This window comes from Lissotriton vulgaris, chromosome 3_2 (assembly GCF_964263255.1).
Source record: "Lissotriton vulgaris chromosome 3_2, aLisVul1.2, whole genome shotgun sequence".
NCBI lineage: Eukaryota > Metazoa > Chordata > Amphibia > Caudata > Salamandridae > Lissotriton > Lissotriton vulgaris.
This window is the reverse complement of record NC_141690.1, coordinates 45565001-45637089: the sequence shown is the minus strand read 5'-3', so window position 1 is coordinate 45637089 and position 72089 is coordinate 45565001.

The window sequence follows — 72089 nt, the reverse complement described above, 5'->3', positions numbered from 1 at the left end:
CATCGTCTTCTGGTAGAGGAGCCGCTGAGTCCATTGAATGGCGTAGAAGAGGGGTATGACCTCTTCTGCTCTTGGCTTACCAGGGCTCTGGACACTCTGATACCCATCGTATCGAGTAAAATCAATGCCAGAGAGTCGAGTTCCTGGTACGATGGCGCCTTACGTGCCCTGAAGGGAACCTGTAGACGGGCGGAGAGGGCATGGCGGAAGACGTATGGGGCTGATTTAAAAGCTACATACACCGCGTCCGTCAAGCTCTATCATCGAGCTATCTGTCGAGCTCGAGCGGCATTTTATGCCGCAGAATTTCGAAACAGCACTAACCCGTTGAAGGCCATCTTCAAGGCCGTGAAAGATCTCATGGCGAAGCAGACGACCCCTGTGGCCGTGAGCTCCATCTCCCATTGCGAATCCCTGGCTTCTTACTTTTTGGGAAAAGTCCAAGCCATTTATCGGACATTCCCTAGCATAGGGATCGACCTGGGAAGTTCCAATGGGACACCTCACCAGTTTACCCTGCTCTCTTTACCCCCTCTCACCTCGGATGGGTTTGACAAGCTTGCGTTGCAAGTTAAATCTGGTTCTCCATCTGATCCAGTAAGACCTGCTCTCTTCAGAGATCAGGCCTTTATGGGACGCCCTGCTGTGTGTTCCCTTGTCAACCTCTCCCTGGAGTCGGGTGTAGTTCCAACTAAGTGGAAGCAGGCGGTGGTATCCCCGATTATTAAAAAACCCTCCCTGGACCCGTCTAAGCCTGAAAGTTACCGTCCCATCTCGTTGCTACCCTGGCCGGCAAAGATAACAGAGGCTCATGTCAATCTGGCCCTGTCAGAACATCTAGCTCGGACCAACGCCCTCGACCCCACACAAAATGGCTTCCGTGCTGGGCACAGCACGGAGACCGCTCTTCTTGTGATGGTGGAACATCTCCGTGCGAGGCTGGATGCTGGTCAAACGCCGGCGCTGATATTATTAGATCTCAGCGCCGCCTTCGACACGGTATCTCACAGCATCCTCCTGCATCGGCTCGAGGAGATTGGCGTCGGTGGTCAGGCGCTGCAATGGTTCCGCTCCTTCCTCGGCAATTGTTCTTTCTGTGTTGCCATCCCTCCCTTCAAGTCCAACTTCCAGCCTCTGGCCATGAGGGTACCGCAGGGGTCCTCGCTGAGCCCTACGTTGTTTAATCTTTACGTGAGACCGCTGGCTGATGTCGCTAGGCAGTGGGGCCTAACTTTGGTCTCATATGCCGACGACACACAGCTGGCGGTTACTCTCAGCGGGGACGCGGACAAGATGCCCCCAGGTTTCAGGATGGACTGAAGGCGGTGGCTAGCTGGTTGACGGGAAACTGTCTCCAGCTCAATGCCACTAAAACGGAGGTAATGATTGTCGGAAGGGGAGTGGAGTTGTGGGGTGACCAATGGTGGCCACCAGAGCTGGGACCTACTCCGATTCCGGTGTCAGTTGAAAAATCTGGGGGTCTGGCTGGACGCTGGCCTTTCCTTCGTAGGACATACCAAAAGAACAGCAGCCTGTTGCTTTGGCCTGTTGAGAGGCTTAAGACCTGTGCTCAAATTTTTCGATGCCCCAACCAGACAGCTGGTAATCCAGGCTACTATCATCTCTCGCATGGATTACGCTAGCTCTCTTCTGGTTGGGGCTAACCAGGCTGAGCTTACTCGCCTGCAACGGGTTCAAAATGCGGCGGCCAGAGCGATTGTTGGCCTGCCCAGATTTTGCCCGGTGACCAGTGTTCTTCGCTCCCTGCACTGGCTTCCAGTGAGGAAGCGTATTCTCTTTAAGGTCCTCTGTCTGGCCTTTAAGATCTTGAGAGGTATAGGCCCCGAAATTTTGTCCAGCTGTCTCTCCTTCTATGTCCCCGCACGCGCCCTCCGCTCTCAAGGCCAGGCCTTTGCTGTAGTCCCTAGATTTAGGCTCAGCCGTATGGGAGGACGCTCCTTCAGCGTAAAAGCTGCACTAACCTGGAATTCTCTTCCGGTTGACATCCGTTTGCTGGAGGACCTTACGACCTTCCGGAAAGCAATAAAAACTTTTCTGTTTTAGCTGTCCCTTTTATTCCTCTTTTTCCCTGTTGTGTTATGTTTTCTCCTTGTCTATGCGCCAGGACGCTCCTTGGCTGGAGTAGCTGTGCGCACAATAAAAAACAATAACATAACATAACATAACATCCAAATACCCCCTTAATTCCACCTCCGACAGTCGCAGGAAACAGATAGATAGTGGTGGTAGTGGATCATGCCACCAGGTATCCTGAAGTCATTCCCTTTAGGTCTAATACAACACCTGAGGTAGACAAGGCTCTCATTGGTGTTTTCACCAGGGTAGGATTTCCAAAGAAGGCAGTATCAGACCGAGGTTTCAACTTCATGTCTGCATACTTGACACATATGTGGGATGAGTGTGGAGTGGTCTATAAGCTCACAACAACTTAGCACCCAGAAACCAAGGGGCTTGTTGAAAGATTCAACAAGACATTGAAAGACATGATAATCGGACTCCCTGAAAAACTCAAAAGGAGATGGGATGTTTTGTTTCCCTTCCTGCTTTTTGCCTACAGGACCACTCACTCTTGTGAGGGAAAGAGGAGAGAAACCCCATCATGTACCAAAAAAAGATGTGGTAGACTATGTACTAGGCCTTCATTCCAGGATGGCAAAGTACACGCAGAAAGCATCCAGTAATCTTAAGGCCAGCTAGGAGCTCCAGAAGCTATGGTATGACTAAAAAAGCTACACTAGCAGAGTTCCAAACAGATCAACAGGTATGAGGTTTAGAGCCTGTGGCCCCGATTCACAGAACTAACTTAAGACAAAATCCTAAACTTACTTAAGACCATACCTAGATAGGGGAATGATTTGGTGGAGTGCAACTTCTCTTGACCAATCGAGATGGAGTTGAGTTGTTTGGCCCCTGGCCCACAGGTCATGATAAATGATTTTTTTAAATTCACCTTCAAGTCCAGGTTCCCCATAAAATGTGCAAAGCTCTTGACCAGGGCACGAAGAGCATTCGGTGTTAGGCCCATGATCACCGCGTCGTCGGCATACAGGAGTGCGTGTAGCAGGTTCCCTTGGATTTTCGGGACATCAGTTGTCGTCTTTTTCAGGGAGTCACTCAATCCATTTATGTAGATGATAAACAGCAGGGGTGCTAAAACGCACCCCTGTCGGACGCCTCTTTCTACCTTAATTTCCCCTGAGGTTTCGCCCTCCATTCCAATTCGTACCTGGGCTTTAGTGTCCGCGTGTAGGTAGGCTAGAAAGTGTACCAAGGGTTCATCAAGGCCATAGGAGAGAAGTGTCGCCCACAGTTTCGACCTATTCACTAGGTCGAATGCGGACGACAAGTCCATAAAGGCTAAGTAGATAGGAGAAGCCTTGGCTATGGTGTATTTGCCTATTATAAGATTGAGATTCAGGCATTGTTCTGTTGTCCCGACCTTACTCCTAAAGCCCATCTGACATCTGTCCAGCACCCCTGTTTCTTCGGCCCAGTCATTCACTCTATTGTACAACACCCGACCTAAAATTTTCAGGGTGTTGTCTAAGAGTGAGATGGGCCTATAATTTGCAGGGTCAGATCTTTCACCTTTTTTGTAGATAGGCACTATTGTGCTTGTGGACCAGGTGACAGGGATGGCGCCCATCGGTAAACAGTTGAAAACATTAACCAGAATAGGCCCCCAAAATTCTGGTTTGTGTTTAATTAAGTCAATTGGGAAGCCATCCGGCCCTGGCTCCTTGTTCCCAAGGCTTTGATTGATGGCCAGAACGACCTCCCCCAGGGTTATATCAAGTGGGCTCAGTTTGTCATAATTGTGATCTTCTGTGGGAGCAGCAGGGTTAGCATATATTTTGGAGAAATGTTGCTCCCAATGCTGGCTTGAGATGGCGCAACTAATTGGTGACAACTGTTTCCCCATGTCCCGCATCTTCCTTACAGCGGGCCAGAAGGTTGCACTATTTTCCACAGCAGCGGAGACAGTTAGTTCATTCCAATGTTCCTCTACCATGGTGGCCTTCCTTATCCCTATAGCTGTTTTGTAGGCTTGCCTGGCGGACCGTACATCTACTTGGCTCCTCGGTTTGGAGTTTAGCGCCTTACGAAGAGCCTTATTTGCCGCTGAACAACAACTGTCGAACCACCTAGGCTCGTCATTATTTTTCCTGTGGGGGACTGTCAGAAGAGTCTTAATAACATGGCACAGATTTGCAAAGTCTTTGATTATCCTATGGTGGTTCCCATCGGTAAGTGAGCAAGAGTCAACTATTGGTTGATGGTTGCTTATAATTAAATCCATAATGTGTCCGCAGTCCACCCCTTTCCACTTTAGCCTTAGGTTATCTGTTGATGTCATGATATCTCTTGCTCCCAAGGTGCGGGTGGGTGCTTGAATCGGGCCCAGTCTTAAGCTGAGTTCTAGTGCGTTATGGTCTCCGAAGGCTGTTTCTACGACTCCTGCTTGGATAACTTTATCTAATAATTCCACAGACGTGAAGATGTAATCTACTGTACTGGAAAGATCTCTCCCTCTGAAAGTTGGGATATAAGCAGTATCACTATTTTTGAATGTGTCCATTATATTCAATAGGGTGTGTGTATTTATAAAAATTTTCAGTTCGTTCCCGCGTTTGGTGGCTCTATCTGATTGATTTGTACCTGCTTTGGTTTTCAATAGTTTGGCATTAAAGTCTCCAGCTAGGATAATCCCATTGTTTGCACAGTTGTTGGCTGATTCAGTTATTCTTATAATGTTCTCGAATAGCTCTATATAGTTCCTATTAGGGGTCGAGTGAAAATCGTTATTATAAAAGTTGATCAAGTATAACGATGATCTACATGTGAACTCGATTATTTGAATATTTGGGCTTTTGGTTGGTATTGGTTTGCTAGCCCCCCCTAGAGTTATTCTGAACCCAATCAGCAAGCCTCCCACGGGGCGTCCGAAGACTGGCTTTTGTGCACAAATGCTATAACATTCAAAACCCTCTATAACTGTTTCAGAGGTGGCCCATGTCTCTTGTAACATTATAATGTCTCTGTTAGATATAAATTTTAGCCATTCCTGGTCCTACACCCGTTGTTGGAGTCCGGCTACATTCCAGCTGACAATCTTTAGTACGCTATTAGGGTTTTTGTAAGTGTATGGATCTGGAGGGTTGGGTGTTTCGCACCCTATAGTGTTGCCAACTACTTGATCTTCCCTTGCTAGTGGCAACCTCAAGGAGTTTTGGGCCAGTTGTATACTTGGTCTCTCTTTATCGTGCACCTCTATGTTTTTAGCGAACTCATCGGGGCAACCCTGTTTTGTTCCCTCCAGTTCAATGTTCAGTAACCCAGGTGATGGGGGAAGTCAATCAACCATCTCGAGGCTGCTGAATCTATTGAAAACTGGTATACCCCAATAGGCATCTCTATTAATTGTGTTTCTTTGGGGATATCTATAGTTATCTTGCCCCCACTCACCCCAGTTATTTCCCGCGTCTTTTTGCCCCACCTGGCGCCAGTTTCCCTCAAAGGCATGGTCGTACTGGTTGAACCTGTCAAAATTCCTGGAAGGGTAGAAAAAGGAGAGGTGCCTTGTTTCTATACCTTCACTGTACCCCTCACTTCTCCATGAACAAATATGTTCTACCGTGCGTGGGTCATCAAAGTTAACAATCACACAGTCACCATGTGTTTTCTGTGTTTCCCGGCCCACCCACGGTACTCTTCTAACTGTTAGGATTTTACTCCTACAGTATGGGGGTAGGGGTCTGTTATTATTTAACCAAAAGCTGACTTTGTTTAGTAGGGACCAGGTTGGTTCCTCAGTACTGTCTAGTATCTCGGGGACTCCCGTCATTACCACTACATATGGACTTGATCCGGGGGGCAGGTTAGCATGAAATCTTCCATGGTTTCCTTTGTTCCTGTCCTTATGATTGCTAGTGGTGTCCCCCTTTGATTGTATCGGGTTAGGTTGTTTCCCCTGTGGATTTGTGTTTAAGGTGGGTGGGTTCGGTTTTTTCATGGCTCCCTTTGGAGGTGGGGTTGGCTTATGTATGTTACTAAGGTCTGTGGCTGGTTTTTTCGCGGCTTGTCCCGAAGGTGGTTGAATATGTGGTTTTGCTGCCACTGAAGCTGGTGTATCTTTAGGGGATGGACTTTTAACTAGGCGCTTAGTTCGTGAAGTTGTTTTTCTATGTTCCCTAGTCTTTTTTCAATGGTAGCAAGGTGGACAGATATAATTTCCCCGACCTTTGTTATAAGTTGGTTTGTTGGGGAGCAATCTTTACATGACGGCTCCATGATGGGCGAGTCTCCTTTATGACCTGACCCTGCATTAGATTTCTTGCTAGCCTTTTTTGAGTTATTGGGTAGGCTTTTCCCCTGCTTTCTCTGGGGTAGAGGGCTTCCATTGGGTATAGATATATTTGAGCCTTGGGGCTGTTTCTGTTTCTGTATGGCTCCCCCCCTTAAACCTCGCAATACTCTTGAGGAAGGGGTCGAGTCCACGAGTATGTGTGTGGTAACCGAATCACGGGGAGGGGAAAAGTTTTTAGCCATCGGATCAGGGTCTATAGTCAGGATCGGGTCAATAGCACGATCACGTGTGGTGTCTATTGTTGAAATAGGAGATGATTGAGATTCCACAATAGGTACTATGTGCGAGCTCTCAGGGTGACTCATTGCTGGAATAGAGTTTGTGACGAGATCCAGTTGTGTATTAAAGTTATCAGTAACATCTAAATTGGGCGATTTCTCCAGACTCCGTAGTGAGTCTGAGAGAAGTTGTGTTACTGATAAATCCACGGTGTTAGGCATGGTGTGGATCTCTGCACTAGCACTCACTACGGAGACGCCATCAGCAAGGTTGTTCCTGTTGGGTGTATTTGCTGTGGCGAGGAGACCCAGGGAAGAACGTTTGGCTTGGGCCAGTTCCAGGGAGACTCTACGCTCCAATAAAGATATTCCGTGGTCAATCGCTTCATTGGCCCTGAAGATGAAATTATCAATTGGACCGGTGACTTTCCCTGCTCCTGCAGCAGTCTTGCTGCGACTGCCCCTTGTGGTCATGGCAAAATATGTGGCAGTTAGTCACCTAATAGGGGCAGTGTACGTGGAGATCTTACTTGCGGAATGTTCTGAATAGGTGGAAGTCAGTAGGGTGGCCCGTCCCGTCCTCTGTCGTCCTCGGACGGCCTCAGACGGCCCGCCCTTTGCCCGGGCTTAGCCCCGGGCGTCCCGCTCGCGTCCCGCGACGCTGAAGGCTTTCTGTTTTTTTCTGCCCCTCCCGGCGCGTCTGACGCGTCGGGGAACGCGCCGCCGCTGAGTCTGTCGGGATTTGCAGTCCCGAGGCGGCGGCGCGGCTGGTGGCGGTAGTTGGTGTCCTTCTCCGGTCCGCTGCCGGTAATACAGTCCGCTCTAGGATTCAGGCGCTGTATGGTCAAGTGTTTGCTTCGTTGCCCTGGAAAATGCTGCAAAATGCTCCCCCCGCTCCACCGAGGGCTTTCTGTTTTATTCTGCCCCTCCCGGCGCGTCTGACGCGTCGGGGAACGCGCCGCCGCTGAGCCTGTCGGGATTTGCAGTCCCGAGGCGGCGGCGCGGCTGGTGGCGGTAGTTGGTGTCCTTCTCGGGTCCGCTGCCGGTAATACAGTCCGCTCTAGGATTCAGGCGCTGTATGGTCAAGTGATTGCTTCGTTGCCCTGGAAAATGCTGCAAAATGCTCCCCCCGCTCCACCGAGGGCTTTCTGTTTTATTCTGCCCCTCCCGGCGCGTCTGACGCGTCGGGGAACGCGCCGCCGCTGAGCCTGTCGGGATTTGCAGTCCCGAGGCGGCGGCGCGGCTGGTGGCGGTAGTTGGTGTCCTTCTCGGGTCCGCTGCCGGTAATACAGTCCGCTCTAGGATTCAGGCGCTGTATGGTCAAGTGATTGCTTTGTTGCCCTGGAAAATGCTGCAAAATGCTCCCCCCGCTCCACCGAGGGCTTTCTGTTTTATTCTGCCCCTCCCGGCGCGTCTGACGCGTCGGGGAACGCGCCGCCACTGAGCCTGTTGGGATTTGCAGTCCCGAGGTGGCGGCGTGGCTGGTGGCGGTAGTTGGTGTCCTTCTCGGGTCCGCTGCCGGTAATACAGTCCGCTCTAGGATTCAGGCACTGTATGGTCAAGTGATTGCTTCGTTGCCCTGGAAAATGCTGCAAAATGCTCCCCTGCTTGCCTGTCAAAATCAAAAGCTATCACCAGTCTGACCAAAGTTAAGGAAAGCATCAAGGCTGTAGTCAGCAGCATGCTGGAGTTGGGGTCATTGAGCTCCTGAGATTTCCTAGGCCAGCCCACTGGCCCTAGTCCCCAAACCACATCCACAAGGTGGAAAGAGAGACATTAGGTTTTGTGTGGACTACAGAGGCCTCAATGCTGTCACCAAGACAGATGCCCACCCCATCCCCAGAGCGGATGGATTGATAGAGAGGTTAAGGGCTTCCAGGTTTCTTTGTACATTTGACTTGACTGCAGTGTACTGGCAGATTGGCATGGCCCATGGAGCAAAGGAAAAGACAGCATTCTTCATGCCTGGTCGGCACTTACAGTTCACTTGAATGTTTTTATGTCTAAAGAATGCCCCTGATACCTTCCAAAGGTTGGAGAATCAAGTCCTTGCTGGATTGAAAGGCTTAGTGCAGCATATCAGGTTGACATTGCTGTATTTAGCTCTTCCTGGGAGGACCACCTGGTCCACCTGGTCCACCTGGGGAAGGTTTTCCACACCCTGCAAACTGCAGGCCTAACTATCAATGCATCCAAATACCAGATAGGGTAGGGAACTCTTGTACACTTAGGCCACCTTGTAGGTGGAGGCCAAGTTCGACCACTAAAGCCCAAAATCCAGACCATTCTGGATTGGGAATCTCTAAGCCCCCACACCCAGGTCAGGGTATTCCTTGGCTTGACTGCACACTACAGGAGTTTTGTGAAGGGGTATGGTTCCATTGTGACATCCCTCACAGAAATGAACTCCAACAAGATGTCCAAAAGACAGTTGACACCCTAAAAGAGACAATATGCTCAGCCCCTATTCTCAAGGCTCCAGATTACTCCAAGTAGTTCATTGTGCAGACTGATACCTCTGAGCTGGGGATAGGAGTGGTCCTATCCTAGAACAATGATGATGGTCAGGACCAACCTTTTGTTTTCATAAGCAGAAGGCCACTCTCCAGGGAACAACATTGGAGTGCCATGGAGAGGGAGGCCTTTGCTGTGGTTTGGTCGCTGAAGAAGTTGAGATCATTGTACACGAAGAAAGGGGGAGAAGACCTTACCTCTTTCTCCACAACCACGTTATATATACACAAAATGAGGTAAAGTGAGACCAGTCGCAAAGATTTGTGATTATATAAAGTTAAATAAGGAGCACGGTCCCTTTGTAAAAACTGCCCTCACCCACAACAAGTTGTTGCATGCTTCATCATAGGGCTGCTCCTGAATGACTCTGCATAGACAAACACTAGAGGCGGAGAAATAGGAGGAGGTAGACAACACAAACAATAAGAAAAAGGGAAAAGAAAAGGACCCTATAAAGGTGCAGACATGTAATGTTAAAACTGACTCAGAGATATCATAATAACAGTTTTATTCCCTGATTCCCTAGTCAGATGTAAAAAAGGATATAGGAAAACACTTGGATGGTGGTGGCGTGAGTGAGTTATGCACTTACCGCCCCTCCGTTCTGCATAGAGGTCAACATTCCGTCTCTTTACCAGCATTCATCAGGGCAAACAGGATCCCTCAACTACTTTTCCCTGGGATAATAAATCCCCTTAGGTATTTGCACTGTACAAAGTATTACTCCACCTGCAAGTCAGGAGCAGTCCAATGCACTTACTCAGTGTAAGGCGACCCCCTGTAATCACACTTTTATCAAGGGTAGCTTGGGAAGCTGAGATCATACCTGTTTGTTACTCACTTCATAGTTCAAACTGACCATTGACCTCTTAGATTGCTAATGAAAATGAAAAGAGAAAACCCAAAACATTTGAGGTGGTCCATCTCCCTACAGTGAATGGTTTACAGCGGAATATATAGAACTGGGACCGTCCATGCCAATGCAGAAGGCCTTTCCATATTTTTCTGGTTTGACAATGAAGACTGTCTTGGGAAAGGTTAGTCTCATCCTCTTTCATTTGGTGGGTTATGTAGAAAAGTGTCCCTGTTTGCATGGTAACTCTCCACCTTTTGCTTGACATTTGATGCAACTTGACTTGATGTGCCCTGGGTTCCCAATCAGGTTCCCAGGGCCTGTGTTCTTTCCTTCTACCTTTGTACCCACAATTAAAACATTTCTGGCCACAGGTAATCCCCTTGTAAAAGGTGCTCAAGGGTACTAAGGACACTATGACAAGAGAAGGCCTCTAAGGGCTGCAGCACCTATTGTGCCACCCATAGGGATCCTGCACCTTAAACCCCACACACGGCCATTGCAGAATGTGTGTTTTGGTACAAAGAAAAGTGAAGAGTCGACATGGCGCACAGCCCTGTGTGCCATGCCTACAGCCCACTGCCTGGGGCCTAGGTAAGTCACCCCTTTAGCAGGGTGCACTAGCCCCCAGGTCCATATACAATTGCATGAGCACTGCACCCCTACAGTGTCTACGTATGTTCTTAGACATTGTAAGTGCAGCAAAGCCATAAAGAGTCTATGGCATGGGAGTTGGTCATTATGAACTCCACAGCTCCATAATGTCTTTGCTGAAACCTGGGAAGTTTGGTAGCAATCTCCTCAGTACATTAAACCCACCCTGATGCCAGTGTGGGATTTCATGTAAAATGCACTCAAAGGGAATCTTAGGGATGCCCCCTGAAAAACGACCAGCCCTGGTGTGGTTCCTGATTGGATTCCCACCATTTGCCACCACCAGACAGTTTTCTGGACTCCTGGGTAGTGAGCCTTTACTCTCTGGGTCCAGAAACAAAGCATATCCTGGGCAGAGTTGTCATGCCTCCTCCCTCATGCTGGGTCTACAAAGGGGAAGCTTCAAAAGCCTGCCATCTTTGTAAGCTGTCCCTGGCTCTTGCTGCCCCCAGCAACTGGCTCTGACCGGTTCTGACCCCCACTTTGGGCTGGAAAATCAGTGCGAAAACCAAGTTAAGAGGAGAGGTGTGCCCACCTTTTCCAACCCCATCCCCAAGGTGCAGGAGGTGAGGTGAAGCACACATCTTAGTCCCCTCTATCTTGAAGATGAGGGGACCCAGCCAATTAGACAGAAGCTCATGCACCCCTCCCACTGGAGGGTGGCATATTAGAGGGGTGTATTCACTCCAATTAATCATCCTATTAGTCACGACCTGCACACCCCTGTAAAAACCCCTAGATTTAGTATTTAGGGGCAAACCTGAACCTTGCTTCCTCAGATTGGTGGAAGAAAGAAGAAGGACTGCAGAACCGTCCTGACCCAGAAAGAACATGAGACCAACTGCTTTGGTCCCAGCCCTGCCGGCCAGTCCCAACTCCGGCCTGCCTACAGTGGAAACCCCAGCATGTCCCGCAGCCCAGAGGACCCGTCCTGCACTCACTTTAAAGCCTCTGTCTCCAGGGGGTACCTGATTTTCTCAATAAAGTCCTCAACCACAGAACCTGGATCCAGGTGGCTCTGCGGTTCTGCACCACTCTACCGAACACCCATGCCCTGAGTTTGAGTGGCCCAACACCACAAGGCGGTCTCCCCAAAGATTCTGACCTGGGATCTGGTGATCCCCGACCTACCTTGAGCTTCAAGCCAATACCAGCAGCCTCAACCTGAAGAGTGCCCCCAACCAGAGCTGGTAAGGAGATTCAACGCCCAAAGACACTCCTTCACGGAACGCCCCACAACCTTGGGTGCCCAGGCATCCCCTCAGAACCCAACTTACATCTCCAGCTGGTGGTCACCTTCAAGAAGCCTTCCTGACTAAGCCTGCAGCATATTTTCAAAACCAGAGAGCTCCATTGGGAATCACAGGGCTCCCGACGTTTTCTTGGAATTCTGCGTCTGGCCACCTCTGTGCCACTGGTGGTGCAGCTACTGTTCTAATTGCTGGCCCCTGAAGTGCTGGTCTCAAACCTAAGTGGCCTTCTCATTAGCAACCCCAGACAGAAGGCCCTTTGAGCCCCATTGACTAACATTTGGCCAGTGCACTCTGTGCTCTGGATTCTGACTCAGAGTTTGTACAATCAGTTTTGATTGAGTGAATAAAATAAATGTTTAACACACCCTCCTGATAAGCCTAACTGCTCAACCACACTACTACAAAGAGAGCTGTTAGTGATTATCTAATTTAGCCTCTGAGTCACCATTGGGGAACCACTGGACTCTGTGCACACTATACCTTACTTTGGTATAGTGCATACTGAGCCAGCTTCCTACAGCCACTGCCCTGTGTTTCTGCTTACTTTACAAACTTTTTGGGTTGTTCCAGTTTCTATATCAGCAGCTTGTCTATCAACACATTTCTCTGCTCTTGCAGCCATGAGCACTTTTTCCAAGCTGAGCATTTCTCTCTGGAATGATTTAAAGAGGCAACCATTGATAACTCTAAGACGCATGGCTTCTTCATCATTGAATTCATTCAAATTGCAGCTACTTATAAGGATCTCACATCTCTCAACAAACGAATCAATTGTCCCACCAGATTGCTGTCTTGCTTGGTTGAAAGCGTACCTTTCATAAGCAAACAGCCCAATAATCAGCCCAATAAACAAGGAAACCAAAGAAAGGCACAGCATCATGAACAGCGCAATAACCCAAAGAAGGTAGGGTAGAAGGTAGGCTGGGAAGACCCCTTCATCACACAAAGACTTGACCCTCAAGAAGACGCGGCACCCAAGGAATCCATTGGAAGGGAAGCAGGGGCAAGGGGGGGAACCTCACTGTCAGGGAGCGACCAAAAAAAGCTGTATAAACAACTCAAAAAATTTTAAATTCATATGAGATCAATCATGCCAGCAATACTGAACAGTGGTAGCACAGAAGATAAAAGCAATCAAAGACATCACAGTTTCAAACAGCAAAACAAAAATACAGGTGACAAGGGAAGAAAACGCCCAGGAAGCCAAGGCTCGCTTGTGACACAGCAAGCATCAGTAGGGCCCCCAAACAACAGGGCCAAAACTGGACCCGAGTCAGGCAGAGCTATCAGGGCCCACCCCAGCAAAGGAGGATACCTGGCTCCGGATCCTCTGAAATCCTAGCTCTCAAATGGTAAGGAGGTACAAACTACACTCCCTCAGAGCAAGCAGTGGATAAAAGATAGCTTGGCTGGAGTATCAAAAGGGGCAGTAGGCAGACCACAGGAAAGAGCCGCTAACACCTCCCCACTCAAAGCCCTTACAGCCTCACCCAGGGGGAGGGCAGATGCCCACCGAACACAACTAAGTCCAACAAAAATACTGCAATCAATGATGTGGTGCTCACCCCTAGGTACACAGTCAAAGGCACTTAGGACATCCTGAATAGGTTCAACATTCTAAGGCTATTCGCACTTATCACCACGCTGACACAGATTATATCAGAAAGCATGGAGTAGATACAATGTAGATGGTTACCCAGGAATACCTATGGAGAATCCACCTTAGAGGGATTCAAGTCACCAGCGAATCCAATATGTGGTCCTTGGTGAAGCTCAACAACTAGCAATTTGGGGCATCAACGTTTAAGCATCCAGTCCATCAAAACACCCCCATATTCTTGTACCACACTTTGACAATAGGGGGGGCAAATCAATCCTGAAAGGGACAACCATTAACAGAACAGGAGGGGCAAACATTTTCAAACAACCAAGTATCCCGATAAAAATTTGTATCACCCACAAAGACAGTCAGCGCAGAGTGCAGACGAGTCAGCTCGAGCAGGCCCTAACTGAGGATCCCTGGCAACTGCATCCCTATCCAAAGCCAAGATCATGTTAGTATAGAAAGAACAACAATATCAACTAGTGTTCAACAACATAAACTAATGCTCATCTCATGGAACAATCCAGGGCTAAGCAAAATTCTTAGGGACAAGGCAACGCAGGACTACCTTGCAAAGGGGGACATATGGTGATCCCAGGAAACCTGGACAATGTAAAAAAAAACAATTGTTGTCTTCTATGAACACCATAGAGCAGCAACAAAACAGAACATCTTTGAACGCCCGTCAGGGTGCCTGTCAGTTTTCTTAAACCACGCTTGTAAATTTAAAACCACAGCAATAAGAGTAAAAACTCCCGACCTCCAAGTCCTGATAACTGAGTGACTCGGTGCGAGCCATCAGTCCCTCTGCATGCTGTTAATAAATTGCTACATTAAACCAAATACGTGTCAAAAGCAATCTCACATGGAAACCTTCACCAGCACTCTGAAAGAAGTATCAATTAAATTTGAACTTTAGAATGTATTAAGTCTGGACTAAACTATGGTAGCATTTAGAATTGGGAATACGTTGGATGCTTTAATCTCCCTTCTCAAAAGCTTCAAGCTACAATCTGAGCATGGAATAATAAAAAACAGCTTCCCCCTCCGGTGCACCAAGCCTACCTTCAGGAATATACCCACAATAGATTATATTCTAATAAATGCAAGACAGGCTAATATGCTGAGTGATTTTGCAGTAGACGACAGAGAGGAAAGCGATAACAGACCACCGAATGCCAGCTTTCACTTGGCACTGCAACCGGTGGAGGTCCAGGAAACAATTGGAGGAACCACAAGAGAAGTGCAGTTTGAAGCCCTCAAAAGATTAAAGTTGACTGTCAATCTAAGAGACAGATTGTCAGACTATATAGCATCAAGGAAAGAAGACCTACAGACAGGCTCCACAACAATCATTATAGGCTTCAGGGAAACCTTTATGGTGGACCTATTGAAGACCCAGGGCAAAGCCAGTCAAATAACAAGCATTTACAATGCAATAGGTCTCGCAGCATTAAAGTTTGAGTTACTGGCATTGTAAATGACAATGCTTTGCATGATTATTTTTTTTCTTTATTTGCAATTGGTAAATAAGCATTGTTTGTGAGAGAAGATAGAGTATGTGATGAAGGGAGGAAACAAGGAGAGGAGAGATCGAGCCCGCCACGGACAGAGGAAGAGTATGAGGGGACAGAGCATAGGATGAAAGGAGGGTCAGGGAGATGAGAGACCAAGCCCATGGCGGAGAAAAGCATATTGCAGTTCTCTTCAAGGTTCTCTTTGCCGGTGTGACCCCAGTGCGCTATCCCCCCACCGAAACAGACTTAATAAAACAAGGCTAAGTAAGCTTGCTTAGCACAGTCTCAGTTCTGACGCACATTGGCGGTTAACAGACTAGATTTTAGATCGTTCATGATGAGGAGTCATGTCGCCTTCCACGTTATTTATTTGGAAATATATGTTGCATTAGAACAATTAGTTTTCGAAATGCCAGATCCACTGGGGGCCGGTTTGAAAATGAGAAACTCTGAATTTTTTAAAAATAATGTTATCCCTGGATTTAATTAATCATAACATGTAAAATTAAACCTAAAGGTTTGCACACGTTGCACCCGCGCAATGTGAAAGAAATAGTCAGAAGACAAATATGGCAAGTTCGAATCCACATCAGTCAGTAATACAGTACTCACGTACTGCGCGACATTCTACACACCCTTAACTGTAAATTACTGGATTTTCGTGACTTGGAATGAAAGGACTGAGTTCACAATCTTCTATTTGAAATTGGCTGCAATGTTAAATAAGCAGGGGGGAGGAGGAGGCAGCCGCAGCCCGAAGAGAGGGAGCCAGCGGCAGTACCAGGTGAGCCTGAGAGAGTAACGGAGAGTGTCTTTTAAAGTTAAAGGTTCTGAGCCAGGGAAACGCTCATTGACATTAAAAACAACTATATAAAAATGCCAATTGTCTCGGCAGGGAGTGTGGAGTAACATCTTGAGCTGCTAACTTTCGAACTGAGTTCGAGTCTCGGCGTTGTCTCTCCCATGGTGAAACATGAAAGCGGGCGTGACCATTCTAAAAGCACACACGCTACCTCCTCGGAAGTAACAAATAAAATGAAACATGGTGCGTGTCAATGAAGCTGTGCTGATAAAACAAAATAAAGTTTATTTACACACTAGTTGGAAAATGGAAGTGCGAGGCGAGCACCGTGCAGATACACAAGCTGAGGGGTAGGGTATCCCTTCCTACCGCTCCGCTTATTGTAAATGGATTAGTCTGCACTTGTATGGGCGGAAAGGCATGACTGTTTTTTTTTTACATTTCTGGACGGAGCATGCGCGAAGTTGTTAACGTAACCAATTGTATCGTTGGTGCTGGAAGTACAGCTTTGTCCGTACGATCTCATGTTGGTGATACTGTCCTGTAGCCATTCCGGTGAAAATACACGTTGTCTACCGGTAAGACGGCGCAGCTGTGGGTGGAACTGCAGCAGGGTGTGGTGTGAAATGCAGCAAGATGGGGTGGGCGCGTGTGTGTGGGCGGGGGGGGGGGAATTGTCTGTGTGTGTGTGCTCGTGTGGCGGGGGCGCCGGCGGGGCGGGGGGGAGGGGCTGGGGAGGTGTGGTGTGTGTGTGTGTATGTATGTATGTATGTGTGCACTCGTGTATGTGTGTCTCTGTGTGCGTGCGTGATCCATGGTGACTGAAGAGCCTGCCGGAATCGGAGCGCGCGACCTGATCCGATTCTGGCAGGCTGCGTGCGTGCGCGTGCCAGTCTGTTGTCCCAAACCTCGTTAGTCCTTGAAAGCCAGAATGATTACAATAGGACTCCACTGCGACAATCGCTTTCGCGATTGCTTCGCAGTGCGAGCCCTAAAAAAGAGAGACTGCATTGAACCATCGCCACCTGATTCACGAGCTCCGAAGTGTCTGATACAATGCAAACGTGCCCTCAGGAAGGCACTCAAGAAAAAACGAAAGGTGGTTCAACGTCTAAGGTGACACCCATAACGGCTCTGAGAACAGCATACAGGATGAAAGCAAGGGATTGTTAGAGGAAACTAACGGAAGAGAAATGGCTCAAACTTTGAAGATACATTAACCAGCTGAGCTCCCAAGCCCCGCCCAAAGAGAACAGCCTTGTAGGCAACGTGTGTGTACTGTATGTGAAAGGACTGTACATGAGTGTTCCGCAAGCGGCTGGACCCATTCAGGTAGCAGCCCAAGCCATGGTACCTCAGTGTAAGAGCATGCAGGAAGTAGTCCCAATGACCAGTCAAAGTACCTGCTTCACGGAGGGGGGAACGCAAGAATCATCAGGGCAATAATAAACAACGGAGCTCCAGGGCCTAATGGCATTCTCACTCAGGTATTCAAGTCTGCTTTGAGATTTTTTGCACCAATTCTCACACCGCTCTATTATTATTCTTACGGCACAGCAACAATACCACAGTCTTGAAAGGCACATTCTTCTTTCCCATATACAATTCAGGGGATCACTCTAACCCTGCCAACTACAGGCTAATTGTCCTGTTCAACATAGAAGCCAAGGCCTATGCATGATTTCTACTGAAGGACTTGGAGAAATGGGAAGACAACAAGGAAATCCTCCCGTTCCATCAGAGAAGCTTCAGGGAAAAAAACTCTACAACGGACAACATCATGGCACTGGCCTATTTATCCAACTGGCGGTCAAGGAGAAGAACCTCCCTCAGTTTTGTTGCTTCATAGATTGCTCCTCGACCTTTAACAGAGTCAAACGAGGAAGATTTTGGGGTAAGCTGACATCTTGGGGGATCCCCACAACATTACTAAAAGTGATCATGGCCCTCTACATGGGGATATGGGTCCAGGTTAAATTAAGACTCAAAACTGTAATATCAGAAGTTGAAATCAACAATGGACTGAAACAGGGCTGTGTCGTGGCACCACTATTATTCAACTTGTAAACCGCAGACCTAGGTAAAGAAGCCAATTTAGTGCCAACAAGACTGGGCGCGGTGAGCCTTACAGCCCTCCAGTATGCTGATGACACAGTGGTAATGGACCACACTAGGGTGGGTCTTCAGAGAGTGTTAAAGAACTTAGTAGCGTACAATAAGAAAAATAGCTTGTTAATTAATTAGAAAAAGACAAAGATAATAGTATTTGGTAAAAATCCTCATTGAATAAGGACAACAACAGCCTACAATTACATTGGATACTGGTAAACAGAGAGGTGCCCAGCGGTGAAACCCATAAAAGAGCTAAACTCAAAAATCAACAACATTATTCTCTCATTCAGGTGCCTAAGTCAGCACTTGTCAAGCCCAACAGCAGACCCAATGCTGACAGTCCTTAGGGCAAAATTAATTCCATCAATCAATTAGGGCCACCTGGCATTCCCTGGATCCCTAGACAAAATCATAGCAGCCCAGTCTAAAGCACACAGTATTGCAGGTGCCCAGACAAGCGAGGAACACCAGGATATGGTTGGAACTAGGTATAAGCAGACCAGAATTGGTGTCACAGGGGGAAATAATAAAGTTTTACATCAGGGTCTTTAAGGCCCCCGACAACACTCTCAAATTCTACTTGAAAACGATCTTCAAGGAAGCGGATTCCACTTGGCACATCAAGCTGGGTCAAGCAAAAGGGACCCTTGAAATGGAACCGGATAGTATGCCACTATATGAGATCCCACAGTCTCCCTGGTCAAATGCAGTGAAATTACAGGTGTTGTCCATCTCGTTTGAGAAGGATCAAGCCTCACTCCCTTATAACATCATCACGCCGGCACTGCACAGGTCTTACATCCAAGAGAAAGCACAATACTACCTGCAAGAAGCACTCTCAGTCCAAGCACAAAGGAAAATCCTGTTTTTGCATCTCACAGTCCTTAGAATTTTGGACTTTAACCCAACATGGGCAGGACAGGGCAGTGTCCTGCCGGCTATCTAATTATCACAAAGAATCTTGGCTCCGCTTATTATGTTGTTGCCCCAAATTGGACAAAGACGAACGCTAGCGGCTGCTACACCCACTATTTAGCGTTAAGGGCACAAGGTCCTGTAAGGAGGCCTCAAATTGGTGTTTCACAGAAACAAATATCTGCCTCCTTGCAAGAGCGGGAATATTTATATATCTAATCGGAACTGCACTTGATGCCCAACTACAGCCCCCCATAAATTAGGGTGGGTGGCAATCAAAAACAAAAGATCTTGCCAGTGCCCCTACAGGTCAAGCATGAAACCAAAACGATGGAGAATGACAATAATGACCCTACAACAAAGGTAGCAGTGAGACCCAGCAGTGGGAATAATCAGAACAGTAAAACTAAGCCCAAACAGCAACCCGTAATGGGCAGCAGCATTAACACAAGCCGTAAACATGGCAAGACACCTGATTTAATGCCCTAATGTTGCAACACAAACTTACAGCTATGCTTGAAGACAAAGCAGGGACTCACCATCAAAAGGGTATCAGCATGTCGTGTGGGTTTTAGGCAATCAAAGGTCAGGAGGACGCAAGGGTCAAACTAAATCCCTTTGATATTTTAACAGGTTTTGTGTAATGCTCGAGCCACAAAAATATATATATATATATATATATATCTCGCTGGATGGTAAAATCTCCACACTTTTAACAGATTTTAAGGCAACATCACTGTAACAAAAACACAATATTTTGCAAGTGGGCAAGGAAGAAAATCACCAATAAATGGGGCACTAGGAAGCTGGGTGTTTTTTAAGTGATGGGTGGCCTTGCAGGAGCAGGGAGTTGGGTTGAGGGGTGTAGATTATGTGCTTTTTATACCGTAGAGATTTTAAATGATCGAACGGTTGATAAACTTACCTTTCATAATCGACATTCGGCATTGAATGGAAAACTTGACATCCAACATCATCTTGATCTGACAGCAAGATATTTCCGCAGCTTTTGATGTTTTCTTTATCACTTCTTTTACTCTGTCACCTGCAAGGTTCTCTAAGTATTTGATGATCTTAATGCCCTCTGCTTCTTCTATAGCATCTGTAAAGTGATCAAACATTTCGATCCAGCTAGCCCATCTGGTGCCAATATTCTGCTTTTTGGCGGTGGTGGTTTGAAGAACACAGCAGCATGGTACTTTGTGCTGTTTCCTACTGAAGTTGAGAGACTATGCCATTCAGGTCTCATTTGTTTTTCAGAATCTTCCTTTGAAGTGGAGGTTGAGTTAGTCTGATCCAGCTCCTCTGGAGAGAATTCCTCCATGCTGGATTTTGAAAGAATGCTGCTTTCTGGGATAGGAATATGACACATTTTGGATGAAGTGGGCCCCTGATTGATGCCCAGAAACTATGGATAAATATGGGAGCGCTGCATATCTCTTAATATCTGCTGCCTGAAGAGACAAGTAAAAGAAGGCTTGCCCTGCTAACTACCTGGCCTGCACCAAGAAGACTCAATTCATCAGGACTGCACGTGCTGCACACTGTGAGACTCAGTACCAGAAGGACTTTGCCTGACTTTAAAAGTCTAAGAAGTGGGCTCCCTAAAGCTACAGGCTGACAGAGCCCGCTTGCATCATCTCCACCAAGAGTACCCATCCTGGCGTACGGCTAGTGGACATTTAAGGATTTGGCCAGGTGCATTGTGGGAATTCTAGTACAGGCCTCCCAAGGACCATCAAGGAGATTCCAGACCCTTGGATTTGTGTTTCGGACACTCTGAAAAGTCAAGAAGAACTTCAAGAAGAAGTTCCAGAAGTTTGGAGCAACTTTTGGAAAAAGCTCCAGAAGGTGACCAACCCGACATCGAGAGTCAAGCCGGCTACCTTCAACTGTGACCCAGCCTGGATTTCAGGTTCATGCCACTGAAATATTCAGAGCTCTAAACCACCAGACTAAGTGTGAAGTTAAAATTTTGACTGGGGCCTCCGGCTTTGTGTATCCGACCAGAGCTCCATTGTGGTCGGCCTTAAACTTTGACTTTGTCCTGGTCAAGAATGACTAGATGTCCCAAATAATGCTAAATGTTTTAAGCACTTGAAAGTGTTTATTCTTTACAATTTAATATTCCAGGTTCCAGAAACTGGATTTTTGTAGTTTTGATGTCTATTTGTTCACAAAAATATACTTTATTATTATAAATTGGATTTGGATTTTATTGAGACCTTGACTGACGCTTTTATTATGTGTGTGTCTGTTAGATTTGGGGGTCTCTAGTTGGAACAGGTAGGTACTTGTGACAAATAGGGACTCTCTCCTCTAGTCAGGATAAGGGGTTTACACTCCTAAAATAACCCCTGCTCACCCCCTTGGTAGCTTGGCACAAGCAGAAGGGCTTTACTTCAGAGGTGTTGTAAGTTAAGCAGGTGTGACCACATACAGTAACCCAGTGACAACACTACATATGGACACCACACAAGTTTTATATAAAAAATAAGTAGACTTTATATAGAGTTACCACAAGACCAAAAATGAGAAAAAAAACTCACTAAGATGGTAGATTTAAGCTTAGTTCAGTACAGTTCTTAGATGCGACACTCTGTATCAATGTACCCTAAGTTCAGTTGCGGTTCCATGACAAGCAATGTAGCAGCGATGGGAAATGTGGCAAAGTTCAGATACAAAGAAATAAAGATGTGAAGATCTTCCAGATGCGGCACAATTCTCGAGGATGCGAGAAGTTCTCGGGTCGATGCGTGGACTGCAGCGGTGCTGCGGTGACACCCTTACGATGAGACGCCAACAGCTCCAGCGGCGACGCTCTTCTCTCACTTTGCATGAAGCTCCTGCTCGATGCGACAACTACAGAGCGGCGACATCCAAGTTGCGACGGCAGCAGCAGTGACGGCGGCGCGCTTCTCGGGGATGTGAGTGCTCTTGGTCGAAGCAGTGCAATGCGACAGTTCCAGCGATGACACCCTCCTTCGGAGTTGCGACGGCAGGCACAGCGACAGCGACACTCTCCGACCTCGTTGTGAGATTCTTCTCCTGATGCGGTGCAGTGCGACAACTACAGGGGCAACACCCTCCTTTGGAGTTGCGACGGCAGCAGCAGCGATGGCTACGCGCTTTCTCCTCATTGCGGCACGCTTCTCTCCGACGCCGTGCAGTGCGACAGTTCCAGTGGCGACACCCTCCATCGGAGTTGCAACGGCAGGCACAGCGATGGCGACTTCTTGTTGAGTCGCGCTTTCAGCTCCTTGCGACACGCAGTTCCTCAGAAGGCCCAAAATAGCAGCAAACACTTCCAAAGAACTCTGAGGAGCTGGGGGGTGAAGTCTGTTGTCCCTGAGCCTTCAGCAGGATGCAAGCTCTTTTCCAAGCACTTGGAGATCCTTCGCAAGTTGAAAGCAAAGTGCACAAAGTTCCTTTCCCCTTCCTTTGACAGTAAGGCCAATCCCCCCATGCGGCACTTCAGCTTGGGAATAGTCTTTCCGCAGTTTCTTTAGGTACCTCTCCTCAGTAAAGGTTTCTTCTTGTAGTCAAAAGTGATCTAATTTCATGGGATCAGGGTACCAATATTTATATCCCAAAATGCTTTGTTCTCTGGGGGGAGAGGGGCCTTTGCCCAGTCCAAACCAGTTCTGAAGCACTCTGTTTACCAGACTTCTCCTTTCCTTTCACAGTGCAGGGCAGGCACATCAGACGCCCCACAGGAGGTGGAGCCAGCATTGTGGAAGGCAAGTACAGTCCTGGAGCACTTTGTTTACAGGACTCCTTCTCTTCTTTCAGTGTGCAGGGCAGAGACATCAGCCGCTCGCCAGGGGGTGGAGCCAGCATTGTGGAAGGCAGGCACAGCCCTATTCAAGGTTCAGGTGCAACTCCTCCCTCCCATCTAGATGCAGATCTCTCAATTCACCACCGGGTGACTCAGCCTGTCTCCTGGGATTCCCCAGCCCTGTCACTCACAAAACCAGACATAGGAATACACAACCTAGCAGAGGCAGGTTTGAATGGTTAGACAAGCAAATACCTACTTTCTAAAAGTGGTATTTGCAAACACAGAACATTAAAATAAACTTCACTAAAAGATGTATTTTATTATTCTGAGTTCAGGCATACTAAACTTGAATTTCTACCATGTTCTCTGAGACTGTTGGGATTATAAAATTCTGGCCTATGGAGAACAGGTGGAAGGGAGACCCATGCCAATTGTGCCAGGTCTAACAGTGGCCTTATTACTAGTGATAAGTCACTACTTATCACTACTAATAATCCACTTTCCAACATCCCCCAAAAGGGCTTCCCAGTGGTGCTCCACTACTAATTGTAACATCCCACCACAAACACAGAGACTATGCAGCAAACAGAGAGATCTTTAGTTGTTTCCTAGAACAGATGTGGTTGGAACTTTTCTGAAGAGATGTAAGCAGATTGTTCCATATCACTGGTGCTATTGCCTGAAAAGAGCGACCTCCTTTCCTGGCCAGATTTGTGTCAGCTGATTGTAGAGCCTATAATGGCAGCCAATGCAACTTGCAGAGTAGTTGGGAGGCTGCAGAAAATGTTGGCAGATGGAATAGTAGTCTTGCCACCGCAATTTGAAAAAATCTGCACCCTGCTTTTCACATGCCTCATACCTTCGAAGTATGAGTTATTGCAATAGTTGAGGCGCTAAATGATTAATGAGTGGATGACCATCCCACGAACCATGGCACAAAAAACGCCAATGATAGTTTTAATGCTTCTAAGAGTGCAAATACAGAGAACAATGCTTTGACTTGTAGATCATAAGATAACGAGTCATCATGTAAAAAGCCCACGTTTTTAACAGTGGACTTGGGCTTCGAGGAGACCTTACCATACTCTGCACCATTGATCTCCCTAATTTGACGAGTAGAATCTCTGTTTTGTTTGGCATTCAGCTTTAGCCAGTTGGCAAGCATTAAGTCAGCTCTCTAGTAAAAGAGAGAGGGACCCCAAGGCCAAAGGGACAGGGTTCCGAAAACGACTATAAGTCAAAAAGGAGATTCCCCTTGGACGAATGAACATAGAACAGCTAGTTCTTAAGGACCAAACAAATAAAAATACATCAATACGTGGCACATGGACAAGCAGGAAGCAATGTGAACAGAATTAAAAACAAGTGAAAACACTCTAGTAAAATTAATCTAAACAATTTATTCAAATACACTATATTTGTTAAAAAATGGGAAACAAACAGGACGGAAATAATATACAATCAATCAATGAAACATTCCAGTAAAAAAGGAGGTACAGGTTGAGGACTAAATTCACACAATGATACAGAATTTTCCTCTATTTCTTGACCATGTATTACTCCTTATGCATCGACGCGTTTCGGTGGTGAGAGAGAAGTTATACCACCTTCATCAGGACAGTTGAGATAGTAGTGTCCCAATAATTCTCGACAAAACCATTAGGATCTTAATAAGGGGTACTCAGCCTCCTTTCCACACAAAGAAGATATTCGTCCAGCGAAATATCCTCTCACTTTCAATGTTTAAAATGTGTCATAGTCATATAGTGTTGTCAATCTTAACACGCGGTATACATAGCTCATATATTAAAATTATGTTAGTGTTAAAAGAACCCAGCAGGAGGGAGTCTCTGTGTTTTTTAGTTTTTGACTTCCTTTACGGGCAATGTAGGTTTGAAGACATATGGATAAAAGCCTTCGATAGATGGAACCCGCCGTAGTTCAAACGTGCGTTCCCTATTAGCGCCGCCGGATAAAGCGTCCCGCGTGTTTGTAGCTTGGGGTCCTCAGCAACAAAACTAAAAAACACAGAGACTCCCTCCTGCCGGGTTCTTTTAACACTAACATAATTTTAATATATGAGCTATGTATACCGCGTGTTAAGATTGACAACACTATATGACTATGACTATGTCCATGTGCCACGTATTGATGTATTTTTATTTGTTTGGTCCGTAAGAACTAGCTGTTCTATGTTCATTCGTCCAAGGGGAATCTCCTTTTTGACTTATAAGCATTCAGTCAGCAACAGCGATCAAATAGCTCTTTAAGTTAGTAGCAGAAGCTATGGAACACGCAGTCAGTGAAAAAAAAGCTGGGTATCATCTGCATATGATACCAGTGAAATCCCCAAAGATTTGACCACATCATAATCACACATCCATGAACAGGCAATGCTTTGTCCACGAGATTCTCCCTCATTAGGGACCTCACTTTTGCACCCTGTTTCTGCTTATGCATCAGGGGACAAGTTTCCTGTTGCATGTGATCTCTAAAGCCAGGCTCGGCTTGAACATTCAATGAATTCTGATCATCTGGCCTTTTGTCAGAACTTGACTATACACTCTCTTGTATTAGGGTATGTGCCAACATATATCTCACTATCCCCCAGAGCTAGTATACCCTAGTGGGTGATTGTTCTGCTCTACAAGATCTCAGAATAGAGTTGAATATAACATGTTTCTGTCTTTGATTTCCTGGTTGCCACCCACTTGCATGCTGCAACACAGCCAGTTGCACTCTCCGGCCTTCCACCATGAATGGCCATGATATAAAAAGCTATTTCTTTCTGGCAAATTGAAAGCCATATATATGGCGGGCATAACAAATGCCTCACTGCAATTTGCATCATCCTTTGTGAGTTCACTGGCCCACACATGTCATTGTCCTAAGTGATGCAGCACCATTTACAAGAAAATGATTGGATGCTCATTATTTCACTAGGTATTAACACGTGTATCAGTGTGTGAGAAAGAAATTAGGCAGCATACACGCAGTTTAACACTATATGTGATGATTACATTTTATGTCACTTTGCAATATTTCCGATGTTCTGCTACTTTGTAGTTTATGTGGTGAAATGAGCTGGAAGGACTGAAGGGACTGCACATACTGTTATGTGGGACTGTTATTACAGTGTCCCATATCACTGTGTATGTGTGTGTATGTATGTATGTGTATGAATGCTTTAGTGCGTATGTGTGTGTGTTTGTACCTGACCTCTTGTTTCATGTTATTAATGACACAACGCTTTTAAGTTATTTTGTCTTTCTACCTTTATAAGATCAGTGATGTGATGTGTGTGGCATGGTTTATTAAGGGCTATTCAAACAGTTCTATTCATTTTCTGAAGTGCAATGCAAAATATTAAAGGAAAAGCAAAGAAAAATAAAAAACACAAACCCTCAAATTTAGAATAGATCAGAAAGGAGATGCATTCACAGTTTATCATATAAAATCGATTTTTGAGAATCCTGTGATACATCTTCTTGAATTCCCTGGTCCAGATAAAAAAAGGTTATTCTAGACAAATATGTATACAAAAAACACGGACGCCTTCCAATACATTACTCTTTCTTTATCTGTGCCACTTATCAGAATGAAATTCATCATGCTGTTTAGTTTTGTTGGGTTGCAGTGCAGTACCGCCGGATGAGGAAAGCATCGGTTTTAGATTTGTTTTCAAATGTATTTCGTACATTGCTTAGCAAAGCTAAACTGATTCCTTCTCCGGTTTAGGGGGTCCTGACGTTAAAAGTCTTACCTTGCAGTCGGGAATCTTTACCATGTTGTCAGAAATGGTCACCCATTTTGATAAAGTGAAGTTTCCTAACTTTACTGGAGATCATTTGAGGTACGTTGAGCTTTTCCCGGTAGCAGGAACCCCTGTCAAAGATTATGAAACTTCCTCCTGTGAGCAATTGGCTTTTAAGCAGGAGTTTAACTCACTCGCCTTCAGTGACATTCTACCTGGGAGCTGTAGTAGGAAAACCAAAGTAGTCAAGTCAAGTCGAAAATTCTTTATTCGGCCACTAAAAGCCATAAAAGCACACAAATAACATGCTTAAAAATGCAATAGTCAAAGTCAAAGTAGCTACAGCCTCTTAGCCACTCACACCCGACTTTCTGCTGGGATATGTATGGCTCTGCGACTTGCGGCAGCCTCTTACAATATGTCTATGACAATATTTAGTAATTTCCCACCCAATATCATGCCTTGGTGCATTCAAATGTGTGCTGTTTTCACTTGACCACAAGAGTAAGGTGGTCTGGCTTGTCTTTAAGTGTGGTTGGCCTGATTTGCAAAACTTTTGTGTCGTGCTGCACCCTGATCTCAGTGGATCTTCCTAACAGCGGCTGCAGCTGTCTCTTTCTGTGTCAGGGACTTTCCTTGCATGGTGGGGAACTTTGGACCATTTGTGTCAGTATAGCTTAGTTCTATTGCAGAGGTGTCTGTGGTATCACATGTCAGGGGATATTGGCAGCCATGTTTGCTGCTGACATTCCTCTTTCTAGAGAAGACAGGTCCCAGTTCAGGGCAGATAATGAAGCAATAAAACACATTGTGTACTACCAAACGTCTTGTACCTCATCTTCTTCTGTCTTAAAGTACAGATTTCCTGAGTAGACACTATTTAAGGGCAACAGGATCAGCAATATTACTGTGTTGCAACAGTCAATAAATATTTTTGTTAGGTTTGTCACCTCTTTATCACTTTTTATATAAGTTTGTTTCTTCTGAGATGCTGTATTCATCCCTTCTCAGAAGACTTCCCCTTTGAAATGTACTCTTGGTCATTCTCAGCTTTAAGTAAGGCAGCTCAGTGCCTTGTCATCGTTAAGCATCTGCAGCCTGCCTAGTGAATATTTTGTCTTTTACATTTTCCCCCGAAAGTGTTTTTTTCAACAAGACACTTACTTCTACCACGTTTGTATTGACTCCCTTCCGCTCAGCGGCCACCAAGATCATCTGCGGCGTTCCTCAAGGCTCCTCGCTCAGCCCCACCCTCTTCAACGTCTACATGAGCCCCCTCGCAGCCATCGCACGCCAACACAACCTAAACATCATCTCCTACGCTGACGACACCCAGCCGATCCTCTCCTTCACCAACGACCCCGCCACCGCCAGAGCCAGCCTCCAGGAAGGAATGAGAGATGCCACGGAATGGATGAAGCTCAGCCCTCTGAAGCTGAACTCGGACAAGACGGAAGTCCTCATCCTCGGACCATCCTCCTCCACCTGGGATGACTCCTGGTGGCCCCCTGCACTGGGCACCGCCCCCATTCCCACGGACCACCCACGAAACCTGGGTTTCATCCTGGACTCCCCCCTCATGATGACCAAGCAAGTCAACGCCGTCTCGTCATCATGTTTCAACACCATGTGCATGCTCCAAAAGATCTTCCGGTGGATCCCCACCGAAACCAGAAAGACGGTAACCGAGGCCCTCGTCACCAGCCGACTGGACTACGGGAACGCCCTCTACTCTGGAACCACAGCCAAACTACAGAAAAGACTCCAACGCATACAGAACACTTCTGCACGACTCATCCTGGACATCCCCTGTCACAGCCACATATCTGCCCACCTGAGAGACCTGCACTGGCTCCCCGTCAGCAAGAGGATCACGTTCAGGCTCCTCACCCACGCACACAAGGCTCTCCACGACATGGGCCCCAAATACCTCAACAACCACCTCATGTTCTACACACCCATCCGCCAGCTCCGATCCCCCAGCCTCACCTTTGTCACCGTCCCACGGATTCGCAGAACCACCACCGGAGGAAGATCTTTCTCCTGCCTGGCGGCCAAGACATGGAACTCCCTCCCCACCCACCTAAGGCTGACCCAGGACCATCTCTCCTTCAGGAAGCAACTCAAGACCTGGCTCTTCGAGCAGTAGCAGCACCCCACCTCCCCCCAGTGCCTTGAGACCCTAGCGGGTAAGTAGGGCGCTTTATAAATGTGTTTGACTGGCTACATAAGGGAATCTCCATTACTTCCGGCAAGCAAGACCAATGAATTTGGAACGTCCACAATAGCCTTCTTTTGAAATAATCTAAAAGTAGCATTTAGTATTTGGCATTCCTTGCAGGTATTTTTGTCATTCACTAAGTTTGATTTCTGATACAGAAAACACAGCAGAACAGAATTGAAACAGATTTGACATAAGGCCATAACTTTATTCAGACAGTGTTCTTTTTGTTACACGATGTTAATCAATTCAGCCATTTTCTAGAAACTAGCATTCAAAGGTGCCTATGTGGATATGAAGGGGTTAACCCTGGTAAAAGGCTAGAGCTATCGGGATCATGGTTTTTCAATTATGCTCTTAGTGGCCCATTCAAAGTGGACGGACGGTTCATTATTGGTTGGCCACAACACTGAGAATATGTTTTGTCAGCCATTACAGGTGTAAGAGATTTGGTATATGAGTCCTGAAAAAAGACCTAGTGGGAGTAGGCACACCCTGATGTCAAGGAATATCTGGGGGATTCTGAGGGTTCCCATTAAAGTCAGTATGAATAAAAAAAAAAGCTGGCTGTGGTATTGCCTTACTGGCAAATGAGTCAGAACTGCCACATTTTTCAGGTTAGTTAATCGCTTCCCTTTGTTGCAGGGATTCTGCTCAGGAACAGAACTATGCTTGGGACCTTAGAACGTCAGCATGTAGGGACTGAGTCACCATACCACATCAGCATCTATATGCCCGACTCTGACTGGCTCATAGTTTCTCACTTGCTCTCCTAATCTTTCCAGAGAGACAAATGATTTGGCACCCCACAACACAACACTCCCGGCCCATTCAGGATTGTGGTAGCAGGTCGACCCCTTTCATTCACTTGTTCATACTTGTCCACAATAAATAGAAAAGAGACATAAGGAAAGTTTATAATATTTATTTAAACTAGCATACTCTAATGTGCAATTGGTCCGCCAAATGCGCAAACAAATACATGCCAGTAATGTCATTAGCATTGCTATGAGATCATATACAATAAAAAGTCATATTATCCGAGAGATTTGCCTAAACCCACCCTCACTATGAAGGCTAAAGATTTATAGATTATAAATCTCTAGTGTTAGCAACGTACCCCTTACCTTGGCTCTCATAGATAGTTGTTCTACATCCCAGCTGATGCAGCTCTCATGTCTCAGGACCTTTGCGCTGTATGCTATTCCCCGCTCTCTATATGTTTAGAATGGCATGTCCCAAGTTAATTGACAAAACATGTGTTTTCACTAAAATCAGCTGAGTGTTTCCATTATGTCTAGGTGCCAGTGTCAACCACAGAGAATAACAAAGAGAAGTGTTGTTTGACCTTGCCTACGCTGTGCAGATTAAATCCCATGAAGTGCATCCTACAAAAACATGTGCTAACTATATGTGAAAATTCAATGTGCCACAAAAACAAGCATGTGCTTTGGTAATGCGTGCAAAGCAGAAGTGGCCTACAATATGCATAGTTAGGCTAACATAGGGAAAATGACAATGTCCTTGTAGCAAACACACAACACCTTATGATTAGGTCTCAGGAGCTCACTAATAAACGGGTTACCTCTTTGTGTCCTTGTGACCTGTGCACCTCCATAACAAGTTAACTAGGCTTAGTGGTGTAGTTGATGAAGCCTTATTACCTGCACCTAGTTCTGACTCATTTGCTACTAGATATTTATTGTTCTATTATGGTCTACATGAAAATCTCCTGTAATGGTCTCACGTACGGCTGACATTGGAGACCATATTATCGATGCCATATCGACTTCTTCCATATAATTCTTGGATCATTGTCATTTTGTCGTTTGACATATGCAATGGACTGTTTACATGAGGATAAAGAGTGGATTTTAAATACAATGGTCTATGGTTTTGTGAATTCAATCTTATTCACATATCTACATGATCAATTTATGTAGGGTTTATTTGTTGATGTGCCCTATGTTTCTCAATATTCATTACATATATATAAAAAGTCTTCCTTCATAGTGTACGTTGGTTCTTTCTTTGCCATGATTAATTCGCATGATGATATGATTTCATCAGTTTCATTATTTTTTTCATTAATTCAAATTGTCACTTCTTTGGATGACATAACAGTTCAAGTTATTCATTGTATTTGTGTGCAAATAATGTTCTTGTTAGCAAAGTACCTTTATTTTCACGTGTAGTGAGGTCATGGGATTAACTGCAGACATTGCTAAATTGGCATTAGTTAGTATATACTTGGCAGCCATCTTGCCGCTTTTGCAGGCGTTACTACATGGCTTTATTCTTGTGGATGGACTGCTAGGGCATTCTCGCATGAGAACTGTCTGCTTTTCACGTGTTCAAGGTCGAAAAACAATGTATGCTGTTGATTCACTTTGGTCAGACACATGCCAATAGACACAACATCGAACACAGCTGCACTACTGAAAGTTGAGTGCTTTTAATGTGGCATTGCATGCATGAAAAGGCGCCTGGAGAGATTCATTCCAATGAAGAAGAGCTGTGCTTGTCCTGAGATGTAATTCCTTGCATCTAAACTTGGAGGTATGGAGCCCCCCTGACAAAGCCTAGAGGTCTTCTATACTAATAATAAAATAGCTTATAGCACGGGAGGGTGGTAAGGTGCAGTAGTCCTGTTTCCACTGTCATTATAATATGATTTGCCCTTTTGTGCTTTATGGAATTGTAACCATGCTGATTATATTGTTCTTATGCATTTGCTGCTAGTATTGGCTTGTGTACTGCATTATAGAGCACGTTATTTAAAATGAACATTGTAAACTATATTGTGTCGCTGTTTACTCACGTTGTGGACAAGTATGGGTGTTTCATCGAAAGAGTGTTCTTCTTCCCGCAATCCCTGAGAGGGACGGAGTGACATGTTCTAGGATGTCTAGGATGTCTAGGAAGTCTAATCATTGGTAGCTTCGCTGTACTACGAAGAATGAATGAGACACTATAGCTAGTTGGATTGGGGTTCTGGGCAAGAGGTGGGTTTTCTGGTACACCACTGTACACCACTACACACAGAGGTCTTGATTTCCTGCACATAGTTCAGTTTATGTGCAGAATCTCTGCAACATGGCGCACCTAACATTTGGTTTGGTTCTTATTTAAGAGGCACTCAAGTAGTACTGGTGCTTGTCCACAATACCCTTGCTTCTGGTTTCCGGTAAACAGTTGTGACGTTACATACCTATATTCATGTTTTTATAGGTCTTTTCAAGCTTGATATAATTAAACAGTTTTTCTTTTGAATTGCTACCCTATATTGCACTGCCACCATTAAGTTGTTCTTCTTAGTCCTTATCGCTGACGTCAATGTTGTGGCACAAATCTGCGCACCGCTCGGTCGCCATTTGCAAGCATTTGGAGTGCCGGACGTGGGTATCGATCTTGTTTTTGTGGAAGAGCCGATCCAGCATTGCACTTTGAGGTGTTTTATTCTTGGGTAACCTTTCCAGCAGTGAATGGAGATGATAACTTGTTCCATGTATACACTCACACTGCAACACCTAATGTATATCGGCCTTATAAAACTCTTGACGTTCCAATTTTGGCATGGCAACACCGTATTGGGTTTTATGGCGCCCTACCCCACACAGTGACTCCGGTCTGTTTAGGCCCTTTATCAATTCCCGGGGCCACTTGCCAGTTTTGGCTTGGTACACACCACATCCACGTTATTTGGCAGTAACAGTGGCAGAAATTCATGTCTTGCATGGCTCCTTAATTGTGGTGCACAGAGCTCTAGAGCAATACGTCTCACACAATCTTCAGGTGGGAGCACCTGGGGTTGCTGCGCAACAAGCTGGACCTTGCGGACTGACTATTAGTCCTGTCATGGTTAATTCGGTTATGGACAAGCATCCACAGAATAAGGATGATTTACCTTACTGGCTTGCTGAGAAATTTGACCAGCTGAAAGCCGTAGTTCCAAACACCACTCCTGTGGAAAAACATAGGATGGATTTTAACTATAAGTTTGCAGAAAGACTTAATACCCAAAGTAACTGATTGTGAAAATTGGGGGGAAGTGTTTGGGGTGGTGTATGCGAAATGTTTTGGCACACCTTCTATGACTGTGCTCCCCTCCGTGATTAAGCGCGCTCAGGATGAGCACGGACCGGAGGCGGCTGTAGAATTGGGGATGAGGTTGGTTGGAGTGTATGACATAGTTGCTGAGCTGATCCTTGCAAATGTCAAGGGCGTTGCACGTAACTTTCAAGTGTCTTATGCCTTGCGCCTTGTCACGGAAGATGAGAAACCCCGCAAATTACCAAAAATCATTGCAAATGCCTATAAGACAATTGGCCGCAATAGTTTGGGTGTTAAACATTTTGCTAAAATACCAGCACAACAGCAAACACAGATGGCACAGTCTGCTAAAGACGACCGTCCAATATTTTGTAAGAAGAATGGGAAAAATAAAAAGCAGGGGAAGCAACAACAGAAACAAGGGTTGTGTGCTACGTCACCAGCACCCGAGTCTTCTGAGCGCACTTATGATTTGTGCGACCCCGCTAGAATTAGGTCTCCTGACAGATTTCAAGTTCCTGATCAGTATGCTCCTCGTTCTTCACAGGACACATCAGGCTCACAGGCTCACAGGCTGGTGGCAGAGAACGCCAAGAGCGCGGAAGAGGTCGAGGTGCCCCGCAAGGACGTGAGCAAACTCGTCAGACTGACGGAGAAGGGAAACAGGAAGATTTTCCTCGTCATCGCTCACAGTTTCAGAAAAATAAAGTTGCTGCTTTAACAGCGAGATATGCCACAGACAGTGAGGACACAGCTCTGGAACCTAACATGGCCAGTAACGCTGCTAGACAGCACAGCGGAGGTTTCCATAGTGCGGCAAGCACTTTGTCCATTTCTGGAGGCGACAGCAACTGAAACGTTCATCACAGTTGAAACGGCTTAATACCCGAGTGGCTCCCTCTGACAGAATATATGGCATAGTCCTTATGATTGAATGTGACATACAGTGTGTAATTGAAGGGATTTTTTGGGAAAATCCGACTTCTTCTTCTGACATTTTGTTGGCAGAGGCAAATTGGCCCCCGCCTTTTGTTCTTGCGGCTTCGAGGGGGGAGGAAGTAATGTTCCCGAGTTTTTCACATAACTTCTCCAAGGAGCATGTGAAGGCTTTTGCAGAAGAGTGGGCTTTGGTGCTTTGGTGCTTGCACCAGTACTGTACTGTACTCAGGATAAAGATTTTCCCACGCATGAGAGAGCATTACGGTCTATGCCACAGCCACAACACCAGTATCCCATCCACCAGGAGGCAAAAGCTCCTGCTTCTGAGATTCTAGATCAATTAGTTTATCAAGGAATTATTGAGACATGTGTTTCACCGATAAATAACCCTCTGTTTACCGTAACCAAACCTGATGGTCGTGCTGCTTAGTTTTGGATTATCAACATTTGAATTCTCATTGTCACACCTGTGCAGTTCAGAATACCCATAGTTCTGTTCTTGTGGTCAGTGTTGTTTGTAAAAAAAATAAAACTACCCTTGATATTTCCAACGGCTTTTTCAGTCACAACCTGTCACCTGAAAGCAGTGGTGGACAACAAAAAAAATCTGGCATTTGGCCATGGGCTATAAAAACAGCCCAGGTGTATTCGCCGCCTGTGTTGTCTCTTTGTTGTTAGAAGGCATAGACCTTGATGCATTCTCGTGCGTCGATGATATTTATCTCACAGACAATGAATTTTGGCCGCATCTTTGTCGAGTGGACCGCATCATAGCTTTGTTTGCGGACTACGGCTACAAGTTTAACTTTGCGAAATCACACATTGCGGAGTACACAGTATTGTTCTTGGGCTACGATTTCTTGGAGAAATACGCATGTTTGCGTCCTCCTAAAACCCTGAAAAAACTGCAGTCTTTGCTGGGATTTTTAAACTAAGGTTGAACCTATATTCCCGAGTATGCCCTGCGTATCAAACCATTGTATGCTTTGCTACAACCTACTTTTTCAAAAAGCCTGCTGGCTTCCGGAACATTCATTTATCCTGCAATCTTTGCAGTCTGATCTTCTTGAATCTAAATACTTGTTGACATGTGATAACCGCAATAACCTGGTGATCCGTATAGTGCCAGGCACAGTGGGTTTCACATACTTAATGTTTAATGAAGGCGACACAGTGCCTATTGCTTACATTTGTACACTTCAGCTTAATTGTGGTTTTCCACTGTTGAAAAAAAAATCTGTCCAGATGGCGATCCTGAAGGAACGCGCCCTGGCACAGGGGAAGGGCATTTTGGTTGTGACACCATATCCTGCTCTAGAAGCAGTGACGAACACAAGTGTACCAATCTCAAAAGCTTTGCATCCACGTTGGATACAATGGGCTACTTCATTGACGTCTTCGGATGTCACCTTCATCTTCGACTACTCCCTGCAAACACAGGAGTTTTTACAGTATGAATTTGTTCATTCTGCTCCTCTATCTATGCGTCTGTTGGAGGAGTACCATTGTATCATTTACACTGACTTTTCAGCATAACTGGTGACGGGGTCAAATCATTCTTATTCAGCAGCATGCGCAATTGTGGCAGGTGCCATAGTTAATGGAGAATTCAAGTCAAGTGTTGTACACACTCAGGTACTAGGAGACTATACCGTTCAATTAACTGAGCTGCTCGCTCTGGTGCTCGCACTTGAGTTTGCGGATCCGAATGTGACTATTCTCATTGTCAGTGATTCTTACTACTGTGTTCAGTCTTTCAATGACAACTTTAACTTTTGGTCTCAAAATGACTATTGTGATTCTAAAGGCAGCGCAATTAAGCATAAAATGATTTGGGATCGAGTTGCAGATCTTAAAGAATGTCTGCCTCTCACACATGTGATTCATACTCTGGCCCACTAGCGCATGGGAGTATTTATTTATTTATTTATTTTAGGGGCTTATAAAGCGCGCTTATACCCCAGGGCATCCTGGCGCTACATACTGACTCCTGAGAGAAAATATGGGGATCTAATCCCTAAATAACCTGGTCTTAAGCCCCTTTCTAAAGGAGAGGAGCTCCGAGGTATTCCTGAGATGCGCCGGCAGGCTATTCCAGTCTTTTGCTCAACAGAAGGAGAAGCTTTTTCCATCCCACCTGGCCTTTTTTATTTGTGGCACCACAACTAGTCTGCCTTCGGCCGAGCGAAGCGCTCTTCCCGGCACATACCACTTGAAACACCTACTCAAAAACTCTGGGCCACTGCCCTTCAGGGCTTTGAAGACAGTGCAAAGGGCTTTAAGTTGTGCATGTCTTGTTACAGGCAGCCAGTGGAGTTGCATGAGACCCTCTTGTACTGAGGCGAACCTGGGGATCCCAGTCAGCAGTCTTGCCGCTACATTTTGAACCAGCTGCAGTCTGTACCTGTGTTTTCTTTTTCAAATTCAGGTACAGACTGTTACAGTACTCCAAGCGCGAAAAAATGAGGGCTGAGACTGCTGTGCTGAATCCATCGGCTGGAAGATTTTTTTTTATTTTCCTTAATATCCTAAGAATATAGAAGCAGGAAGAAACCACTCCACTAACCTGATCCCCGAAGTCAAGATTTTGGTCCATGATTACACCCAGATTTTTTACCTTCCTGGTAGGGACTGGTAGCTTTCCCAAGGCCTCAGGCCACTTATCGTGGGTGTTAGGATTGTTCCCATATATGATAACCTCGGTCTTCCCCGCATTCAATTTAAGGCAATTGGAGGCCATCCAGCCAGCAACATTTTTAAGACAATTATGGCATCTCACTGCCATATTCCCTTGGGACCCTTGTTGTATAGATAACACAATTTGTGTATCATCTGTATAAGATGTAAGTTGCAGACCAAAAGATCTTATCAAGGCCGCCAGCGGGCTGACATAGATATTAAAGAGCATTGGACACGGGGAGGAGCACTGCAGTACCCTGCAAGGGAGGGCGAAAGGTTTAGATTTATCCAATCCCCGGTCAACTGTTTGTATTCTGTTGGCCAAAAAGGATTCTAGGAGTCTACAGGCTGAGCCAATCACCTCTGCCACCGACAACTGGTCCATCAAAACCCCATGGTGGACCGTATCGAAGGCTGCTGACAAGTCCATCAGAATCAAAACAGGCACCCCTCCCTGGTCCACAGCCGCTCTAAGCTCCTCAGTGGCCTTGATAAGAGAGAGCTCCGTGCTGTGCCCTGCACAATACCCAAACTGTGTGGGTTCCAGTACCATAGTCATCTGAAAGACAGTACTTAGTTGCTGGTTTATAGCCTTCTCTATAAGGGACTAAAACCCTCTAATCTGTCCGATGACACCTTCAGCCTTGATTCAAGAAAGTTTGCTGCTTCCCCCTCCTCCCCTTGGGCATTGGAAAAGGATGAAAATATCCCTTCCACCTTATTCCTAAAGAAGGAGGCTAGTGACTCACACAAGGCTGGGCTGCTATGAGAGCTGGGCTTGGTAGGGATAGTCAGCTTTGAGATGGTCCTGAACAGTTGGCCAGAGGATGGGTTGGCTCTCTGTATCTGTTCAACAAAATAATCTCTTTTTGGCTTAGATATCAATTTCTCATACATAATGAGGCTTCCTTTATACTTTTCTTTATTGTTGGGGCAGTACCCCTTTCTCCAAATCCTCTCAAGCCTTTTACAGTCTGTTTTGTGTTTTTGCAGTGAATCGGAGAACCAAATGTGCCGAGGGCTGAGCTCGCCTTGGAGTGAAAAGTTTTATCAGCGCAAATTTATCACACACGCTCTCAATCCACCTTGAGTACATCTCCTCTGCCTTATCTACATTGGCTGGAAAGCTAGGAATGTTCAATGACAGGAAGTTCCTCATCTCAGCTCCATTTATATATTTCCATGCCCGGACAGAAATCTTTTCCCTAGGCTTGGGCATAGCTGAATTTTGAAGTCCTCGGGAGAGCATGAAAATTATAGCTGCATGATCTGCCCACGAGAATGGTAAAATTTCCCGCAAATCCAGACCGGAATTGTTGGAAAAAATGCCATCCAACGTATGTCCCATTATATGAAATGGGCCCACCACCCTTTGGTCAAGCCCTCCGCCTCCCATAAGATCCATGAGTCTTTTAGCATCAGTGTCTAAGGCATCTTCCAGATAAAAATTAAAATCTCCCATTATCGTGAAGGTGTTTGCACATAACCCTTCTTCCAAAATGTCGCTGAGCGAGTCTAAAAGCAAACCTCTGGACCCTGGGGGCGATAAATTAACATCCCTTTAAAGGTATTATGGGGGGCCAGGCGAACACTGATAGACAATGCTTCACACGCGGTTGGCAATAGATTGGCTGATGAAGCAGCTAAATCTGCAGTAGCCATGTTTTCAGTTGCAGCGGTTACAATATCCATGAATAGGATTGATAATGACATCTTGGCAGCAATTGCTGCTACAGTGAAGGATGGCAATTACCCGCAGGGTTTCCCTTAGAGATACTCTTATCACTTAAGTCCAGATAAGGTTCCTTATGTGAGGATTAATGACATTGGGGACAGGTTAATTCCCAACGCAGACAGCAGACTTTCACTGAAAACAGCCGCACATGAAGGCTTAGCTTCGGCCCATGCTGGAGTGTCTGAGACTGTTTCAAGCTTACAGCAGCATTACTGGTGCAGTGGTTTATATAAACAAAACCATAATTATGTGCTTTTGTGTGACATTTGCCAACAGATTAAGCTGTCTATAGTAGCACGTCCACCACAAACAATGCTGTGTATTTCTAACAGACCTTTTGGATGTGTTTATTTAGATCACTGCAGTCCATTTTCTTCAGATACTGCCCATAAACTCATCTTAGTTGCAGTTGATTCATGCACACGTTTTCCTTGGGTGTGGCCACAAAGCAGTGCTGACACTGGAACTGTCATCAGGGATTTGCATGTCTTTGTGGAAATGTTTGCATGTGGCACTTTCCATTCAGACCAGGGTCCAGCATTCGCCTCTAAGGAGTACAAGATGGCCATGACATATTTAGGGGTGCAGGTCAAATTGTAGTCTCCATACAGACCTGATAATAATTCAGCTGTGGAGCAAAAGAACCATGACTTAAAGCAATCCTTGACAGTTAGGGTCCTAGGTACTGGAAGGAACCGGTTGGCCCATTTGTATACCATTCAGCGTGCACTAAATTATCTCCCAAGATGGTCTTTGGGTGGGCGTACCCCATACAAAATGCAATTTGGCATAAAAATGTTTGTGCCAGACCTTGATGGTCTAGACATGGCGGCAAGTGCTGCAGTCTTTGACGTAGATAATTATTCTGATGAATTACAGAACCTACAAGAGACCCGAGATAGTGTTGCAAAAGAACATTTACCCTTTGCCACAGATACAGCACTGCAGATTCCTGTAGTCGGCTGGCTACCCAAAGTCATAGACCTGGTCCGAGAGAATGTGGAGAACAAAAAAGAGTTTGGCCCCTCTTATCATGCACCTGTCACAGTTCTTGGCTTGAAGGGAACTCGTACAGTCATTTTACCCCCACTTCCTAGTCGAAAAGACAACAGAAACGTCTCTGTGGACAATGTCAAGTTACAACATCTGGCCGATCCTGAATAGTATAACACCAGCGTCTTCTTGTCCAGGAATCCAGTGTTAGGCACTTCTGACGCCACGCAGCCTGATACTGCCTTAGAGATAGACTCTGTCATTAACCCTTTGCTAAACCTCCCCATTTCAAGTCTTAACTAAGAAACAGAGTATGCTTATCCCACTACCAAGTCATTGCCTTGTTTGCAACCAGATACCCTTCTCCAGTCACATTTCTCTTTTGACTCGAAGTCTACATTATTATTGACCCCTACCAAATTCTCTATTTTTGTGGCCTGGTTCAAAAAGACATATTTGGTTACGCCTTGGACATTCATCTGGATGGTCCTCGTTGCCATTTTTCTATTTATATCAATTAGATTTGTGACATTCTTTTTCCTTCTCATAAATGTTCACTAAATGCCTGAATGCTCTGCTGTGAAACTGGTCGATGGAACTTTGGCCCGGCATTCGTCTTCTCACATCATGAAAAGGGACCTGACTTTTGTCAACATTTCCGCCGGGCTAATTGCATATGGCATAGTTTGGGATGCAGTGGAGTTTCAAAGTCATGGCTCTACAGAGATAATTAACGTACCAAATGTACTTTGTGTTTCCATGGGTGATGTAGTGAAGCACAATATATGGTCTGATGATTGGGAGGTAAATGCCATACAATCTTTGTTTTCAGATTTGAAGTATTATGCTGCATTTGATGCTAAAGATTTTTATTTGAATACTGCAAACTATGCTGATTTGTTTTGCTACCTGCATTATGGCCAACATTACCTGCATAAAGCCATTGGAAGATAGCTTAAACGTTTTTTAAAACATTTACATATTTTACAGATTTTGATAAATCCAAATCAGAATCATTTTATTTTAAATTAAATGTTTTGTCCAATCCTAAAGTGATGCTTACCCACACTAAGTAAGTGTGTTCCCAATCCTTTATTAATGAATTCTCAGTGGATGGCTATGATCTGTGGAATGCCACAGTAGATCTTAAATCTGTTTGGGGTTCTAGATCTTGGCAGGTGCGGGTCACCGAAGCTTTACATCGCGCATGCCTCATTCCAACTCAAATTTGATTTTTAAACGATTCTGTATATCAGACTTCGTGTTTTGGATTGGCTACTTCAAAGCAAATGAATGCCCCTGCCATTCCTGCTCTGGCTAGATATCTGAACTGGACCAATCACACTGATTATTCCATTGATAACTTGCAGTCCTTGTTTCAAAATGTTACTCCTCATATTTCTGCTTTAGACCCCCTGTGTTGGTTGGTTTGGCAGAACAGCTCAGGATAGGCCTGATCCACTTTTTTTCTAACTCCCATTCGGTTACCACCTACTCTGTTGGAAAATTATGACAAAACTGGTTAAAGCACTCAACACTGTCGTCAGTAAAACAACCGTTGTCATTATTATCAGGTGACATTGGTTTGACAAATGTTTTAAAGGGGCCTCCTGGTGCTAGATCAAAGCGATTTATTTATGCAACCTATAATGAAATATGGAAGCTGTCTCAGATTGAGGCTGCTTTCCGTTTACAGGCGATAGACCTGGCTAATTTAGAAAAGGTCCTTGTGTCATGGTTAATAGTATTAACACACTTTCGTCCCACATTTACACATTGGACATTATTGTTTTCATCTTTGTTGATATTGTTCAAGATAGTGTGTCTTTTTTGTATCATGGACTAAATCAATTGTGTTCAGTAATGCAGTTGGTATGGACACTACAAACTCTTAAAATGGGGAAAGTTTCTTGGGATTATTTGAACGCAACATCTTTCTTTTTGCCTTTTAACTTAACAGACAAACAGCAATTTATGTCCATGAAAGATGCTACATTCACTCTTTACGTATTGAAAAATTAGACCCTTTGCCTTTTTCTGTGGCTGAAACTGAAGCTGCTGTCTCGCTCATCCATGAGGTAATAACCTTACCATTTCCTTTGTTTGAATGTAGCTCCTGCATGAAGCATTACCGCCTAGGCCGCTATGAAAGCTTAGGCAGTGCTTTCCTTTATGAGGTGTGGTCATTACCATTCGCTTACAGATGTTTGTGGGATGATAAAGAAGTTTACCTAACTGGGGAATCATGAAATTTAACCATAGGTCATTCTCTGGTTTGCAAAAATATACAATTGCACGGAGCCTGTAAACCAGCCGCTCTGAATCTCACATGCATTCTGAAAGGTATTCCAGTGCCATTGCTTTTGAATACTGAGCAATGCTGCGGTATGCTTACCGGGAAAAGTTTTAAGTACCAACCACAAGCTTTTTTCAATCCGTACATTTAAGGAAAAACAAAACCAGTATTACTCCTAGGTTTGTTGGGTATATCTTGTTCGTACCCTTTTCAATTTCTATTTTTTCATTTTCTTCAAACTTTTTCACGTATGAAAAAGAACACAACACATTTTTACCATTTACACATAAATACAAAGCATTATTCACATGTATATACACAATATACAATTTTTCACTTCATATACACAAATCCTTTTCCTATCTATACTTGATAAAGTAACGCTCAATACCAAATTCAATAAACCGCATATAAATGCTGACAACAAAAACTTATTTTCAAGAATAAACCACACATGAATTCATTGGTCTATAAACCAGTTAATGTCTATTTTATATGCAGACGCGTTTCGAACCAGCTGACTTCACTTCGTAGGTTCTCTTCCGGGCTCTGTCTTTAGTAATTATCTAAAAAATGTGTACAAAGCAAAAGTTCGTTTTAATTCACTATTTTTAATCACTTGTCTTCTCTATCTATTCCGACTGTCGCTATTCCGTTTGTCCAGCAGCCGTCGGTCTACAGGTTTAACTTCAATCCACCCAATTCTCGTGATCTTGGTCCTGCACCCGGAGTGAAAATAAATTCATCACTATTCGTGCAGAATATCACAGCTCAATAGTGTCAAGCCTCGTGTCTCCCAGAACATACCTTTCTATATCTTAAAAACTTGGGGCTCTTTTCGGAATATCTTTGTGCAGAGGCGCTCATTCTTTGCCTTAGAGGCCAATCTCGACCTAGAATTAAGACAAGCGCCCTGTTATATTTCAAAAAGAAGGGTTCTTTTCACGTTTTCTTCGCGTTTATAATTTCTGAAGCATACCTGTTGAAATTGTAATGCACGGTCAGCGCCCTCCGTTTTTCTTAATTTCTATATGTGGGGGCGTTCATCTAGTTGCTTTTGAATCATTCCTGACCTGAAATTCATAAATGTGCCCCTGTTATATCTGCGCGTATTCCTCTCTTTCTTTCTTTACTCATTTTCGAACTCCAGAAGGCATACCTGTTATATTTGGGCAACCCACCGTGTGTTTTTCTCCCTCGAGCAACAGTGGAATTTGCGGGCTGTCGTGATGTCTTTACCTGTTTATGGAGACTTGGGATTAGTTTCCAAGATCTAACAAGCTTTTCCAAATCTTAAAGTTTCCTACGCCCCCTTACCTGTGCTTGTGGCGATCCGGTGACTGCAGATTCAATCTGTGGACACCACTGCCATCTTGGAACAGGTTAATATAGATTATCTATGTGTTATGTGTCGGCCATCTTTCGTCAAAGGTTTCGTGTCTAATAATCACGAACACGGAAGACAATTTGAAATGGGTGTATATATTTCATATCTATATCTTTGCTCAAGTGAATAGGTAAAGTCGTTGTTGTTAGAGGCCCGGGCTCCACCAGTGTTTTTAAAAAAAAAATTTTTATTAATCTATTGCATGTAGGATCTTTCTTCCCACATCTGCGGCGGCAATGTTGTAATGGGCTTTTTGGTAGTTCACAGATGTTTTAATTCAATATCCGAGTCACAAGTGCACACATTCCTGACACACTGATGCTCAAATTTTTCAAAGTCTTGACACTTCGGACAATGAGTTCAAACAAGAGAGCGCACTATTACATTTTAATATTAGGTACGCCTCTTTTTGCAGTAAAATTCTTTCAGAGCCCACAGAAGGTTTTTTATTTTGAACACTGAACAAAATGGACCATCTGAAATCATTTTCACTGTGGCGATTTTCTACAAAGTGTTCTACCATTGGGGCAGTTAGGACTTTATTTTTTATTCTTGATCTATGCTGAGTCATGCGTGTGTTCACTTGTTGGCTGTTTTTTCCGATATAGATTTTGGAACAAGGGCACACAATTACATATATGACATTGCGAGTTTTACAATTTGTAAAACATGGGTGCTTCCATTTGACATTGCCATGTATGAATTCCTCTCCTTCCATTGTATTGGCACACGCCACGCAGTTTCCACATCTATGATGTCCTGCAATGGTTTTCAAGCCCCACTTTGACAAAAGATCATTCTTGGGCTTTGGTAAAACTATGTTTGCCCGTACAATCATTTGTGCAATGCTTCTATTCTTCCTGTATGCGAAAAGTGGCCGGGGTAAGGGACAATCTAGGTTCTCCAGCAGGTGACAGTTTTTTAAAACTGCTTGTCTGATCTTACTGGTATCAGGACCAAATGTGGTCACACATACCAGTCGATCTAATTCTGGTTTGTTGCTAGTTTCTAAGAGACATTCTCTTGGTGTGAAACGCGCCCTCTTGTTCGAGTGTTTCAATAATTTGCGAGGATACCCTCTATGTTTCATTTCCTCGCAGAATGTTTCGGCGTGTTGTAAAAAAATTTTTTACGTTATGGGCTCTGGCCTTGTGTCTTCTTTCCAAACTATTTTTGGTGTGATACTGCCATTTGTTCATTCTATGTTTTTTCCAGCGTCTTTGGTGGTTGCCACTATTACTTGCCTTTGCTGCTGGAGTACTGCTGCTGATTTGCCTGCTGCTCATTGGCTGCTTTTCCTGTGGCCCTACACAGCCAAGACCGGATGCAGTTGCTTCGAAGCCGTATGCTTGAATGCTATGGTACTCTGCTCCTGGCCACACTCAGCGTGGCTTACAGATTGTCCTTTCGTTTTGCATTCATTTTTGTATACTACACTGGCATGAAACCTGTCTTCCCCTGTCTGGAATGTTCATTTGAATGGGCATTGGACCTTTGCCTCTCCAATATGATGTATCCTAAACCGTATTTTGATCTTCTGATGAGTCCCTTAGTGTCTAATGAGCAAGAGTGTTCCATTGTTGGGATTATGGCCTGTGAAGCTGTGCAAGGAATTTTTAGCACATTGGGCTATCTGTGCAGCGGCACAGGATTTCCTACAACAAAGTTACATCGAGTATCACACAAGCAGTCCTTTGATGGTGCTTGAGGCAACCCTTATTGAGGAACATGTTTGTTCTTTCAATTTGCTTGAGTGGATAGCGTCTCTTTTTTCTGACGATAACAATGACTTCCTCTTATTGGCTGTTGCAACTTACTGCTCATACACTTTGATGGATTAACCTGGCTGGCACCAATCATCTGCAGGATTTTTTTTTTCTTTTTCTCTCTTTCCTCTTGTTTTGATAATATTTTTGTCTGTGTCAACCTTGTTGAGAGACAGAATATTTTTTTTCTTTCCCTTCCTTTTAAGAATTGTTCTGCTGGATTTGAAATAAAGTTTCTCTCCCGGATTCTCAAATTACTTAAAAATCGATGCTCTGACTTCTTGCTAAGACTTCTTGAACTCTGTGTTCTCCATAAACCTCTGTCCCATGGCCTGATCAGGGGAGGGTGTAGTGAGGTCATGGGATTACCTGCAGACATTGCTTAGTTAACATTAGTTAGTATATGCTTGACAGCCATCTTGACGCTTTTGCACGCGTTACTACATGGCTTCATTCTCATGGATAGACTGCTGGTGCATTCTCGCATGAGAATTGCTGTTCATACATTTAGCTGTACATTGTGCTCCTCATCTGCACAGCGTGTTTAAGGTTGAAAAACAATTTATGCTGTTGATTCTCTTTGGTCAGTCCCACGCCCATAGACACAACATCGAACACAGCTGCTCTACTGAAAGCCGAGTGCTTTAATTATGGCATTGCATGCATGAAAAGGCACTTGGAGAGATGCATTCCAACGAAGAGCTGTGCTTGTCCTGAGATGTGATTCCTTGCATCTGAACTTGGAGGTATGAGGTCCCCCTGAGAAAGCCTTGAGGTCTTCTATACTTATATTAAACTAGCTTATAGCATGGGGAGGGTGGTAAGGTGCAGTAGTCCTGTTTCCACTGTCATTATATTATGATTTCCCCTTTTGTGCTTTATGGAATTGTAACCATGCTGATTATATTGTTCTTATGCAGTTTGCTGATAGTATTGGCTTGTGTACTGCATTATAAAGCATGCTAGGTAAAATAAACATTTTAAACTATATTGTGTCTCTGTTTACTTATGTTGTGGACAAGTATTAGTGTTTGAACGAAAGAGTGCTCTTCCTGCGATTTCTGAGAAGGACAGAGTGACATGTTCTAGGATGTCTAATCATTGGTGGATTCACTGTAGTATGAAGAACAAATAAGACACTATAGCTAGTCGGATTGGGGTTCTGGGCACCGAGGTGGGTTTTCGGGTACACCACTACACACGAGGTACTGGTTTCCTGTGCATAGTTCTGTGTATGGGCAGAATCCCTTCAGCACACATGTATGGCAGTAGAATTTTCAGCATAAAGGTAAGGCAAATGGTCCGCTATGTCATGCCAGAATTCATGTGTTTCCAGTTCCATGTTAAACCTGTAAGGTAGTGGATTGTTTCAGAAAAATAAAAATAAACGCACCTACAAGCAGGAGAATTGTTTTATTTTACTTTGGGGACATTTTTTTGTACCACCCATGTCGCTCATGCCTTAAATAATAGGCCTGTACAAGAAAATTCTGCCTTGAAAGGACTCTCTTAAAATGTGCAAACCTTCCAATGCAAATCACCTGACGCCAGTAAGGGTCTGAATGGAAATGAATAGGTATTGAATATCTTGTGTTGTACCATGTATTCCTATTGTTGCTTTGTGATCACACTTGCAATGAGTTTGCTTGTGCAGGAGAGATCAGCAGTTGTCTGGAATGAGCTGGGACCACAGAATACATACGATATTCCTTGATGAATTGAAAGCAGATGTCTTCAGCTATTCAGTCTTGATCTCCCTGGATAAGGATACACGACTGTAAAGTTACACCTTGCAAAACTATTACTGGAATAGGTGAGAAAATCCAAACCTACACCGAGAAGGGCATGATTAAGTGCTTTGTCCTGTATTGCAAAACAAACCAAAGCACTGCCTCTGTCAGCACCCACAGGGGAAGCCAAACAATAAGCATAGAAAGCCATGTTCTTTAGTTGCCAAACAATAATGATGAGAGTGAAAAGGACATTTGTACATTAGGGACGTCTAAGACAAACACACTGCTTCTCCCTTTATCTCACGTTAACATTTTAATGCTTTGCGTTGTTTGAGGATTGACAAAGGATTCTGCATCTTTGCTGTCATGATAAAAAACAAATAAACAAGCACTGATAAAAACAAATAAACACGCACTGAATGCCCCCAGTCCGAGATGCCATTAAATTTGCATTTGGATGAATGAAATACATTCCACTGCATTGCTTTAAGGCAAACAGATATCTCAAAATAGATGTTCTTCTTTCTTCTTTTATACACTAATACTATTACACTGTTAATTTAACATTAACATAATAAGACATAAACCATTACCAATATTACATAGATTAGGAATAAAATCATTATAATAACTATAAAAAAAATAACTTCAATAGCATCATTAGTAGCAAAAATCGTACAATTGCCAGTACTACTACTACCACTACTTCTACTACTACTGTTTCTGCTACTACACTACTGCTGCTGATACTTTTACCGATTCTACTATGAATAATAATACAATAAACAAAAAGAAAAGTGTCAAAATACGTGGTTTATTAAGTCCTGCCAAATCAACACCATTACAGAATTGATATAAACTAGTATAAATATTGTAACTAGTATTCGGTTATGTGAAAATCTTATACATCTAAAAGTAAAGCTAATGGAAGAGGACTTGACGATTAGCCCAGTAACAGCTTTCACTCAAACACCCAAATGAATTGAAATGCTAGTTCCGTTAGATCGAATTCCTTTAAATGCAATCAGATTTAATGGTGTGTTCCTTGGGTTATGATGTATTGAAATGTCAGCAACGTGCTAAAAACATGGAATTCTAGGCACCTGTGGCAGTCTATGATCTGGAACATATGAGGATACCCTGTTCCCAACATTGGGATCTTTCTGGAACTTTTTACACCTTTGGTATCTTGAAAGAATATATTTCTGCAATACACTCAAATAAATCTTGTTAGAAATTGGGCTTCTGGTTGGCAAAGGTATGCACCCTGTTGAAGCAGGAACCGCAATCCTAGTCGGGGTAAGTTACCATTACACGCTAAATTAATCTGTGCTTACCCGCTGGTAGCTTGGCACAGAGCACTCAGTCTTAACTTAAGAGGCAATGTGTAAAGTATTTGTGCAACACATCAAACAGCAACACAGTGCAAACACCGCAAAAAGACTCAACACTAGTTTCGAAAAATAAAGAATAATTTCATATATAAAACAAGACCAAAACGACAAAATAAAATTGATAGAAGTCAAGATATGAATTGCAAAAAATAGCGCATAGAAGCAGTAAGCATCTTAATAGTCAATATGTTGGCCCGTACCAGTACAGAGTCAAGAGTTCAGGACGACTGCAATGGATTGCTGGACGGATACAGGGACCCACCTAGGCCCATCAAACAAAATTAACTCGATCCATGGTCTGAGTCAATGTTGGAGGGTGCACCTGAGTGATGAACGACATTTCTCCATGCGTGGCAGAAATGCAATGCCTCCATGAATGATGCGCTGGTTCAGAGGAGCAGTTGTTTCAAAAATCTATGAATCAATGGGGGACAGAAGACCATAATATTTAATGAGGTCCTACTCCCTAGGTCCTCCCTGGAAACAGTACATTTGTTATCAACAAAGGAGTAGTTCCCTGCCAAGTGGACGCAGACTGTTGCGCCAAGTGGCTGGGGTACGTGTCGCTAGGAGATCTGTAAATCAGATGTTAATGTCCTCAAACACGTGTTAGGGTGTCATGCTTCATCATTGGGTGCTCCTCGTCTGGCTGGCACTGCAATGTCTGACTGGCTTGGGGGCTTCTTTATCAGAGATCTTTTGATCTGAAGGTGCTGTAATGATGAATGCAAGTAGGAAATTTTCCTAATGAGTCTAATGGGTCGTCTGGGGCCACCTGACTTTAGGCGTTATTTTTATACTACTGGGTCCACTCCATTCCACTTCAACCCCATGTGGCAGTGGAGTGTGATAGGGTTGCGCCAATTTTGCTTGAAGTAGCACTCTACTGGAAATTCACACGCCCGCGCCATACCATGGACACCACAGAAACGGTCAGATGGGCCTGGGATAACATTCGCCGAAGAGCGCACCTACATAGTATATATGCCCCTAAGTTGCTTCTTGCTAGAAATCCACTGACGCCCCCATTGGCTCACAAGGGAGAAATTCATTGTGCCAAGGGTTTAGGAATCCAGCACTTTGATGACCTATATCGGGAGCAGGGTTTTCTGGAACCCCCTAAGCCAACAGACAAGCCACCTCCATCCTTTGCAGATATGCTACTCTATCACGTCATTAGAGCAACTTATCGCAAGATACCCAACACCTTCCCAGACCCACCCATACCCTCCAGCCCCTAAGCAATTTACTCTATTATCCTTCCCCAAAAAAACTTGTTACTAGACTGTATACCTGCATGCAAATGCACCATCCCATAATAATTTCAAAATCAAGAGAGAACAATGTAACACAATATTAACTCGGGCCATCACAAAAGATGAATGGCGGTTCTGTTGTGCACAATTAGAACAGTTATCTCCCAAATATAAATTAAGATTGATACACTTCAAGTTTCTGAATCAATATTATAGAACCCCCATGAAATTATTCCGTATGGGACTTAGACCTACATCGGAATGCTGGCGATGTCACTCGGCCCAGGCTCATTTTTTGCACATGGCTTGGGAATGCCCGTGTTTGGTGACACACTGGAATGAAATCTTTTAAAAAATTGACGACATGTTAATGATACATATTCCTCCCACTGCTATTTTGTGTGTACTTGGATATGTAAAGGAGGTCCCAGTGGGTGTAAGGAGGTTGGTGGCCATGCTACTTAAGAGGATTGCTTGGACATGGGGTAGGCCTCGCCCCCCTTTGGTTAAGGACTGTATTGCAGACATAACATTTTGTCAAGAACAGCTTACTGCTTTTTGGGACCTAATGCCAACAGTGTCTCGACCAAAAGACATTTGGGGCCTGTTTGTGAATTGGCAGACTCCGTCATAGCACCGCACCTCCGAGACGTCATCAACTGCTCCTTCAACTCCGCCACCTTCCCGGAAGACTGGAAACACGCTGAACTCACCGCCCTTCTGAAAAAACCCACAGCGGACCCCACCGAACTCAAAAATTACCGCCCCATCTCGCTTCTCCCTTTCCCGACCAAAGTCATCGAGAAAGCTGTCAACAACCAGCTCGCCGCCTTCCTCGAAACCAACAAATCCCTCGACCCCTCACAATCTGGCTTCCGAGCAAAACACAGCACCGAGACCGCCCTCATCGCAGCAACAGACGACATTCGAACTCTACTGGACAATGGAGACACAGTCGCCCTCATCCTCCTAGACCTCTCCGCAGCCTTCGACACAGTCTGCCACAGCACCCTTCTACAGCGCCTCAGAAACATCGGAATCCAAGGAAAAGCACTTGAATGGATCACCTTGTTCCTCACCGGAAGAACCCAGAGAGTCCGCCTTCCACCATTCAAATCCAAGGCCTCTGAAGTCATCTGCGGCGTACCACAAGGATCCTCACTCAGTCCCACCCTCTTCAACGTATACATGAGCCCCCTCGCGGCCATCGCACGCCATCACAACCTCAACATCATCTCGTACACGGATGACACTCAACTGATCCTTTCCCTCACCAATGACCCCAGCACCGCCAAAACCAACCTACACGAAGGAATGAAAGAAGTTGCCGAATGGATGAAACAAAGCCGTCTGAAACTGAACTCAGACAAAACAGAAGTCCTCATCTTAGGTACATCCCCCTCTGCATGGGACGACTCCTGGTGGCCGGAAGCCCTCGGAAAAGCACCCATCCCGACAGACCACGCACGGAACCTAGGCGTCATCCTGGACTCTTCACTCTCAATGAACAGACAAGTCAGCGCCGTATCCTCTTCCTGCTTCAACATTCTTCGCATGCTCAGAAAAACATTTCGCTGAATCCCCTCCGAAACAAGGAAAATAGTCACCCACGCTCTGGTCACGAGCCGACTGGACTACGGAAACACCCTCTACGCAGGGACTACCGCAAAACTCCAGAAGAAACTCCAACGAATCCAAAACGCCTCAGCCAGACTCATATTAGACATCCCACGCAACGATCACATCTCTGGTCACCTTAAAGACCTCCACTGGCTACCCATCAATAAGAGAATCACTTTCCGACTGCTTACCCACGCACACAAATCACTCTACGACATCGGCCCAGAATGCCTCAACTCACGACTGTCCTTCTACACCCCCTCCCGCCAACTACGTTCCTCCAGCCAAGCCCTCGCCACTGTACCTCGCATCAACAAGACCACCATGGGAGGCAGATCCTTTTCATACCTGGCTGCTAAAACTTGGAACTCTCTCCCCGCTTACCTTCGCCTTACTCAGAACCACCTAGCATTCAGAAAGCAACTTAAAACGTGGATTTTCGACAAGTAATTCTCCTCCCCCTCCTAAGCGCCTTGAAACCCTACGGGTATGTAGTGCGCTATATAAATCCTTTGACTTGACTTGACTTGACTAAATAATGCTGAACTAGCCAATGTAAATACTGTACAGAATAACTAAATTGCTTGGGTATATCCTTTGCATATGAAAAGTATCTACCTATTTTTTCAAGTTTGCTCAGATCTTGAACTGTATTTCAAAATAGTTTCAACTGCTATATACGTGCCATGTTCACATTGTATGATTCTAGGTACCCTACAATGCCTCTCTCACGCTATTCATCGAGAATGTGTATTAGGAATGTTGCATATCCTATGACTTTGCCGCTTTCTTTATAAGTATCTGCCAATAACATAAAAATTAAAAATGAATATAATGGTTGAATGGTAACTTTAAAATAGACTAAGGAACCCAAGAACAATCTATTTAATCAGAGATGGTCCCCAGGACAGGTAAACACTGTGGTGCTATCTTGTGATCCTTAGGTACCAGGATAGCTAGTCGAGAATGGCTGCTAGTGTCATGAGGTAAACATGTTTTGTGCCATATATTCCCAGCCTTCGGGCAGCACTTCAATATTCGGTGTGGCCCCTGTCAAGGCTACATCTCCCGCTAGTCAAGGAGAACCTAATAGTGTGTGCCAGTATCCCCAACTAGGGTGCCTGTCAGCAATTCCACCTAAAAAAAGAAAAAACAAGAAGTGGAAGGAAAACAAGCGACATAAGTACATAGTGTGCCAATTAGGTGCAAAAGTTATTACAAGTGCAGTAGTGTATTCACAAGTCCTACTGGATGGGGTGAAGTGTATTTGCTGTGTGTTGCCGTAAGGTTGTCACTCTGTGTCACAAGGGGTATAGTAGGCATTTTAATTAAAATCAAGAATTGTGAATAAAAGTTAAAAACTGCTTATGCACAATATTTGTTGTTAAAATGCTGGCATTTTAGGGTGCCATGTTTCTGACAGTATGATAAGTTACCTCAATAGAGGTTGGGTAGTGCTTCATAGGTGAATTGGAGGGTCCCGACCACAATAAGGGACACCTTCGAAAGACATAAGAGGAGAAGCACCTGCTTACATCACATGCAAGCGTTCTTTTATCAAGAATCGTAATTGTTGGTGATGGAGCATCCGCACTGGTGTTTCTATTGAGTGATGCTCGACATATGAGGATATCCCTGCTGTGCGTAGTGGAGCTGTCTATAGTAAGGGCCTTCCTGACATACTTAATCGATTGGGTAGGACAGGACATTCTGGTGATCACACTTATGGGGGACATTGGATCATATTTCAAAACCCTTGTTTATGTACTGGTTCTGTAAATGTATTGGTGCTAACTTCTCTTGCTATAAGGGCCACACAAACCCAGAGCCTAATTTACATGTGTTACCAAGTGACTGAGTTGAGTGTGGAGGAATTCTTCCCACTCCCAGCATAACTTACTTGTAGTTTGACTGGACACTGCAGTCAGATCTACCCTCCTGCATACAACCTGGAATGCATGGGCGGTGTGGCGGTGGCGGTGACTAAATAGCAGTAGTCACGTGGGTCACGTCAAACCCCAGAGGCACTCATCAATGCGAGGCTGGATGGTAAACGTGGCAGCCATCTTGGAGTGGGCAACATGATATTTAGTGTATGGTAAGGTGTACAGGGAACGAAAATCAAGCAGTTATGATGTTGGTGCTACCTCAGATGTCTTATCAATTTAATCCGAATTGAAAGCGCAGTAGGTCTTCTATTGGGCACCGTCGAACGGAAGGCACCTTCTATGTGAATGTGGTTATTGGGGTGGCCATCTTGGAGTGTCATGGGTGTATATCATCTGGATATATGATCTGCTTACCCAAAGTGGTGTGAGGCTCCAGCCCCTTATTTGTACAAGTTTGTGGGTAGGAGCGGGTACCTTTTAGGTGGTCTAATTGGCCCTCCCTAATAATTCTCGTTGGAGGATATACTGCACGCCATGCCGGAATTGGTGGACGCATGGTGCGCTCTTCATGTTGAAGTCTACAAAAGGGGAAGCATAGGTGCAGATCAGGTTCTTTTTACAACTTCTGGGGGTCACAAGTTTAGTTTGTTCCTTGGAATATCATCAGTCAGGACTAGAGACTGTGAAGAGAGGTGAGAAATTCAGGGCTGCTCCATTTCAAACAGTAAGCAGAACAGTTTTCAAACAGTTTCTGCTTGCTCCAGGAGGTGTTGATTTTCAACACTGTCCGGTGCATTCCCTCTGCCATGTGTGGATGAGTAATAAAGTGTGTACTCATTTTGGTGGTGTTTTTCTGGCATCTGATAATTTTCAAGTGTTCAATGATCCTAGTCTTTACTTGACGGGTAGTCATCCCGATGTACCTAAGTGGACATGGGCATTCAATTAAATAAATGCAGTTATTGGTATTACAGTTAGTGTGAGTTTGTTGTGTCCAGATCTGGTTGTTTCTGAGGATCACTTATTTTGTATGTTTGGTCAGCCAGCAAACCCCACAATGTCCCATTAATGAGGTTGAGTTCCAAAGTGTACTTTGTATTGGTTTAGGTTTCACAAGTGGGCGTGCATGAACCAACATGTCTTGTAAGTTGGTCATTCGATTCATAGTGAAGTGTGAAATTGGGATGTCCACGTTGCCAGATTGGACGATATTCCAGTGTTTCCTAATCACTCTTTGTATACTGTTGGAGTCTGGTGTGTAAGTAGTTATACTTGTGATGATGTCTTCCTCTTGTTTATGTTTGGGTTCCAGCAGTCCTTCTCTGTTGCTATTGAGTGCTGTCTTGCAGTACCGCTTAATAACCAATGTTGGGTATTTGCTTCCAGGTTCTTGCTCAGTGAGGATTTTTCCTCCTTGAAACTAGATGTGGTATTGCAATTTCTGCGCAGCCTCAAAAATTGACCAAAGGTGAGGTTGTCACGTAGCGCCTTTGGGTGGTGACTTTCCTAGTGCAGTAGTGTGTTGCAATCCGTGGGTTTTTTGAAGGTGTTAGTTGATATATCGCCATTATCCAACGTGATGGTTAGGTCCAGGATATATGTGGAGAAGCTACTGCATGTAATCTTATGGAAGGAGTTGCAGGCAGTTTCATCTCCCTTCCAAAAGATGAGAATATTGTCTATGTAACATCGCCAAATGAGGATGTTATCGGAGTATGAGTTGTTGTTCAGGATGTTCATGCGTTCAACCTCAGATTTTTGGGAGATTTGAGCCAGGCCGCAGTTCTTTGCATGCATTCATGAAAAGTATCCAGTGACAATGAATGGTCTCCTTCCAATGACAGGATCAGTTGGGTATCATCTGCATAATTGACTAGATTGATCTGGTCAAGTGGAGTGCAAGGAAGTTCCAGTCCTGCTTTACGTGGACAACGCTGTCTCCTATCTAGAACGCCGGTAGGCCTCAGAGGTTAATTGATGGGTTCGCTGATTTTATTAGTAAGAGGAAGCTGATGATCAATAAGCTAAAAACCTTAACAATGGTATGCGGTCCAAAACTCAGGAGTATGAAACCCTTTGTTATCGATGGCAACAAAGTGCAAAACGTAGATAATTTTTCGATATCTAGCGTTATCTTTCTCCTTCCTGTGATGGGTAATGGAATCGTGAATTGTCTAATGTTCGGGCCAAAATGACCAAAAGTGCTTATGGTGTTTTTAAGTTTGCATCTAAATTGGGGGATCGCCGCATCAAAGACATGGTCTATATTTATAAAGCAAATGAACCTCTGTTACACTTTATGGGGCTGGTGTATAACCACCCAAGTTATGACTTGCAAACTGAAAAACATTTTTTAAAAAAAAGCTTTTATGTCTGCCGGCTTTGGCTTCCTCTGAACTTATTCACTGAAGTGGGCCTTAACTATTTGACAGATTTAACTGCATTGAGACCCCTTCGATTATGGAGATCTGTATGGTCAAAGGAGGAGACCATTTTTACTAAATCTATTATTAACGACTGCCTGCGATTGGATAATTGTCTTAAGATCCGCTGGCTCAAATATTTAGCCAATACATATAGAGACTTATTCAATGATAAAATCCTGGAAAATCCAAATGAAGTATCAGGATTGTCCAAACAGGAGTTAAAGAGCACCCTCCTGTGTCATAAGAAGGATTGCAGGCTGAAAACAGTAGGAAAGCAAGTCACGTGCCAGCTCTACCATCTGCTTGTAGATACTGATGGCTTCCAAACTTATGTACCACTTGTAACAAGACCTTCCCATTGCTATGTCTTAACAAGAATGAGGTTAGGCCATGCCCACCATTTAGTAGCGTTCCCCACAATGAAACAGCACCCTGTCTCACCATGCCCTTGTGACGGGCAAACTAAGCAGAGCACCTCACACTTTTTACTTTTATGTGATATGTATTTGACTTTACGAATTGCTTATCTCAAACCACTGTTTAAAAAATATGATGCTAAAACCACTTATGCTGCTATGAGCCTACTGTTTATGCTAAGAGAACCTGAGATTTGTTTTTATGCCGCAACACTTATTTTAGGGTTAATTAATGCTAGGAAAAGTATGCTGTTCTAATAAAATTGACCCGTCCTCCTAAGATTGGGGCTGGCTACACTAACAGAGTACTTTGCACTTTCTAAGCCCATGTGTTCTGATCTTGCAACTAAAAACTGTCTATGCCAAACAGCCGTTTTTGTAATGCTGCTATGAGTTTATTGTGTACATTAAGAGAATTGATGTGGTGCCTTCTATGTTAAGTTTATTTTGCTGGGAATTGTATGATGCTGTAATGAAATTAGGAAATTTTAATTGATTGCTGACCGTTTTTTATCGATTTCAGATGATATATTTTAATCATGTATTCTGCTTTTATGGTTGCTTTGTTAACCGAATAAAGCTTATTGAATCAAATAATTGGTATCAGTGGACTAATATAGATGTTAAACAGTATGGGACTAATTGAAGATCCCTGTGGGACAACATTTTTTATGTCCCTGTATTCAGACCAGTAAAGGGGAAGGGCTGCAGCCTGCTGTCTATTGGACAGATAGGACTGCAGCCACTTTGCCACCATACCCCCATCTCCAATTAAGGAGATCTTATCCAGGAGAATACCATGGTTGACCATATCGAATGAGGCAGACAGATCCAGACTGACCAGTATTACAGTATGACCTTTGTCTGCTGGCATTCTAAGTTCATCCATGGCTCTCAGTAGGGCAGTTTCAGTTCTGTGCCCTGGCCAGAAACCAAACAGCTCATCTTGCAAAATATGAATGGTTTCTAGGAAGCAAAAAAAGAGGTTAAATTAGAGGTGTTAAAAAAAAACACCTCTACGAACATTTTGTTCGTTATCTGGAGGGGAGAAGAAGAATTGGCGAAGCAATTTATCAGTATTCTTAATAACAATGATAAAAACATCACACTTACATATGAACAAAGAAACAGTTGAATATCTAGATGTAAGAATAGATATTGTAAACAACAAAATCTCCACCTCCTTGTTCAGGAAGACCACAGCAGGAAACAGTATCCTTCATGCCCTCAGCAGTCACCCGGAGCCCCTTAAATGGAGCATCCCTTTTGGTGAACTGCTGAGGGCAAGAAGGAACTGTAATTCAGATATGGCATATCAGCAGGAATGTGAAACAATGGTGGTACGCTTTAAAGTGGGAGGTTACCTTAATTGGGTACTTTGGAAAGCTAAAGAAAAGGCAGATAATATCAGTAGACAAGATACTTTGACTGACAAGACTGACATTGAAGATGAGAAAGAAAGTAAAACATGCTTGATTATGACATTCAACTCTGAGTCCAAAAATGTCCAGAAGATACTGTGTAAGAACTGGGATGTGATCCTGTAATTGGTGACGAAATATCGAATAGACCCTGCGTGGCCTACAGAAAGGGGAGAAGCATAAGAGATATGCTTGTCCATAGTGACATCACTAAGTACACCAACATGGCCTCAGGGGATTTTTCCCTTGTGCCCATTGTAAAGCCTGTAAGAATAGCCTGTTTACCGATGAGGTCTGTTACAACGGGACCAAGAAAGAGTTAACGCAATTTCTTACCTGTAGTACCACTTTTGCTATCTATGTATTAGAATGTCCATGCAAATTGTGGTACATAGGAAGTACAACTCTGCTAGCCAAAAAACGTGTTTTAGAACACCATCGTGCCATCTTACATAAAGATGAAAAGTACCCAGTTGCTAGACATTTTATGGACAAACATTTCTCAAATCCCTCTGGTATGAGATTCTTTATCCTGGAACAGATAGAACACAAACAAAGGGGAGGGAATAGAGAACTTGAATTGAGACAGAAGGAATCAAAGTATATTATTGAGTTTCAAATAAAAGACCCGGGTGGCCTCATTCAAGACAAGGAATTAGCAATCCACCTGCCAACATAGATACCACGTAGCAAATTTGAGACAGTGAGAATCATCTGCAGGTATCATGTTCTCTGGACACTGGGACTACTGAGTTCTATTCCTCTAGTAATCATATTCTGACCATCATTCTTTGGAAATGAGTACTAATGGCCATGCCTAACATTTTTGGGCATGATATGTGAACGAGCAATAATGTATTGAATACCATTGACTAATGACAACCCTGAACACAAGGACCAGCATGCACTGGTCTCCTGAACTGGGTATTGTAAGCCGAGAGAGGACCGTGCATGAAATGAGACACTAAATGTGTTTTGTAGACGGTAGACGGTATAGAGACAGAACTGTCAGGAGTACCACTGTGCCTGATAATGTTTGTTCAATATGCAAAACACAGCATGCGACATAGCATCGAGTAAGTGATGTCTAGATAGGACAATTTGAATATATTTGATTAATACATATTAATTGCAAATATATAATTTCTTCTGTATAATTTACACTTTAGGAATGAATTTGGGAAGTGACACTTATAACTTTGCCCATTTCAAAATGTCGGTCATTGTCGCCTTATATTTAGTAAGAGTATAATCTTAGTCCTATCTCTATGTTGAGTAACTCTGTGGGCTGTGTAATGCTTTATAGTATCTTTGTTTGCGCAATTTATTCGACGTGAGCAAGGCTCTTTTGCCGAAACATGTTGTTGTAGAATTAAACACCCTGAAAACGATTGCTGGCACCTCACAACATTATTGAGAGCGTACGATACTTGGAACTTTGGGAATATATATATATATATGTATATATATATATATATTCCACAAAAACGATCCTCGACCTCACAACGCTAGTGCCGTTGGTGGCAGCAGCCGCCACACTCTATTCGAACCTGCTTCCCATCCACCTCCAATAGCTGGACATAGAAAACGGCACACCAGGAAAATCCAGCACAAATCCTTTCTTGTGCACTTATAGAACAAGGACGTCGCATTTCGGCGTTTGCCTTTATCAAGTTACCACCATTTTGTGTTCAACTTTATTTAAGTCCATCTTGGATGACAAAATCATAAGGATAGAAAACATACTATCATATTTCATTTCAGCACAAAATTATATAATCACAATACTTAATTACTGTATTTGAATTGTGTCAATGTGATCTCACTTTTACATTTAATGATATTGCGATTTTATTTACCGCGAGGGACTGGCGTTTGATTCACTAGCAATATATCGTGTAACTCACAGACACGCAAAGCCAGCTGGGTAATGTGGTTCACCCGCCGGATACGTGCGGGGTTCGAGGCTCCTATTTAGTGGAATTCCACTGGCATAGCGTATCTGTACCTGCAATACATGCAGATCGAGTCGCGTATTATGTGACTCGTAAACGGTCGCAAAGCCGGCCGGGTAATGTAGTTCACCTGCCGGATGCGAGCAGGGTTCGAGACTGCTATTTAGTGGAATTCCACTAACATAACGTATCCACACCTGTGAATTGTGTCTTTTGTTACCTGGAAGCTCCCTGGTTTCAATGATACCGTCTTGCGAGATGGGTGCTCCCCTCTCTCGTAGAATTTTAATAAGGGGAGTTAGATATGCTAGTGCCTACGAGGTGGTTGGCCTTACGTTCAAGTGCTTACGATCAAGGATGAGGAAGTGATGACATATTTAGTGTGAGTATGTAATTGTGTAAATTATAAGTAACAAATAAATAAAACGAAATCTTCTGTGATTCCTGTTTGGCTTACCATTCCTCGTATTCTAGCCCTGGAGCGACTGGCGTTCCTGTGATGGCACCACCATTGTGGATGTCCTTCACCCCCTTTAGTATGGATAGGCGAATATAATATATGTATAAGCCAACATCTTAAAAAAGTGATAGTGATATAAAAAATCCTTACAGTACTCATCATTCTACGAGGTAGCTTTCATGATGTCCCTGACAGCTTCAAATGCCTATATGTGAGGATAACTCCTCCCCACAATTTAGCCCCTTCGGGGTCTTACTGTCCAGATCTATAATATATCTGGACTCTTTGACCCTTAGCTGTATTTCGTGGTCTCCACCACGTATGTGTTTGGGAACCTTGTCAGTGGAATTCCACTAAATAGCCGTCTCGAACCCCGCTCGCATCCGGCAGGTGAACCACATTACCCGGCCGGCTTAGCGACCGTCTGTGAGTTACACAATACATTGCTAGTGAATCAAACGCCAGTCTCTCGCGGTAAATAAAATCGCAATATCATTAAATGTAAAAGTGAGATCACATTGACACAGTTCAAATACAGTAATTAAGTATTGTGATTATATAATGGCAAGTTTTAATTTCCAACTCACAACTATTTAATAAACAGTTGTGTAGTATTTACATTTCAGAAAAATTAAGCTAGATATAGGTTTAAACTCACTTTTTTTGCGACTATTCTTCGATGATCACAACAACGTGCCAACAGGAACCTCATTTTGAAAGAGAGGGAAATGGTTAAGAGATGCTAACCATTCACAACGTCACATGCTCGAGGAGCAGAAGAGACAGAGCAGAGTGGTGACAGCTGAGGCAGGTTGAGGCTAACAGAGAAATCTCGGCAAACTAAGACAAGATAGGGGACAGCGAGGCAAGTGACTTGTGGGGGGCATGGGAGGCTACCTCCACATTATCTCCAATCTGTGTGGAGGCAGACGATATTAGGCCAGTGCTGCTTGTGCGAGAAGTGAGGGCCGCTTTCGCCCCGTGCCCCACACCCAGCTCTCGGCCCTTGCCTCTTGCCCCCCATTTCTCCATCTCTCTGGGAGAAAGCCATCTACCCACCCCTAGGACCACAGTCAGATATAAAAGAAATTGCAGGAGAGCACTGCACAGAAAAGCATTGGCACTTTGAATTATTTTATGTGTTTGCAACTTGTTTGGGAAGCTGAGCAGCACTGGAGAGTAGCAGGTTCAGCCCGGTGGCATGGTGAGCACTGGGGTAGCAGGGAAGCTGCCTAGTCGTGTGGCGAATCCTGGAGGCTGAGCTAGATCCTGAGGTGCTGCCGGAGCCAGAGCTGGAGGATCACCACCACCTCCGAGTCCCGCTGAGTTCTGAGTTTGGTCCAGACCGGACCATCTGAGCCAAGTAGTAGGCGGCCGGTGGGGCTGGGAAAGGGATTTGTAAGAAAGTGCTCAAGTGGGTCCATAACAAGAGTACAGTTGTGGTGAAATAGGTTTCCTTGTTGCTCTCTTGAGGTACATTTTCACACCATGAGGTCATGCCACCGGAGGATTCATACAGCTTTTGTTACAAGCTCAACCACAAAAAATCAGGAAGACTGTCAAGAAAATCCAAACTCAACCCCAAAAGGATATATCACATGGTAATGAGATGGAACTTGAGGAATCACTGGCCCATACTGAGGCAACATCAAGTATGGATCATGTGACAGCTGTCCCTGACTAAGCATCTAATCCAGTTACCATCTTTGGGTCTCAGTTCTCTCAGCCCAGTGTCGTGGAGTATTTTAAACAATCAGATTAAAGCTCAATGTGAGGACGGGGTGTCTTTATCTACACCTGCCCTAGCAAACATACGCTCACCGATAATCCTGTACGCAATGGTGTACTATCTCAGGGTGAAGAAATGAGGGATCTCATGCAATAGTCTGTCAATACTACTACTTTATGTTCAAAAGCAACTGCTGTAAAAAACACACCATGTGAGAGGGGGCATTCTCGTGTAATAGTTGCTAAAGCCCAAGACCATCAGCTCACATCATGCCGCTGACACAAAAGACCCATCTCTTACAGACAGAAGATAAAGCTCAGGTCGTCACGAACTGTTCCAGGGATTTAGGAGATGTCTCTGTTCTCTGTGTCGGTGCATTCAACTTAATCATAGCTCTCTTAGATCCTCCATGTCTATATCTATAATGAAAGAGTCTGCGAGAGTCTAGAAGAACCCATAATTCAGTCTCTAAACTGCAAAAATTGTATAAATCCATTTAGTCCCGGAAAATTTGACTGCAAACAAGTTCCTTATTCTCATCCAACATTAAACTCTCAAAAGGTTAAACTCAGAAGCTCTGACCAGGAGCTAAAGAACTCAGATCAAGTAGATAACGTCTTGAACTCTGGATCCCTCAATCTTGGATGAATATGATGTTCCCATCATAGCGGACGAGTGTCCTCTCAAACACCGAAACTCAGGTAACAATGGAGTATGGCGAAATTTGTTGAATACAATGGATGCAATATTATCAGTGTTTCGTTTTCACTCTAACAAGCTTGATATCAAGGTGGTACTATTAAATACCCTAGCAGTTTTTGTGGCACGTATAGACTCAAACTACACAATCTAACCAACTTGGTGGTAAGAACCCAGTCTGATGTTAATAACCAATTAATCGAATGCACATATTCACACATTTTAGATAATGCCTTTGAATTCCCGACTGTAGTAGGGTCTCTCATCAAAGAAGTTAAGAAACTAGCTATGCAACCAAACTTAGATCTAAACTCTAACTTGCCATAATGGATCAGGATTAGGAGTAACTAGTGAGAGCACAAAGTTCCAACAGGCTTAGCGAGATGTTCCCACTGATATAACTGGGGCACCAGCTCTGGATGTTGGGAAGCCAGAAGTAGGTTTAGGACCAGCTATTGCAAAAGATGAAAGCCCTATTTTGCAAGGCAAAGTTGATATAGATGGAAGTCAAGTTACCAACCACAGTCTCAGTTGATAGTTTTAGTGGTGATCCTCCGTTGTCAGAAAAGGTTGTGAAAGGCTCAGAATAAAGCCAAGAAAACCATTGTCTCAGTGGCCAAACCCAGGGACTGCTATCCTATTTTTAAACCAGCTAGTCAGAAATCATTAGGGCATGATTATTCCCATAAGATTGCAGAATCTTCCTTTGGTTCTACTGAGATAAATTATATGAACCGCAAATTGAAGAGAGAGGTACAGCATCCTTTAAGGGGTAGTAAAAAAGATTATTTGACTGCCACCACTCTGATGGGTACTGATATTGTGGATTCTAATAATGGGGCAGTCTTTACGCAAAATGAGAGTAGGTCCCAGAATCGGAGTATAGTAAGCAAAGTCACAGAAATGTTAATAGAGAAATAATCTGTCATCCACGATTTAAGACTGAATCAATTGTAAACAATGAGACTACGTGCTTGTCTCAGGATCATGCAATTCAGATCATTCATGAGGCCTGCCGAGCCCACGTAATAAATTCCAGTGTCACACATAGTTTAACAATTTCTAGAGAACATCAAATCAACTATTTAGCCAATGATAGTAAACTAGGCCCAACAATATATCTAGGGGTTATGCCGGAAAACAAACAAACTTCTAATAATGCAAAACTAGTGGTTTTTTTACCCTGTAAATGAATCCAGGGGTATTTATGATAGTCTTAATCAGAGTTCAATCCCAAAACGTATTTCAACCATCCTGATCTATCATTCATTAATACTTCTGATCTTCTTTCTGTTCTCTTTAAACAAATACATTTTATTTCATCTTGCGAGTCCACCATAAAAACGTATACTTCTAATGAAATAGTAAATAAAATCTTAGATTCAAGTTCGTATTTTATGGAATGGGAGGTTAATAATTGAACCCCCTTAAAATATCCCTCTATTCTAGAGGCACCAGCCCCAAAAGTGTAAAAAGAAAGACATAAGGTTGAAAGTAAAAAATAAATCGGACTATTTAGAGGTGTGAATAAATCACCTTGCAATATAGGTCTGCTAATATCTAATACACTAAAAAGGAGTGCAAATCTGTGATTTGTTACCCAAAAACAAAATGCAACTTTAGTATTGGACATGGGTTCCAGCAATCCTTGCAAATGTGCTTCCAGGAGATGAGAATTGAACTTTTCTTGCTGCAAATGGTAAATATTTATACCTAAGAATTTGTTTTTGGAATGTGCCAGGGCTGGCCCATTTGTTGGCCGATACAGATACTATCCTATATTTAAATACGTTTGAAGTTTAAATGTTCTAAGAAAGATGGTGAGAACAAGCCACTCCACTGGTTGGGTTCAATGAATTTAACCTCCCAGCTGTACACACTAATAAACAAGGCTGCGCATAGTGCAGACTCTCATGTTATATTTGCAATTGAACTAAATCTAACATTAGAAGCAGCTGATTTGCAGTTCGAATGGTTACAATGACTCTTAGTACAGGACAATTGCCTTATGATGATAATATTTAATGCCTATTTAAGTGCGAGCAAAAACAAGGTGACCCAGCTGTATATATTACGGGATATCATAAGCTCATTAGTAATTCGACACCCAGATGATTGTTTGTTCATTTCTGGTGACTTTAACTTGCATATGGTCTCTTTTCATTCCTTAAATGGAAAGAGCATTGGTATCACAAATAAGTGATGCAACAACATGGACCAGCTTGGATTACCATGTTAAAAGAAACATCAGTGAGTACATTAAGGCCAGTCCCATTTTTAAACAATCTAAACATGGCTCAATTATTGATTACACCTTTATTTCAGAAAACCTGGGCCCAAACATTGTTGAATATGGAGATGACTCCTCGACTCAAAAGTGCCCACAACCCTCAGATAGTTATATTACAACTGCCAATAAGTAGTAACCCTAGATCTAATGAGCTTCTGAATATGTTCCACTCTTCATACAATGTGAAGAGACTGGATTGGCATTCAGATTAACAAGTAGAAATAATAAAGGCTGCCGGAGCAATAATAAAGGATAGTGATCAATGCCAGTTGGTGGAAGATCAATGCTAGATAAATGGAATTATAATACCTAATCCTTGGTGCAAATTTTTTAACAAGCAATCAAAAGAATACGAATCCATTATCGATCCCCCCAGTAAATGGTACATATTTCATTTACTTACATAAAAAATGATCAGTCAATAAAGCTGTACAGGAAGCTTTTTCCCATAGATGCCGGCAATCTCACCATGTTTTAAGGATAACATGATGGATGTAAGAAGATCTTCTAGACCAGATATTTGGTTGGCAAAATCGCATTATCAATCAGGGCTATGGCACAGATTAATATGTGCCTCTAGACAAAATAATGTAAAAATGTTTTGAGAAATACTTAATGAACTTGAAAGGGGAGGCAACAGGGCCTATAGTATTATTATTATGGAAGACAAATGCTATTGCCCCTAATGGGCTTCTGAATGCTTTATTCTATGCCAATATTGATATGTGTGGCCGGTGTGTTGACTCCAGTGTTCAACCAGGTATTGGCATTGAATACTGTCCCAGTATTTTGGCAAGCTTGCACCTTGCAGCCCACCACTGAAAGTGGCCAGTTGACAACCCTGGAAATAATTGTTTAATCACTTTAACTGACAAAGGTTTTTGCCTCACGTTTATTAATTGATCTGAAAAACTGGGTAGGTCAGCAATGTATTTGTAAGGGCAAATCTACCATTACCAACCTGTTGGCCCTTACTCTACTAGCGGAATAGGCAGTTAAAAAAACAAAATCTATATATTTCTTTTATAGATTTAAAGGCAGCCTTTGATTCAGTTCCTTGAGTTTTACTATGGAAAAAACTAGTAGGTTGGGCCATTCCATGAAAAGTGCTAGATGCTTTAATGCTACTCTACACCAATACTTGGGTACAGGTTAAGCTAGGTGATGGTGGTACCCTATCACAATTTTTTTTAACTTATTATGGTCGAAAGCAAGGTTGCATCCTTGCTCCTTGCCTTTTCAATTTATTTCTGTTAGATCTACTCCAGCATCTAGCTACCCATCCTCGAAAGGTAGGTGAAGTACAACGTAGCTATTTACAATATGCAGATGAAACTATTCTGCTGAGCCAAACCCATATAGGCCTCCAAAGATTGATTAAGTATTTGATGATTATATCTTAATGAAAGGCCTGAAACTAAATGTTAAAAAGACCAAAATCATGAAAATCGGCACAGAAAAATCAAAGACATTTTATTTAACAATAGAGTCTTGTATAAAATTCATTATAAAGATTAAAGGGCAACAACTGTGGGCTCAATTCACAAAAGTAATGTGAGAGGAAATCCTAACTTTACGACTTTCGGTATTCACAAAAGGTATTTTGGAGTAGAAAAGTTAGGAATCCTAACTTCACTACTCCTAAATGGCTTTTGTGAATATCGAAAGTCATAAAGATACGCTTTTGTCTCAGTTTAGGAGTAGTAAAGTTAGGAAACTTTACTACTCCTAAATGCCTTTTGTGGGGTAGTGATTGAATGTGCTTATGAGTTTGTTACTAAATGACTGCCTCACTTTGTGACATGTATGCTTGTCTAAATGTGTCTGCAATGTGCTGTATGGATTGACTCCTGGGTGTGTTAGTGAGTACAGGGTTATTTAAGTGTGTGTAGAACTGCCTCCATTAGTGCTAGCTAGATATTAGTTCTGTCTGTCTGGGTGAGTGAAACTTCAGAGAACATATGTTACCTTTTAAAATCATAGTACCCTGCACTCTGGCCTACCTGCAGTCTACTTCAGTTGTGGGTTATAGATTGTAAGAGAGAAGTGTATGCATTCCCTAGGACTTTTAATTGTGAAGGTTGCCCGACCAGTCGAAGTGCATGCACTGGCTGAAATGTAGCAGGCCCACAATGTTGTGTCTCTTCTAAAAAAACAAAAGGTTACATGTCCACACATTTGCTCATTCAAATTAAGGATAGATCTGGCAGTGACCATCTCCAACAAGAAGTTACATTTTCACCATAACTTCAATTCATATAAGGGAGATAACAGACAAATCAAATCTAATAAATTGTAGACATATTAAGAGCACCACGGTCGGGCTTGCCCAATTGCATGAAACTGTAATGGATACGCTCCAGGAAATCTCAAGCAACGAAAGTACAGCAATAATCATGTGGGAAAGACTCACTGATATACTTCATAAAACGCATTCTAAACTAATAAAACCCAAAGGTAACAACACAATATATAAAGAAGCTTCCACTGCAAACCATGAAATCAGATTTCGGGAATATAAATCTCGAATTAGCAAGGCACTTAGGAAGCTTAGGAGACTTAGCTGCCTTTGCAGCACTGAAGCCAAACAAAAAACGAATCAAAAAGCTAAAATGGAGAATTCAAAGAGATATAGGCAATGAACTATGGGCCAAATTACAATTCTATATAACATATAAAAACGGCACTAGATTCTGGACCACAGTATTTTATTTTATTTTTATTTGATGTATTTCGATTTATATACCGCGTTATAACCCAGGGGTCTCTAAGCGCTTTGTCAGGTACGCACAACAAGTATTCAGAAGGTCATTCGGGAACTTATAGCCCCATACAGGCTTGTTGGAAAAGCACAGTTTTTAACTTCTTCCGGAAGCACAGCAGGTTGGTTTCTTTCCTTAGTTCCACTGGTAGCTTATTCCAGGCTGCTGGAAGGGTATTAGAGATAGCGGGCCACCAACTGTGGCCAGAGTGAAACGTGGTTGGGAGAGGATAGTCGCTTCCGATGATCTTAGCATCCTACCAGGCCTATAAGAAGTCAGACGGGCCTTCAGATACCCTGGCGCCTTTCCATACAAAGATTTGTGTGCAATGCAGAGCCCTTTGAACAAAACCCTTTGCTTCACTGGTACCAGTGCAGCTCACGCATGAGGGGGGATGCATGCGTATTCCTCGATTTCTTAAAGATAAGCCTTGCAGCGTCATTCATGACAACTTGCAACTTGTCCAGAAGTTTTTGAGGCAGGCCTATATATAGTGAATTGCCATAATCCAGCCTCGCTAGAATCATAGCCGAGACCGCACGCCTCAAAGTTGAGAAGGACAAGAGCGAAGAGATTTTCCTTAGTTGTCGGAGTAGGCCAACACAGGTTCCCACCACCGCCAAGACTTGTTTCTGCATGGATGATTTGCCATCCACATGGATGCCCAAGCTTTTTACTGCCGCCGCTGGTACTGGGGGTGTCCCTAATTTTCTTGGCCAAAAGCCATCATTCCAGGGGTTGCCTGCGATAGTAATTGGCAACACCTCGGTCTTATCAGGATTGATTTTTAGCGAATTCATGGCCATCCAATTGGCTGTGTGCTTAAGAATATTTTGTAATCTCACAAACGCCCCTGGCTCGTCCTCCATTTGGATGACGATTTGGGTGTCGTCCGCGTAATTATACACCTGGCAATCCATCTGATTAAGCAGTGAAATCAGAGGCTGTAAATAAATATTAAATAAGAGGGGTGAGAGGGCGGACCCCTGCGGCACTCCACAGCTAATCGATGTTGTAGTGGAGAACAAATCTCCGAACTGTACTCTCTGCGTCCTCCCTTGCAAAAATGAAGCAAACCAGGCATGTGCTGTACCCTGAATGCCGAAGTCCCTCAACCGCGCCAAAAGTTGTTTATGGCACATGGTATCAAATGCCGCGGAGAGGTCTAACAGCAACAGGGCACCTAGAATGTTCCTATCCGCCCTGTTCCTCAGCTCATCCAGAATAGACAGCATCACTAGCTCAGTGCTATGATTAGCACGAAACCCAGCCTGATTCGGTTCCAACAAGGCATTCCTCTCCAAATGGTCAGTGAGAACAGAAAGTACATGTTGCTCTACTACTTTGGCCAGGAATGGTATTAGGGAAATTGGCCTGAAGTTTTTCAAGCATTTCACATCAGCCCCCGGTTTTTTTAGCAGTGGAATCAACCGGGCCTCCTTAGAGGCCAGCGGAACTTGTCCTAGTTGTAAAGATACGTTAAGGAGAGTCAGAACCTCTTCCTCTATACCCGGCATTGCCAGTTTGAACACTTCTGGTGGACATGGGTCAGCCTGGGAGCCCGACTTAACCCGCCCCAGGAGCAGTGTCAGCCTGTCCATCCTGCTCAAGGGTAAAGTGGTTAATGGAGTATCCACTGGCTTCTTAACTGGAATAGGCTGTGGGGGGCAGTCAATCGTGGGGGTAAGAGCAATTTCCGATATGAGGTCTGTGATCTTACTAGAAAAGAAATCTTGGAATTTTTGACAGTCCTCTTGTGTGAACTCCGGACTCTGCTCCTTGGTTTTCCTGAGTTCCGTTAGGACTCTAAAGATTTCTTTTTGAGGATCCTTAGCTGTCACAATCCTCTCTTCATAAAATTCAGCCTTCCTAGCTATAATCGCCTTTTTATAGCTCGCTAGTTCCTGTATATAAGAACTCCGGGCATTTATATTGTAGGCTTTACGCCAGGCTCTCTCCACTTTACGTAAAGCCCTCTTCTTCTCCCTAAGGGATTCATTATACCAGGGGGCAGCGGGTCCTCTATCCACTAGGTTCATCCTTCATGCTGGCGCCACATGATCAGTGGCCTTTCTAATTCTATCAGTAAGTTCCTTGCAGATGGCATCCGCATTGTCTTCTGGGGGGTTAGAAGGCGGATTGGCTAAAAGATGAGCTACCATTTTATGTCCATCGATGTTCTTCCACTTTCTTACAACCCTCCATCCATCTGCGGGCTTCACTTTCTGTATATCCAACAAGATGTCACCCCTCACTAAATGGTGATCCGACCATACACATGGCTGACCGACTGTAGGTCCCTGCACAGGAATTGACGTCCAAACCAGGTCAAGAGTATGACCTTTAACGTGTGTCGGACCCTTCACTTGCTGGACTAGCCCCAGTGACGACATAGCCTCATCTATCTGGTAGGCCTGCCCTTCTTTCGGAATTTTTTCCCAATGGAAATTAAAATCCCCCATAATAACCACGTTGTTGTACCTTGAGCGTGAATCGGCCTTCCCCCTGGTATACGGAAGAGCTTCGACAGCTGAAGCTGAGCTGTAGACGTGCGGAGAGGGCTTGGAGGAAGCAATATCTACCATCAGCAAAGGCCTCGTTCAGGCTCATACTGCAGGACTATAAAGCGCAGATTAAGCTTGCTAAGGCAACCTTTCTGGAATCTACCTTGAATCAGGTGCCTAATAAATCGCAAGCACTGTTTAAAATCGTCAGGGACATGTCCCACCCTATATGTGCCGCTAATACGGTCCCTGTATCGCAGGCCCTGTGCGACTCCCTGGCGGGGGCTTTTGAAGAAAAAACTGCTAAGATCTTAGAGGGATTAAAACATCCCTTGCCCAGTACTCTCGATCTGGGAGCTCCGGTTAGCCCGCTCAGTCGACCCCGGCCAGTTGACTCTTGTCCTGGCCCCGGAGCTCCGAATGGGTTATCCAGTCGACCCTGGTCGACTGGACCGTGCCTTCCAACTGCAGTCCCTGTCCTGGGAACTCCGGGTGACTTGTCCAGTCAACCCCAGACAGATGCCTTCGGCTCTGGTCTGGGAGCTCCGGACAACTCACCCAGTCGACCCCAGTTGAGCATTCCTGCTTTTAGTTTGGGAGCTCCGGTTTCTCCTTCCAGTCGACCCCAACTAAAATCCTTTCCTCGTCCCTCTTTCGAGGAATTTTGCAGTCTGGCTAACACGGTATCCTCTGGCTCTCCGCGTGATCCCCTGCCTCCCAAATTTTGGAAGGCGTTTCAGGCGGAACTTTTTCAACCGTTGCATTCCATCTGCCTCCAGTCTCTGGAGTTGGCATCCGTCCCTGAGTGTTGGAAGTTAGCAGTAGTGTCTCCTCTGCTTAAGAAGCCAATGCTGGACCCGACTTGTCTGTCCAACTATCGGCCAATTTCCTTGCTCCCCGTTCCTATTAAAATCATGGAAAAATGGGTGACCCGCTTGCTCTCAGGCTTCTTGGAAAACATCGGTTGGTTCGATGAGGCACAGTTTGGTTTCCGTCCCGGGCACGGGACGGAGTCTGCGCTTGTAACCGTATTGAACAATCTTCGTTCACGCGTCGACAGTGGTCGGGCAGCCTTCTTAGTGCTGCTCGACATGTCGGCCGCGTTCGATAAGGTGTGCCATCGAACCCTCATCAAGAGACTTGAAGAGTGTGGGGTCACAGAGGAGGCAAGAGACTGGCTCCTATCTTACCTTGACAGTCGGCAACAGCTGGTATCGCTTCCTCCATTCTGCTCCGAACCAAGGAAAGTAGGGCAGGGGGTGCCACAGGGCTCGGCCATCAGCCCAATACTTTTCAACCTGTACCTCCGCCCCCTGGTCCAGCTTATTAAATCTTTTGGTGTCTCGGCATTTAACTATGCCGATGATACCCAGCTGGTCTTTTCCTTAGAGGGTGATAAGGCGGTCTCGCTGGAGACATTCCATCGCTGCATGGCAGCCACAGCGGACTGGTTACGAGCCAACTCCCTACAATTTAACAGTGCGAAGACTGAGGTTCTTTATTGTTCTACCGATCGGATCTCACGGACATTGCCAGAGAACTTTTGGCCAGCCTCCTTTCCCGAGCCAGTCTCGGCTGCACCATCTGCTCGCAACTTGGGGGTGATCTTCGGCCCAAATCTACAGCTCGACCTGCACGTTAATAAAACCACGTCTACGTGCATGATGCTGTTACGCATGCTGCGTAAAGTTCTGCCCCTTCTCCCCGCCCACGCCAGGCCGGAAGTAGTTCGCGGTACTATTCTAAGTCGTTTGGATTATTGTAACGCGCTACTTCTGGAGGCTCCAAAAAATCTGGTGGGGAAGTTACAACACGTGCAGAACATGGCCGCCAAGTTGGCCCTCTCATGGCCTAGGTCTAGTTCCTCTACCCTGGCTTTGAGAGAGTTACACTGGCTCCCGGTACATCTGAGGGTGCTGTACAAAGCCGCGTGTTTAGTGTTCAAAGCTGTACACCATCAGGGCCCGATACCTTTGCAGAATATGTTCTCTTGGTATTCTGCCTCGCGACCTCTCCGATCCTCTTCTGCGCAGCTGTTGGTAGTCCCGAGGTTTCAGAGAGTCAGGATGGGCGGCCGTTCATTCAGTGTGGCTGCTGCCAAGCTATGGAACTCCCTGCCTCTTTCTCTGAGAAGCCACAGCAACTATCTTCCGTTCCGGAAAGCCCTAAAAACGCACTTATTTCCAAAAAATGCTGTGTAAGTGAATAGTGCTGTTGCTTAAGCTCAAAGCGCCAGGATGCCCTCTGGGTGACAGGCTTGCGCTCTATAAATATACTAAATAATAAATAATAACAATAATAATCCTGGATTAGCCTCAAAAATAACTCCGGGAAATCTGTTGACGCCCACGGGGGACGGTACACTACCAAAAAGATCATACAGTCTGTCCCCAAACTCAGCTTGACACCCAACACCTCAGCGCCGCCCATACTTTCCGCCGGAATTCTTTCGCTCCGCGTACGATTTGCATGGAATAGGGCCACCCCTCCCCCTCTCTTACCATCTGCTCTATTGTGGTATAGAACCGAAAAGTTAGCCGGTAGTGAGGCCACTAGGTCAGGCAGTGAGGAATCCTCAAGCCACGTCTCTGTTACTCCCAGCACGTCCAAGTCCCCATCCTCTAGTAGTGAAAACACTCCCAAGTTGTGTTTCTGAAGGGAACGGGTGTTTAGGAGGCCGTAGTGCAGGACATTGGCTTTGTGCACATGATTCCGGCCTGCCCTTATCACAGGAGCCCTCAGCAGCCCTTCCCGATGGAGTAAGGCCGCACACCCCTCGCTAAGAGGTATATTGCCCAGGTTACCCTCCAGCAACTCACCTCTACTGTAGATAAGGCGCGGTCCAGGGGTCGTGGCCCCGGGTCCCGCTTGGTCACGGATGGGCACAGATGGGCTCGCCTCTGGCGAGCCTCCGGCGTGCCCATGGCGCGCTCGCTGCGCGCATGCATGTGGCAGGTTTAAATACCGTCCTATCGGCCTAGCGCGTCAGGCAACAACTAGCCTGCTGACCAAGATGTCGCCCACAGCCGGCACTTCCTCCCCCAAGATGGCTCCCACCCGAAGAGGCAGCTAACGACCCGCTATAGCAGTGGTGCAGTTGAA